The sequence below is a fragment of the Moschus berezovskii genome, chromosome 4 (assembly GCF_049115385.1).
Source record: "Moschus berezovskii isolate FMDL1 chromosome 4, NW_MosBer_1.0, whole genome shotgun sequence".
Lineage (NCBI taxonomy): Eukaryota > Metazoa > Chordata > Mammalia > Artiodactyla > Moschidae > Moschus > Moschus berezovskii.
Window position 1 is genome coordinate 81,360,994 of NC_142463.1, and position 72,089 is coordinate 81,433,082.

General features: G+C 39.6%; 2 pseudogenes; one reads left to right on the top strand and one right to left on the bottom strand.

Moving 5' to 3' along the window:
- Positions 1–23,758: 23,758 nt before the first annotated feature.
- On the bottom strand, positions 23,759–27,616 carry LOC129540834 (elongation factor 1-alpha 1 pseudogene; annotated as a pseudogene).
- A 20,166-nt stretch (positions 27,617–47,782) lies between these two features.
- LOC129541660 (integrin beta-1-binding protein 1 pseudogene) lies at positions 47,783–48,376 on the top strand (annotated as a pseudogene).
- Positions 48,377–72,089: the final 23,713 nt, after the last annotated feature.

The following is a 72,089-nucleotide window of genomic DNA, read 5'->3' on the forward strand; positions in this document are numbered from 1 at the left end:
CTAATCAATGATTACAGTAATGTTGCAGGATATAAAATCAACACACAGAAATCCCTTGCATTCCTATACACTAATAATGAGAAAATAGAAAGAGAAAATATATATTTTATGTACTATAAATATCAAGTGATTTAGTAAGTCTAGAGCAGAGCTTAGACATTACTATTTTTATTAAACTTCATGTGTAAGTGCCCCAGAAAGAAGCTAATAGCCTCAGTGCTACTAGATTAAAAGTAAAGCGTTAAGCTTTTGACAAATTAAACACTTTCAATAACAACAAATTATAATCAATAACTCTTGATTTTATCAAATATCACCAGGAAAATGACCCCTGGAAGTCTGATAAATGTAAAAAATTATAAGAGAAATACTTCATAAAAATACTCATTACTGTTTCCCTTAGGTTAAAGCATGGTGGGGGTGAGACATTAACTGTTTTGAAAGGTTTCTCACAAAATATGCTCTTTTATTGAACACCTCGTTTTTTGTTTTTGTTGTTAAAAAATATAGCAGAAAAAAATCATTGTGATTTCCAGTGTCCAGTGGACTTTAATCCCAAACTGGGTAGTTTTATCTGTAAATGATATTGCAAAAGTTGTATTTTTTCCAGTATTTCAATATTAATTTAGAAAGACAAAAATATCAAACACTTATCAGAGGAAATTTTGGGCGACTGATTAAAATAGCAATGGAAGCACAGTGGTAAAGAATCCACTTGCCAATGCAGGAGGCACAGAAAATGCAGGTTTGAGCCCTGCGTGGGGAAGATCCCCTAGAGAAGGAAATGACAACCCGCTTTTGTATTCTTGCCTGGAGAATACCAAGGACAGAGGAGCCTGGTGGGCTACAGTCCATGGGCTTCCAAAGAGTTAGACATGACTGAGGATGCACACAGCACAACATATAAGTATCACGGGTGACTAAGAAATAAACAATGGCAAGCCACTCCAGTACTCTTGCCTAGAAAATCCCATGGATGGAGGAGTCTGGTAGGCTGCAGTCCATGGGGTCGCTAAGGGTTGGACACGACTGAGCGACTTCACTTTCACTTTTCACGTTCATGCATTGGAGAAGGAAATGGCATCCCACTCCAGTGCTATTGCCTGGAGAATCCCAGGGATGGGGGAGCCTGGTGGGCTTCCGTCGATGGGGTCACAGAGAGTCGGACACGACTGAAGTGACTTAGCAGTAGCAGTAGTAACAGCATTAAAGCAAACTTTTTAGAGTGGGAAGAATATTAACAGGGAAGTTAAAACAGTTGTAAAGAACCATTTCCGAAGAAGGGAGGATCATTTACTTATTTTTTCCTCTTAAACAATCAAAGATATAATGATGTTGATATAAGGCACAGAAAATCTTTTAGAACATAAAATCTCTGTTATCTCGGCAAATTACGCTGACATTTTACAACATATTTCAATTGTAGTCAAAGTCATTAATCAGTAAACCAAGCAAACAAGCTTATCAAAATTCAGAAAACTTTGCCAAGATTTTAACACATTTCATAAGTTCTTATCAGACCCTTATATTGTAAATTTATGCAAATTAATTCACTTTCCACATTTTGTGCTTCATAGTATTCTTTCATTTTCTGAAGGAAAAAAAAAATGTCACTTTTTCTTTAGTACAGCTTACAGTAGATATTTGTGGTCAAAATTAATGTCATACTAAAATCACTGCAGATGGTGATTGCAGCCATGAAATTAAAAGACGCTTACTCCTTGGAAGGAAAGTTATGACCAAACTTGATAATATATTAAAAAGCAGAGACATTACTTTGCCAACCAAGGTCCGTCTAGTCAAGGCTATGGTTTTTCCCGTGGTCATGTATGGATGTGAGAGTTGGACTGTGAAGAAAGCTGATCGCCGAAGAACTGATGCTTTTGAACTGTGGTGTTGGAGAAGACTCTTGAGAGTCCCTTGTACCGCAAGGAGATCCAACCAGTCCATTCTAAGGGAGATCTATCCTGGGTATTCATTGGAGGGACTGATGCTGAAGCTGAAACTCCAATACTTTTGCCACCTCATGCGACGAGTTGACTCACTGGAAAAGACTCTGATGCTGGGAAGTATTGGGGGTGGGAGGAGAAGGGGACGACAGAGAATGAGATGGCTGGATGGCATCACCGACTCTGTGGACGTGAGTTTGAGTGAACTCCGGGAGTTGGTGATGGACAGGGAGGCCTGGCGTGCTGTGATTCATGGGGTCGCGGAGAGTCGGACACGACTGAGCGACTGAACTGAACTGAACTGAACTGAATATTAAAATGTTATTTCTGGTGTCATGTGATGCACTTACAGTTGCTATCTTAAAACTAAATGATAAAAATTAAAAAAAAAAAATTCAGTTCCAGTTTTCAATACGTAAGTACAAAAAGTTATAATCTACACATGGTGAACTCTTAGTGTCATTGGTAAGTCCTAAAAGTGCAACGTAGTCTGGAGATTAAAAAGCACAAGAACCACTGCTTTTAGACAAAAGTACTCTTTAACTTGAAAAACAAAAGCACATACATTTGTATACATCATACGCAGAATATTCTGAGTATAGTCTCAACCACCTATATTAGTAATAACTTCTAACCAAAGTAATGTATTCTATTTCATAGACAAAAAGTGGGAAGAATATAATTGAGAACTTTCAAATGTGAGCATTTTAGCACATTAGTGGACTTTATTCATGTACACAGTACAACTTTCCACAATCACACACATTCCTTATATGACGTCACACAATGAAAAATTGAACATCTGTATTATAAAAGCTCAAAGCAATGGAATCTGTATAACATATTCAAAAAAAAAAAAAAACTATATTAAGTTAAAGTCACACTTAGTAATCAGTGTTTTGGTATTCTTAAACTTATTCAATATCCAATAATTATCAATTAATTTTCAACTTGTCATTCCAACTGAATTTCATTTCAGATTTTGACTCTAAGTCACATAAAGATCTAAGAAGGGTCTTGAAGCTAAAGTTAATGCTACCGAAATAAGTTTGAAGAACAATATATTGGTAAAATAGGAAGTTTATAATGTTCATAAATATGAAACATTATGGAGTAACATTACCTTATTTTTATACTCATGAATATTTATGAAAAAGCTAACTAAAATAAATGTATAACTATATTATATTTAAAACTCATAAAGAAAAGCATGCTGCTGCTGCTGTTGCTAAGTCACTTCAGTCGTGTCCGACTCCATGCAACCCCATAGACGGCAGCCCACCAGGCTCCACACCCCACCCAGCTGGGGATTCTCCAGGCAAGAACACTGGAGTGGGTTGCCATTTCCTTCTCCAATGCATGAATGAAAGTGAAAAGTGAAAGTGAAGTCGCTCAGTGGAGTCTGACTCTTCACGACCCCATGGACTGCAGCCTACAAGGCTCCTCCGCCCATGGTATTTTCCTGGCAAGAGTACTGGAGTGGGTTGCCACTGCTTTCAAAAGAAAAGCATAGCTATCTTTTAGACCAAGATTATCATTATTCTTGTAAAAGTTTTGATTAATTATACTTCAGTTCAGTTCAGTTCAGTCGCTCAGTCGTGTCCAACTCTTCCCGACCCCATGAATCACGGCACGCTGGGCGTCCCTGTCCATCACCAACTCCCGGAGTTCGGTGATGCCATCCAGCCATCTCTTTCTCTGTCGTCCCCTTCTTCTCCTGCCCCCAATCCCTCCCAGCATCAGAGACTTTTCCAGTGAGTCAACTCTTTGCATGAGGTGGCCAAAGTATTGGAGCTTCAGTTTTAGCATCAGTCCTTCCAATGAACACCCAGGATTGATCTCTTTTAGAATGGACTGGTTGGATCTACTTGCAGTCCAAGGGACTCTCAAAAGTCTTCTCCAAAACCACAGTTCAAAAGCATCAATTCTTCGGCGATCAGCTTTCTTCACAGTCCGACTCTCACATCCATACATGACCACTCGGAAAACCATAGCCTTGACTAGACGGACCTTGATTGGCAAAGTAATGTCTCTACTTTTTAATATGCTATCTAGGTAGGTCATAACTTTCTTTCCAAGGAGTAAGCGTCTTTTAATTTCATGGCTGCAATCAGCATCCATAGTGATTTTGGAGCCCCAAAATATAAAGTCTGACACTGTTTCCACTGTTTACCCAACTGTTTCCCATGAAGTGATGGGACCAGATGCCATGATCTTAGTTTTCTCAACGTTGAGCTTTAAGCCAACTTTTTCACTCTCCTCTTTCAGTTTCATCAAGAGGCCTTTTAGTTCTTCTTCACTTTCTGCCATAAGGGTGGTGTCATCTGCATATCTGAGGTTGTTGGTATTTCCCCCGTCAATCTTGATTCCAAATTGTGCTTCCCCCAGCCCAGTATTTCTCATGATGTACTCTGCATATATGTTAAAAAAGCAGGGTGACAATATACAGCCTGTATCCCAATTTGGAACCAGTCTGTTGTTCCATGTCCAGTTCTAACTGTTGCTTCCTGACCTGCATACAGATTTCTCAAAAGGCAGGTCAGGTGATCTGATATTCCCATCTCTTTCAGAATTTTCCACAGTTTACTGTGGTCCACACAGTCAAAGATTTTGGCGTAGTCAATAAAGTAGAAGTAGATGTTTTTCTCGAACTCTCTTGCCTGTTCAATGATCCAATGTATGTTGGGAATTTGATCTCTGTTTCCTCTGCCTTTTCTAAATCCAGCTTGAACATCTTGAAGTTCATGGTTCAAATACTGTTGAAGCCTGTCTTGGTGAAGTTTGAGCACTACTTTGCTAGCATGTGAGATGAGTGGAATTATGCAGTAGTTTGAGCATTCTTATGCATTGTCTTTCTTTGGGATTGGAATGAAAACTGATCTCTTCCAGTCCTGTGACCACTGCTGAGTTTTCCAAATTTGCTGACATATTGAGTGCAACACTTTCACAGCATCATCTTTTAGGAACTGAAATAGCTCAACTGGACTTCCATCACCTCCCCTAGCTTTGTTTGTAGTGATGCTTCCTAAAGCCCACTTGACTTCATATTCCAGGGTGTCTGGCTCTAGTTGAATGATCATACCATCATGATTATTTAGGTCATGAAGATTTTTTTTTTTTATAGGTCTGTGTATTCTTGCCAACTCTTCTTAGTATCTTTTGCTTCCGTTAGGTCCATACCATTTTTTTCCTTTATTGAGCCCGTCTTTGCTTGAAATGTTCCCTTGGTATCTCTAATTTTCTTGAATAGATCTCTACTCTTTCCCCTTCTATTGTTTTCTTCAATTTCTTTGCATTTTCATTGAGGAAGGCTTTATTATCTCTCTGTGCTGTTCTTTGGTGCTCTTCATTCAAATGGGTATATCTTTCCTTTTCTCATTTGCCTTTCACTTCTCTTCTTTTCTCAGTTATTTGTAAGACCCCTTCAGACAACCATTTTGCCTTTTTGCATTTCTTTTTCTTGGGGATGGTCTTGATCCCTGCCTACTGTACAATGATCTTGAGCCATTATCCATAGTTCTTCATGCACTCTTCTATCAGATCTAATCTCTTGAATCTATTTGTCACTTCCACTCTATACTTGTAAGGAGTTTGATTTAGGTCATACCTGAATGGTCTAGTGGTTTTCCCTGCTTTCTTCAATTTAAGTCTGAATTTGACAAATAAGGAATTCATGATCTGAGCCACAGTCAGCTCCTGGTCTTGTTTTTGCTAACTGTATAGAGCTTCTCCATCTTTGGCTGAAAAGAATATAGTCAATCTGATTTTGGTATTGACCATCTGGTGATGTCCATATGTAGAGTCTTGCATGTATTTTTTGGAAGAGGGTGTTTGCTATGACCAATGCATTCTCTTGGCAAAACTCTGTTATCCTTTGCCCTGCTTCATTCTGTACTCCAAGGCCAAATTTGCCTGTTACTCCAGGTATCTATTGACTTCCTATTTATGCATTCCAGTCCCGTATAATGAAAAAGACATCTTTTTTGCGTGTTAGTTCTAGAAGGTCTTATATGTCTTCATAGAACCATTCAACCTTAGCTTCTTCAGCATTACTGGTCGGGGCATAGACTTGGATTACTGTGATACTGAATGGTTTGCCTTGGAAATGAACAGAGATCATTCTGTTGTTTTTGAGATTGTATCCAAGTACTGCATTTTGTACTCTTTTATTGACTGTGATGGCTACTCCATTTCTTCTAAGGGATTCTTGCCCATAGTAATAGATGTAATGTTCATCAGAGTTAAATTCACCCATTCCATTCCATTTTAGTTCGCTGATTCCTAAAATGTCAATGTTCACTCTTGACATCTTTTGTTTGGCCACTTCCAATTTGCCTCAATTCAAGGATGTAAAATTCCAGCTTCCTATGTAATATTACTCCTTAGATCATCAGACTTTATTTCTATCACCAGTCACATCCACAACTGGGTATTGTTTTTGCTTTGGCTCTGTGTCTTCATTCTTTCTGGAGTTATTTTCCACTGATCTCCAGTAGCGTATTGGGGACCTACCAACCTGAGGAGTTCATCTTTCAGTGCTCTATTGTTTTGCTTTTTCATACTGTTCAGGGGTTCTTAAGGCAAGAATACTGAAGTGGTTTGCCATTCCCTTCTCCAGTGGACAGTGTTTTGTCAGAACTCTCCATGACCCATCCATTTGGGTGGCCCTACATGGCATGGCTCATAGTTTCATTGAGTTAGACAAGGCTGTGGTCCATGTGATCAGATTGGTTTGCTTTCTGTGATTGTTGTTTTCAGTTTTTCTGCCCTCTAATGGAGAAGGATAAAAGGCTATAAACCAATCAAATTGCTTTCTTTTAATTTAAAAGACATTATCAATCTAATAACACTTTGTAGAGATGGGAATGTATTTCATATTCATACACAAGAGGTAAAGGCCCTTGTGATTTATGGACATATAGACCTATAGATGCAGTTTTAATTCTACGATTCAAGAAACACAGAAGACAAAAATTTACCATTCATCAAAAAGCTCTTTTCCTTTATTTTATGAATGAAATTCTTAATTGGTTTGACCTCAGATTAATCAATCATGCAAAAAAGAGACTAACAAACCAAATTTCTTCTTTGAGTCTCACTCAATAGCTCACAAATTTTTATAGCTAATTTCAGATCTTCAAATTATGATGGGCTAACATACCAATGAAGTTATATTAAATTGAAAATATTGTTAAGTCAAAAATGCCTTTAATATACATATGTGACCAAATATAATAAGGTTAGCCTGGTGGGCTTCCATCCATGGGGTCACACAGAGTCGGACACGACTGCAGTGACTTAGCAGCAACAGCAGCAGCAGCAGCCCACCTTAAACGTGTTCAGAAGACTCACAGTACCCTACAGTTGAACTAAGCCCTAACACAAAGCCTATTTTGTAAAGTGTAGAATATCTCATGTAACTTATTGAAAGCTACACTGAAAGTAAAAACAGAATCGTTGTATGGGTACAGAATTGCAGTAACTGTGTCGGTTGTTTACCCTGTTTGCAAGCTGTGGCTTACTGCCACTGCCCATCACCATGAAAGTATTCTGCATATTACTAGTTCAGGAAAAAAATCAAAATTTGAAATTTTTTAATGAATGTATATTGTTTTCATAAAATTGTTAAGTTGAAAATGTGTTAAGTTCAACTATTGTTAAGTTAGGGACCTTCTGTACATCTGTTATTGACTATTAAATGGTCAGATCATAAAATGAAATTCCCAATTAATACTGTTACCAATGGAGTAAAAACATCAGATGTGTGAAGCAAACCAAAATCTAAAAGAAAACACAATATCAGTGGAGAGGCAAAAAAGAAAGAAATGAAAACAAAATCTAGAGAAATATCAAAGTTCTTTTACTATTTGGATTTTACCCCAGAGAATGAAGAAAATCTATACCTGAGCTCAAACTGCTCCTGAAAAATCCTTGTCTGACAACATATTTACCTGTTCTCAGGTGAATTAATTGGGTATCTTGATGGATGAATTCAGAAGTGATACACAGTAATTTTTTTTTTTTAATAAAGGCATGTCAAAGATTTTACTCAGTTTATAAAGTAATAAAAAAGACTGATAAGACATTATAGCTGGTTCAAAGGAAAATTAAAAGAAATGCACACACATATAGGAACCAAAGAAAGCTGGAATAAATTTATAAATACATGTAAAATGAATTTATCTCTACAGCAATAATCAATTAGATGTTTCTGATAAAATTAACTTCTATAGAAAATAATCATTTGTTTAGTTATTAGTTTCTACACTTACAGAGTTGTCAAAGATCTCAAAAGCACTGAAAGACTGAGATAAGTCATGGGGCACTTAGACAGGAAATCCATGATTTTTTGGACTATTTAAATTTTTTCACATATTTTTCTTACACTTTTGGTGCAAAGTACATTTTTGGTACTATTGAGTAGAGCACCTATTTCTAAAGCGTTCAGGGTCATTATGAGGTTTCTTCAGTTCAGTTCAGTTCAGTCACTCAGTCGAGTCCAACTCTTTGCCACCCCATGAATCACAGCACGCCAGGCCTCCCTGTCCATCACCAACTCCCGGAGTTCACTCAAACTCATGTCCATCGAGTCGGTGATGCCATCCAGCCATCTCATCCTCTGTCAACCCCTTCTTCTCCTGCCCCCAATCCCTCCCAGCATCAGAGTCTTTTCCAGTGAGTCAACTCATTGCATGAGGTGGCCAAAGTATTGGAGTTTCAGCTTTAGCATCAGTCCTTCCAATGAACACCCAGGATTGATCTCCTTTAGAATGGACTGGTTGGATCTCCTTGCAGTCCAAGGGACTCTCAAGAGTCTTCTCCAACACCACAGTTCAAAAGCATCAATTCTTCGGCGGTCAGCTTTCTTCACATTATGAACCAAATAGCTAAGACATAAATGTGATAATAAGGCTTCTGTAGGGGTTTAATGGTAAAGAATCCACCTGCAATGCAGGAGACACAGGAAACGTGGGCTCAATCCTTGGTTTGGGAAGATTCTCTGGAGGAGGAAATGGTAAAACACTCCAGGATTCTTGGGAAAATCCCATGGACAGAGGAGGCTGGCAGGCTACGGGAGTAGGGTCGCAAAGAGTCAGACACGACTGAATGACAGAGCAGCAGCAGCAGTAAATGTGATGAAAATTATAAACTTAAAATCAAACCTTAAATTGTCCTGCATTCTGCAGGTTCTCTACCACCTCTGAACATACTGAGAGTCTAAGCTTTTTCCCTGTAGCATAAGAAGTCCCCCACCCTTCTCTGTTCTTCACACCTATACTTTGTTCTCTGCTCTTGACCTTACAGAAAACTGAAGAAGAAAGAAACCAAGCCAACATACACACTTACAATACTTGGGATCTTTGGAGAGGAAATATTTCTTTGGTTTGATGAGTAGTGTTGTCAGTTAAAGTAGAGCCAAAGGTTATGAGTTACCACTTTGATAACTACTTTGAATAAAACATATAGATCTGTATAAGCAACATACATTTTTATGCAAATAAACCTGATAAGCTATTAAGAATTAAGTCTAAATTGTATTCACTTATAAAGATAAAATTTCTCTTTAAGAACAGATTAGCATGTATAATTGTTAACCAATTCTATAAGGTAGGAATAAACAAAATAAATCAAACAATATTAAGGATAGAGAAAAATAGGAAATGTAAAGTTCAGTGTGTTTAATCTTGACTTTCAAAATGAAACAGCTGTTCCCATGGAAATCTTAAAATGAAATATTAAAGATAATAATATTGCAATGACTTTGATGTAGTGGTTATGATACATTTTTCTTTTAATACAAATATGCTGCTATTCCAATTAAATTTAGGACACAAAGTCACATCATACTGTCACTGCTGAATTTAAGGAACCTGTAAGGTTATCATGTCAGGAAAGCTAAAAGGGCAGTGTGTGGATATTATGATTTAATGCCCTTTGCCACTGGGAATTCCTGGAGCTCAAAGTAATAATGTCTTACACATTAATGTGCAATGAAGTGAGTGCTGCGTTAATCTTCACAGAAAGTTCAATTCTTTTGAGAGGATAAGGAGAAAATATCAACTGTAATAACATCAGAAAATTATTAGGTAACATTAGAAGATCATATGGGTGTTTAATATTGTATATTTATCCTTTTTTTATTATTATTTACACTATTGTAAACCAAAACTATTGACTGATGTAACATTAAAATTTTACATAAGAGTTTTTTCAACTCAAAATGTAAACATATGCTTGTAAATTCTTTATAAATATATTGTCATGTTTTATTGGCAATTTTAAAAAATTATCTTTAGTTGACTTGTTTTGGTTTAATTTGGCTTAATGTCAAATGAGAGTAGGTGGATATCTGGAAATATCTGTATTTCTTGCAGAAGTATATCAAGTTAAAGCTTATCTTTCAAAATGTGTAACTGCATGCTCAGTTGCATCTGACTCTCTGAAGGGCCCATGGACTCAAGCCTGCCAGGTTCCTCTGTCCATGCAGTTCCCCAGGCAAGAATACTGAAGCAGGTTGCCATGCCCTCCTCCAGGGGATCTTCCTGACCCAGGTATCAAACCCATGTCTCCTGCATCTCCTGCATTGCAGGTGGATTCTTTACCTGTGAGCCACTGGGGAAGCCTTGCAAGATGCATAGTGAAACAGTAACAAAGGCATAATTACATACTCCATGGTATCCTTTTATTAAGCCCTTAAAACTTTATTGTGTTCCCAGGTTTTAGTCTTAGAGAGAAGGAAGGCATTTTGCTATGTGGTGGGAAGTTATGAGAGGTGTCTATTTAACCTTCTTATCATTGGAGCAACTTTGTTGTTCAGTCACTCAGTCGTGTTGGATTCTTTGCAGCCCTATGAACTTCAGCATGCCAGGCATCCTGTCCTTCACCTTCCCTTGGAGTTTGCTCAAACTCATGTCCATCAAGTTGGTGATGCCATTCAACCATGTCATCCTCTGTCATCCCCTTCTGCCCTCTGACTTTCCCAGCATCAGGGTCCTTTCCAATGAGTCCACTCTTCGCATCATGTGGCCAAAGTATTGGAGCTTCAGCATCAATCTCTCAAATGAATATTCAGGGATGATTTCCTTTAGGATTAACTGGTTTGGTATCCTAGCAGTCCGAGGGACTCTTAAGAGTTTTCTCCAGCTAGTGACTGTAATTTTCCCTTATGAGAGAGGATTTACAAATAATTCACTTATACCTGATTTGAGAATATTCTGAACTTTATCAAATCTACAGCAGTCACATGAAGTGATTCTGTTCTAATTCAAAACTAATAATAGGAATTTTTAAACTAAAAGCAAACTACTGAGACCACATAATTATCTACTATCTTAAGAAAATCTTATGGAATCTGCTTTTGTTTTTTTTTTTAAATGATTATTTTTGTTGAAAAAAATTTTAGATTAGTTAAAGTATTCTTGCCTGGAGAATCCCATGGATGGAGAAGCCTGGTAGGCTACAGTCCAAGGGGTCGCAAAGAGTCGGACACGACTGAGCGACTGAACAGAACAGAACAGAACAGAACAGAAAATTTTGCTCTATTGTCAGATATGCTTGAATTTACTTTTATCTTTTTTCTTCCTTTTGGCCGTAAATTTAGATATGGATAATATTAATCATCGTGCTCAAATAATTTAAATTATTTTTATACTTTTGTTATTATGCATAAGTAAGTAAGTAAGTCAAGTTGCTCAGTCGTGTCTGACTCTTTGCGACCCCGTGGACGGTAGCCTACCAGGCTTCTCCGTCCATGGGATTCTCCAGGCAAGAATACTGGAGTGGGTTACCATTTCCTTCTCCAGGGGATCTTCCCGACCCAGGGATTGAATCCGGGTCTCCCGCATTGGAGGCAGACGCTTTAACCTCTGAGCCACCAGAATGTAATACCTAGTAATGCCACTCAAGGTAAATCAGTTCCATGAAAAGACTTTATAAATTCTAGAAACATTACATGAGAATTATGTGAGATGTTCTGAATAACATGATATTATTTCAATGTATATTTTGCATTTGTAAATGTAATTTTTAAAATATTAAAAAGAATGTTATGATGAGCTGTTAACTAGCTCTATAGAGAGACCATGTGGTAAGGAATTAATCTCTGCTTCCAACAACCATGGAGGAATTGAGCTCTCCCGCTGAAAGCTGTGTTATGGGTTGAACATCAGTTCAGTCCAGTTCAGTCACTCAGATGTGTCTGACTCTTTGCGACCACATGAATCACAGCATGTCAGGACTCCCTGTCCATCACCAATTCCCAGAGTTCAGTCAAACTCATGTCCATCGAGTCGGTGATGCCATCCAGCCATCTCATCCTCTGTCAACCCCTTCTCCTCCCACCCCCAATCCTTCCCAGCATCAGAGTCTTTTCCAGTGAGTCAACTCGTCGCATGAGGTGGCCAAAGTAATGGAGTTTCAGCTTTAGCATCAGTCCTTCCAATGAACACCCAGGATTGATCTCCTTTAGAATGGACTGGTTGGATCTCCTTGCAGTCCAAGGGACTTGCAGCTCAAGAGTATTCTCCAGCGTCACAGTTCAAAAGCACCAATTCTTCGGCAATCAGCTTTCTTCACAGTCCAACTCTCACATCCACACATGACCACGGGAAAAACCATAGCCTTGACTAGACGGACCTTGGTTGGCAAAGTAATGTCTCTGCTTTTTAATATACTATCAATGTTGGTCATAACTTTCCTTCCAAGGAGTAAGCGTCTTTTAATTTCATGGCTGCAATCAGCATCTGCAGTGATTTTGGAGCCCAAAAAAATAAAGTCTGACACTGTTTCTCCATCTGTTTCCCATGAATTGATGGGACCAGATGCCATGATCTTTGTTTTCTGAATGTTGAGCTTCAAGCCAACCTTTTCACTCTCCTCTTTCACCCTCATCAAGAGGCTTTTGAGTTCCTCTTCACTTTCTGCCATAAGGGTAGTGTCATCTGCATATCTGTGGTTATTGATATTTCTCCCAGCAATCTTGATTCCAGCTTGTACTTCTTCCAACCCAGCGTTCCTCATGATGTACTCTGCATATAAGTTAAATAAGCAGGGTGGCAATATACAACTTTGATGTACTCCTTTTCCTATTTGAAACCAGTCTGTTGTTCCATGTACAGTTCTGACTGTTGTTTCCTGACCTGCATACAGGTTTCTCAAGAGGCAGGTCAGGTGGTCTGGGATTCCCATCTCTTTCAGAATGTTCCACAGTTTATTGTGATCCACACAGTCAAAGGCTTTGGCATAGTCAATGAAGCAGAAATAGATGTTTTTCTGGAACTCTCTTGCTTTCTCCATGATCCAGCGGATGTTGGCAATTTGATCTCTGGTGCCTCTGTCTTTTCTAAAACCTGCTTGAACATCTGGGAGTTCACGGTTCACATATTGCTGAAGCCTGGCTTGGAGAATTTTGAGCATGACTTTACTAGTGTGTGAGATGAGTGCAATTGTGTGGTAGTTTGAGCATATCCCCCAAATTCATTTGCTGATATTTTAACCTCCAGTTTCTCAGAATGTGACTTTATTTGAAAATAGATTAATTGAAGGCAAAATTAGTTAAAAATTAGGTCATTAAGATAAGACATTGTGCAATATTACTGGCATCCATATAAAAAGAAACATTTGAACACAGTTATAGTAGAGGGAAGACACTGTAAATAGACCCAAGGAGATGATGCCATTTACAAGCCAAAGACAGATATGAAACAAATCCCAAATCTGCCAACACATCAGATATGAACTCCTAGCCTCAAGAACTATGAGACAATGCACTCCTGCTGGCACTTTGTTATAGAAGCCCTGAAAAAGTAAATACATTAAGTGGGACAATAGTTTTAATGTGAAATGAGGAATAGACTACAGTAAATATGTTCATGCACACATTTGTTTCATATGAACACTTTGGTGATTTTTGAAAATAACTTTAAAGTCTAAATGAAAGTCAGAAAATATAGCTCTAAGATAGCTCACATTCTGTGATATATTTAATACAAAAATTTCTTTATATTTTCATCTCTGCTTATTTGTGTTTTTCACATACAGGAATCATTGTAAACAAATGATATTCAGAATATACAAAGGTTTCGGGAAAGAACACTCCAAGCTCTTGTGCATGAAATACTTATGTTCAGTAAACAGAATTAAATCTTCCTTACAGTAAAAATATTAGGTAATGGTAGACTTCAGCAGTAGTAATTTATACTCTAAAGTTTTATGAGTTGCTTATTGGATTTATTGTTTAGAAAACAAAATCCATACTTGCTATAGAAACCTCTATAGTCACTTTTATTTAATAAATTTAAAGAGTGAAGCATATGGCTGCACTGTGATATCAACCACAAAGGATCTTTTAAAATATATTTTATTCTAAAATGTGTATCAGGTATTACTTAATTAAATTCAGTAAACAGAGGGCAGACACACTGAAATCATAATCACAGGAAACTAGTCGATCTGATCACATGGACTACAGCCGAATGTGGTCCACTGGAGAAGGGATTGGCAAACGACTTCAGTATACTTGCCTTGAGAACCCCATGAACAGTATCAAAGGGGAAAATGATAGGCTACTGCATGAGGAATTCCCCAGGTCGGTAGGTGCCCAGTATGCTACTGGATATCAGTGCAGAAATAACTCTAGAAGGAATAAAGGGATGGAGCAAAAGCAAAACCAATACCCAGCTGTGTGCATGTGACCGGTAATAGAAGCAAGGTCCGGTGATGTAAAAAGCAGTATTGCATAGGAACCTGGAATATTAGGTCAATGAATCAAGGCAAATTGGAAGTGGTCAAACAGGAGATGGCAAGAGTGAACATAGACATTCTAGGAATCAGTGAACTAAAATGGACTGGAATGGGTGAATTTAACTCAGATGACCATTATATCAACTACTGTGAGCAGGAATCCCTTAGAAGAAATGGAGTAGCCATCATGGTCAACAAAAGGGTCCGAAATGCAGTACTTGGATGCAATCTTAAAAACGACAGAATGATTTCTGTTAGTTTCCAAGGCAAACCATTCAATATTACAGTAATCCAGGCCTATGCCCCAACCAGTAACGCTGAAGAAGCCGAAGTTGAACGGTTCTATGAAGACCTACAAGACCTTTTAGAACTAACAGTCAAAAAAGATGTCCTTTTCATTATAGGGGACTGGAATGCAAAAGTAGGAAGTCAAGAAACATCTGGAGTAACAGGCAAATTTGGCCTTGGATTAAGTAATGAAGCAGGGCAAAGGCTAATAGAGTTTTGTCAAGAGAACGCGCTGGTCATAGCAAACACCCTCTTCCAACAACACAAGAGAAGACTCTACACATGGACATCACCAGATGGTCAACACCGAAATCAGATTGATTATATTCTTTGCAGCCAAAGATGAAGAAGCTCTATACAGTTAGCAAAAACAAGACCAGGAGCTGACTGTGGCTCAGATCATGAACTTTTTATTGCCAAATTCAGACTGAAATTGAAGAAAGTAGGGAAAACCACTAGACCATTCAGATATGACCTAAATCAAATCCCTTATGATTATACAGTGGAAGTGAGAAATAGATTTAAGGGACTAGATCTGATAGATAGAATGCCTGATGAACTCTGGACGGAGGTTCGTGACATTGTACAGGAGACAGGGACCAAGACCATCCCCATGGAAAAGAAATGCAAAAAAGCAAAATGGCTGTCTGAGGAGACCTTACAAATAGCTGTGAAAAGAAGAGAAGCGAAAAGCAAAGGACAAAAGGAAAGATATAAGGATCTGAATGTAGAGTTCCAAAGAATAGCAAGGAGAGATAAGAAAGCCTTCCTCAGTGATCAATGAAAAGAAATAGAGGAAAACAACAGAATAGAAAAAACAAGAGATCTCTTCAAGAAAATTAGAGATTCCAAGGGAACATTTCATGCAAAGATGGGCTCGATTAAAGACAGAAATGTTATGGACCTAACAGAAGCAGAAGGTATTACGAAGAGGTGGCAAGAATACACAGAAGAACTGTACAAAACAGATCTTCACCACCAAGACAGTCACGATAATGTGATCACTGACCTAGAGCCAGACATCTTGGAATGTGAAGTCAAGTGGGCCTTAGAGAGCATCACGGCGAACAAAGCTAGTGGAGGTGATGGAATTCCAGTTGAGCTATTTCAAATCTTGAAAGATGATGCCCTGAAAGTGCTGCACTCAATATGCCAGCAAATTTGGAAAACTCAGCAGTGGCCACAGGACTGGAAGAGGTCAGTCTTCATTCCAATCCCAAAGAAAGGCAAGGCCAAAGAATACTCAAACTAACACACAATTGCCCTCATCTCACACACTAGTAAAGTCATGCTCAAAATTCTCCAAGCCAGGCTTCAGCAATATGTGAACCATGAATATTCGGATGTTCAAGCAGGTTTTAGAAAAGGCAGAGGCACCAGAGATCAAATTGCCGACATCCACTGGATCATGAAGAAAGCAAGAGAGTTCCAGAAAAATATCTATTTCTGCTTCATTGACTATGCCAAAGCCTTTGACTGTGTGGATCACAATAAACTGAGGAAAATTCTGAAAGAGATGGGAATAACAGACCACCTGACCTGTCTCTTGAGAAACCTGTATGCAGGTCAGGAAGCAACAGTCAGAACTGTACATGGAACAACAGATTGGTTCCAAATAGGAAAAGGAGTACGTCAAGGTTGCATATTGTCACCCTGTTTATTTAACTTATACGCAGAGTACATCATGAGGAACGCTGGGCTGGAAGAAGCACAAGCTGAGATCAAGATTGCTGGGAGAAATATCAATAACCTCAGATATGCAGATGACACTACCCTTATGGCAGAAAGTGAAGAGGAACGCAAAAGCCTCTTGATGAAAGTGAAAGAGGAGAGTGAAAATGTTGTCTTGAAGCTCAACATTCAGAAAACGAAGATCATGGCATCTGGTCCCATCACTTCATGGGAAATAGATGGAAAAACAGTGGAAACAGTGTCAGACTTGATTTTTTGGGCTCCAAAATCACTGCGGATGCTGATTGCAGCGATGAAATTAAAAGACGCTCACTCCTTGGAAGGAAAGTTATGACCAACCTTGATAGTACATTAAAAAGCAGAGACATTACTTTGCCAACAAAGGTCCATCTAGTCAAGGCTATGGTTTTTCCCGTGGTCATGTGTGGATGTGAGAGTTGGACTGTGAAGAAAGCTGATTGCCGAAGAATTGGTGCTTTTGAACTGTGGTGTTGGAGAAGACTCTTGAGAGTCCCTTGTACTGCAAGGAGATCCAACCAGTCCATTCTCAAGGAGATCAGTCCTGGGTGTTCATTGGAAGGACTGATGCTAAAGCTGAAACTGCAATACTTTGGCCACTTCATGCGATGAGTTGACTCACTGGAAAAGACTCTGATGCTGGGAAAGGTTGGGGGCGGGAGGAGAAGGGGACGACAGAGAATTGAGTTGGCTGGATGGCATTACCGACTCCGTGGACATGAGTTTGTGTGAACTCCGGGAGTTGGTGATGGACAGGGAGGCCTGGCGACTGTGATTCATGGGGTCGTGGAGAGTCGGACAGGACTGAGTGACTGAACTGAACTGAACTGAACTGAAACTTTTCTTGAGAATAATAACTCACCAGATATTGTCCCTTGTTTCAATTTTATGTATAGGTAAATAATACTTTAAGAATGCTAATTTTTTTTCAATATTTCATAAGTTGGGCTTCTTTCTATTCATGTAGTAACTAGGCTTTCGATATTTTAGAAAAGGTGTTTATGAGCAGAAAAAAGTTTATAGGGTCTACGGTGTTGACCAAGAAGAAAGAAGTCATGACAGAGACAATATCTTTTAATTTATATATTTTTAATTGGAGGAAAATTGCTTTTCAATGCTGTATTGGCTTCTGCCATGCATCAGCATGAATCAGTTAAAGGTAGACATATGGCCCTCCATCTTGAATATCTCTCCAAGCTCCCCACCCATTCCTCAGACAACCCCTCAGGATGTCACAGAACACTGTTTTGAACTCCCTGCATCATACAGGAAATTCCCACTGCCTATCTATTTTACATATGATAATGTTTGTCTTTCAATTCTACTTTCTCTATTCATCCTACCCTCTCCTTCCACGTTGTATACACAAGTCTGTTCTCTATGTATGTGTCTCTATTGCTGCCCTACAAATAGGTTAATCAGTATCATTTTTTTAGATTCCTTATATATGAGTTAAATACAATATTTGTTTTTCTCTTTCTGACTTACTTCACTCTGTATAACAGGCTCTAGATTCATCCACCCTACTAGAACTGATTCAAATTGTTTCTTTTTATGATTCAATAATATTCTATTGCACATATGTAGAATAACTTCTTTATCTATTCATCTATTGATGGAAACCTAATTTGCTTCCATGTCCCAGTCATTGTAAATAGTGCTGTAGTGAACATTGGGGCCACAGTTAGCTCCCAGTCTTGCTTTTGCTGACTGTACAGAACTTCTCCACCTTTGACTGCAAAGAATATAATCAATCTGATTTTGGAGTTGACCAATTGGTGATGTTCATGTGTAGAGTCTCTCCTGTGTTGTGGGAAGAAGGTGTTTGCTATGACCAGTGCATTCTCTTGGCAAAACTCTATTAGCTTTCACCCTGCTTCATTCCATACTCAAAGGCCAAATTTGCCTGTTACTCCAGGTGATTCTTGACTTCCTACTTTTGCATTCCAGCCCCCTATAATGAAAAGGACATCTTTTTTGACTGTTAGTTCTAAAAGGTCTTACAGGTCTTCATAGAAACGTTCAACTTCAGCTTCTTCAGCATTACTGGTCAGGGCATAGACTTGGATTACTGTGATATTGAATGGTTTGCCTTGGAAATGAACAGAGATCGTTCTGTCGTTTTTGAGATTGCATCCAAGTACTGATTTTGAGACTCTTTTGTTGACTATGACAGCTAATCCATTTCTTCTAAGGGATTCCTGCCCACAGTAGTAGATATAATGGTCATCTGAGTTAAATTCACCCATTCCAGTCCATCTTAGTTCGCTGATCCATAGAATGTTGATGTTCACTCTTGCCATCTCCTCTTTGACCACTTCCAATTTGCCTTGATTCTGGGCCTAACATTCCAGGTTCCTATGCAATATTGCTCTTTACAGCATCAGAGCTTGCTTCTATCAACAGTCACATCCACAATTGGGTGTGGTTTTGTTTTGGCCCCATCCATTCACTCATTCTTTCTGGAGTTATTTCTCCACTGATCTCCAGTAGCATAGTGGGTACCTAAAGCCCTGGAGAGTTTATCTTTCAGATCATGAACTCCTTATTGCCAAATTCAGACTTAACTTGAAGAAAGAGGGGAAAACCACTAGACCATTCAGGTATGACCTAAATCAAATCCCTTATGATTGTACAGTGGAAGTGAGAAATAGATTTAAGGGGCTAGATCTGATAGACATAGTGCCTGATGAACAATGGACAGAGGTTCATGACATTGTACAGGAGAGAGGGAATAAGACCATTCCCAAGAAAAAGAAATGCAAAAAAAGCAAAATGGCTATCTGAGGAGGCCTTACAATCAGCTGTGAAAAGAAGAGAAGTGAAAAGCAAAGGACAAAAGGAAAGATATACCCATCTGAATGCAGAGTTCCAAATAATAGCAAGGAGAGATAAGAAAGCCTTCCTCAATGATCAGTGCAAATAAATAGAGGAAAACAATAAAATGGGAAAGACTATAGATCTCTTCAAGATAATTAGAGATACCAAGGGAATATTTCATGCAAAGATGGGCTCAATAAAGGACAGAAATGGTATGGACCCAACAGAAGCAGAAGATATTAAGAAGAGGTGGCAAGAATACACAGAAGAACTGTACAAAAAAGATCTTCATGATCCAGATAATCACGATGGTGTGATCACTCGCATTCATCTAGAGCCAGACATCCTGGAATGTGAAGTCAAGTGGGCCTTAGAAAGCATCACTATGAACAAAGCTAGTGGAGGTGATGGAATTCCTGTTGAGCTATTTCAAATCCTGAAAGCTGATGCTGTGAAAGTGCTGCACTCAATATATCAGTAAATTGGGAAAACACAGCAATGGCCACAGGACTGGAAAAGGTCAGTTTTCATACAAATCCCAAAGAAAGGCAATGCCAAAGAATGCTCAAACTACTGCACAATTGCATTCATCTTGCACACTAGTAAAGTGATGCTCAAAATTCTCCAAGCCAGGCTTCAGAAATATGTGAAATGTGAATTTCCAGATGTTCAAGTTAGTTTTAGAAAAGGCATAAAACCAGCTATCAGATTGCCATCATCTGCTGGATCATCAAAAAAGTAAGAGAGTTCCAAAAAAACACCTGGAACTTCTGCTTTATTGATTAGGACAAAACCTTTGATTGTGTAGGTCACAATAAACTGTGGAAAATTCTGAAAGAGATGGGAATACCAGACCACCTGACCTGGCTTTTGAAAAATCTGTATGCAGGTCAGGAAGTAACATTTGGAAGTGGACCTGGAACAACAGTTCAGTTGCTCACTCCTGTCTGACTCTTTGCGACCCCATGAATCATAGCATGCCAGGCCTCCCTGTCCATCACCAACTCCAGGAGTACACTCAAACTCATGTCCATCGAGTCGGTGATGCCATCCAGCCATCTCATTCTCTGTCATCCCCGTCTTCTCCCACCCCCAATCCCTCCCAGACTCAGACTGTTTTCCAGTGAGTCAACTCATCGCATGAGGTGGCCAAAGTTTTGGAGTTTCAGCTTCAGCATCAGTCCTTTCAATGAACATCCAGGACTGATCTCCTCTACAATGGACTGGTTGGATCTCCTTGCAGTCCAAGGGACTCTCAAGAGTCTTCTCCAACACCACAGTTCAAAAGCATCAATTTTTTGGCGATCAGCTTTCTTCACAGTCCAACACTCACATCCACACATGACCACGGGAAAAACCATAGCCTTGACTAGATGGACCTTGGTTGACAAAGTAATGTCTTTGCTCTTTAATGTGCTGTCTAGGTTGGTCATAACTCTCCTTCCAAGGAGTAAGCGTCTTTTAATTTCATGGCTGCAATGAGCATCCGCAGTGATTTTGGAGCCCAAAAATATAAAGTCTGACACTGTTTCCACTGTTTCTCCATCTATTTCCCATGAAGTGATGGGACCAGATGCCATGATCTTAGTGTTCTGAATGTTGAGCTTCAAGCCAACTTTTTCACTCTCCTCTTTCACTTTCATCAAGAGGCTTTTGAGTTCCTCTTCACTTTCTGCCATTTGTGGTGTCATCTGCATATCTTAGGTTATTGATATTTCTCCTGGCAATCTTGATCCATGCTTTTGCTTCTTCCAGCCCAGCGTTCCTCATGATGTACTCTGCATATAAGTTAAATAAGCAAGGTGACAATATACAGCCTTTACGTACTCCTTTTCCTATTTGGAACCAGTCTGTTGTTCCATGTACAGTTCTGACTGTTGCTTCCTGACCTGCATACAGGTTTCTCAAGAGGCAGGTCAGGTGGTCTGGTATTCCCATCTCTTTCAGAATGTTCCACAGTTTATTGTGATCCATACAGTCAAAGACTTTGACATAGTCAGTGAAGCAGAAATAGATGTTTTTCTGGAACTCTCTTGCTTTTTCCATGATCCTGCGGATGCTGACAATTTTATCTCTGGTTCCTCTGCCTTTTCTAAAAGCAGCTTGAACATCTGGAAGTTCATGGTTCATGTTTTGCTGAAGCCTAGCTTGGAGAATTTTGAGCATGTCTTTACCACAGACTGGTTCAAAATTGAGAAAAGAGTACATCAAGGCTCTATATTGTGACCCTGTTTATTTAACTTATATGCAGAATACATCATGAGAAACACTGTGCTAGAAGAAGCACAAGCTGGAATCAAGATTGCTGGGCGAAATATCAATAACCTCAGATATGCAGATGACACCACCCTTATGGCAGAATGTGAAGAAGAACTGAAGAGCCTCTTGATGAAAATGCAAGTGGAGAGTGAAAACGTTGGCTTAAAACTTAACATTCAGAAAACTAAATTATGGCATGTGGACCCATCACTTCATGCCAAATAGATGGGGAAACAGTGGAAACAATGGCTGACTTAATTTTGGGGTCTCCAAAGTCACTGCAGATGATCATTCCAGGCATGAAATTAAAAGACGCTTACTCCTTGGAAGAAAAGTTATGATCAATGTACATATTAAAACCAACAGCCTAATAAAAGGCAGAGACATAACTTTGTCAGCAATGGTCCATGTAGTCAAGACTATGGTTTTCCAATAGTCATGTATCAGTGTGAGAGTTGGAGCATAAAGAAAGCTGAGCACAGAGGAATTGGTGCTTTTGAACTATGGTGTTGGAGAAGACTCTTGAGAGTCCCTTGGACTACAAGGAGATCCAACCAATCCATCCTAAAGGAGGTCAGTCCTTGGTGATCATTGGAAGGACTGACACTAAGGCTGAAACTCCAATACTTTGGTGACCTGATGTGAGGAGCTGACTCTTTTGAAAAGGTCTGATGCTGGCAAAGATTGAGGGCAAGAGGAGAAGGGGACGACAGAGAATGAGATGGTTGAATGGCATCACCGACTCAATGGACATGAATTTGGGTAAACTCCAGGAGTCGGCGATGGACAGGGAAGCCTGGTGTTCTGCAGTTCATGGGGTCTCAAAGAGTTGGACACGATTGAGCGACTGAACTAACTGAACATTGGGCACATGTTTCTTTGAGAATTGTGGTTTTCAAAAAGTATATGCCCAGTAGTGGGATTCCTGAGTCATATGATAGTTTTATTCTTAGTTTTTATATTTTATTTTTTAAAGAAATCTCCATACTGGTCTTCTCCATAGCAGCTGAATCAATTTACATTCCCACCAACAGTGCAAAAGGGTTCCCTTTCTCTACAGCTTCTTCAGCATTTATTGTTTGTAGATTTTTTGATGATGACCATTCTGACCTATGTAGGTGACACCCGATTGCAGTTTTGATTTGCATTTCTATAATAATAAGCAATGTTGAGCATTTTTTCTTTTATTAATTAGCCATCTGTACTTTTTTTTTGAAGAAACATTTGTTTGGATCTTCTGCCCCCCCCCTTTTTTTTAAATTGGATTGTGTTTCTGTTATTGAACTCCTTGTATATTTTTTAGATTAATCCTTTGTCAGTTGTTTCATTTGCAATTTTTTTCTCCCATTCTGAGGGTTGACTTTTCATCTTGTTTATGGTTTCATTTGCTGTGCAAGCTTTTACGTTTATTTAGGTCCCATTTGTTTATTCTTGTTTTTATTTCCATCACTTCAGGAGGTGGATCATACATGATATTGCTGTGATTTATGTCATAGAATGTTTTGCCCATTTTTTCCTTAAGAATTTTATAGTTTCTGGTTTTACATTTAGATCTTTGATCCATTATGGGTTTATTGTTGTGCATGGTGGAAAAAAGTGTTCTAATTTCATTTTGTTACACATAGCTGTTCGATTTCCCAGCACCATTTATTGAAGAGATTGTCTTTTCTCCATTGTATATTCTTGCCTTCTTTGTCAAAGATAAGTTGCCCGTAGGTGTGTGGGTTTATTTCTGAACTTTCTTTTTTTTTTTTTTTTCTCATTAAACTTTTTTAATGGGTCTCAAACTCTGTGACAGATTTTAGGTCAAGTTGTTTTCATTAAAAAGTAGTGATTTTTAAAACTAATAACTTAAACTGTCACACACAAAACATATGGTCTACAAAAACATTCTCCTTTCCTTCTGAAGGTTTTACGATGCATTGTTATCATTAACCAGTCTTTTACTATTAAACTTAAATGATTGAGACAAACAGTTCTAGACAGTTCTTCCACCACTGATTAAGACTGGGGTGGCAGGTATTGGGGATAATATTCATTTAGCCTTCTGAACTTTCTGGGCAGACTCTGTGACCTTGCCAGCTCCAGCTGCCTTCTTGTCCACTGCTTTGATGATACCCAGAGTGACTGTCTGTCTCATGTCACGCACAGCAAAATGGCCCAGGTGAGGATAATCAGAGAATTCTCGACACACATGGGCTTTCCAGGAACCATATCAACGATGGCAGCGTCACCAGATTTCAAGAATTTAGGGCCATCTTCCAGCTTTTACCCAGAATGATGATCAATCTTCTCCTTCAGCTCAGCAAACTTGCAAGCAATGTGAGCTGTGTGACAATCAAGCACAAGGGCATATCCAGCACTGATTTGGCCTGGGTAGTTCAAAATAATCACCTGAGCTGTGAAGCCAGCAGCTTCCATGGATGGATCATCTTTGCTGTCACCAGCCACATTGCCACGATGGACATCTTTGACAGACACGTTCTTGACATTGAAGACCACATTGTCCCCAGGAAGGGCTTCACTCAATGCTTCATGGTGTATTTCTACAGACTTCACTTCAGTTATTACATTGACTGGAGCAAAGGTGACCACCATGCCAGGTTTGAGAACACCAGTCTCCAAACGACCCACAGGGACAGTACCAATACCACCAATTTTATAGACATCCTGGAGAGGCAAACGCAAGGGTTTGTCATTTGGGCGAGTTGGTGGCAGGATGCAATCCAGAGCTTCAAGCAGGGTGGTTCCACTGGCATTACCGTCCTTATGGGTGACTTTCCGTCCCTTGAACCATGGGATGTTAGCACTTGGCTCCAGCATGTGCACCATTCCAGCCAGAAATTGGCACAAATGCTACTGTGTTGGGGTTGTTGCCAATTTTCTTAATGTAGGTGCTGACTTCCTTAACAATTTCCTCTTATCTTTTCTGGCTGTAGGGTGGCTCAGTGGAATCCATTTTGTTAACGCCAACAATTAGTTGTTTCACACCCAGGGTGTAAGCCAGAAGGGCATGCCCACGGGTCTGCCCATTCTTGGAGATACCGGCTTCAAATTCACCAACACCAGCAGCAACAATCATGACAGCACAGTCACCCCGGTATGTGCCTGTAATCATGTTTTTGATGAAGTTTCTGTGTCCTGGGGCATTAATGATGGTAACACAGTACTTGCTGGTCTCAAATTTCCACAGGGAGATATCAATGGTGATACCACACTCACCAGAAAAACATCTATTTCTGCTTCATTGACTATGCCAAAGCCTTTGACTGTGTGGATCACAATAAACTGTGGAACATTCTGAAAGAGATGGGAATCCCAGACCACCTGACCTGCCTCTTGAGAAACCTGTATGCAGGTCAGGAAACCACAGTCAGAACTGTACATGGAACAACAGACTGGTTCCAAATAGGAAAGGGAGTACGTCAAGGCTGTATATTGTCACCTTGCTTATTTAACTTATATGCAGAGTACATCATGAGGAACGCTGGGCTGGAAGAAGCACAAGCTGGAATCAAGATTGCTGGGAGAAATATAAATACCCTCAGATATGCAGATGACACTACCCTTATGGCAGAAAGTGAAGAGGAACTCAAAAGCCTCTTGATGAAAGTGAAAGAGGAGAGTGAAAAGGTTGGCTTGAAGCTCAACATTCAGAAAACTAAGATAATGGCATCTGGTCCCATCACTTCATGGGAAATAGATGGAAAAGCAGTGGAAACAGTGTCAGACTTTATTTTTTGGGGCTCCAAAATCACTGTGGATGCTGATTGAAGCCATGAAATTAAAAGACGCTTACTCCTTGGAAGGAAAGTTATGACCAACCTTGATAGTATATTAAAAAGCAGAGACATTACTTTGCCCACCAAGGTCCGTCTAGTTAAGGCTATGGTTTTTCCAGTGGTCATGTATGGATGTGTGAGAGTTGGACTGTGAAGAAAGCTCATTGCCGAAGAATTGGTGCTTTTGAACTGTGGTGTTGGAAAAGACTCTTGAGAATCCCTTGGACTGCCAGGAGATCCAACCAGTCCATTCTAAAGGAGATCAATCCTGGGTGTTCATTGGAAGGACTGATGCTAAAGCTGAAACTCCAATACTTCGGCCACCTCATGTGACGAGTTGACTCACTGGAAAAGACTCTGATGCTTGGAAAGGTTGGGGGCAGGAAGAGAAGGGGACGACTGAGAATGAGATGGCTGGATGGCATCACTGACTCTGTGGACATGGGTTTGAGTGAACTCCGGGAGTTGGTGATGGACAGGGAGGCCTGGCATGCTGTGATTCATGGGGTCGCGGAGAGTCATACACGACTGAGTGGCAGCAAACCCGTTGCTAAAAAAGCTGAACTTTCTATCTTCTTCCATTGGTCTATATGTTTGGTATTGTGCCAGTACCATACTGTCTTGATGACTGTAACTTTGTGGTATAATCTGAAGTCAGGAAGGTTGATTCCTCCAGCTCCATTCTTCTTTCTCAAGATTGCTTTGATGACTCAGGGGCTTTTGTGTTTCCATACAAATTGTGAAATGTTTTGTTCTAGTTTTGTGAAAAATACAATTGATATTTTGATAGGGATTACATTGAATCTATAGATTGCTTTGGTTAGTACAGTCATTTTTACAATATTGATTATTCCAATCCAAGAACATCTGTTTGTGTCATCTTACATTTTTTTCATTAGTGTTTTATAGTTTTCTGTATACAGCTCTAATATTTCCTTAGGTAGGTTTATTCCCAAATATTTTATTCTTGTTGTTGGAAAGTGAATGGGATTGATTCCTTAATTTTTCTTTCTGATTGTTTAGTGCATAGGAATATAAGTGATTTCTATGTGCTGAATTTGCATCCCGTGACTGTACTAAATTCACTTATTAGCGCTAGTAATTTTCTGATAGCCTCTTTATGGTTTTCAATGTCTAATATTATGTTGTTTGCAAACCCAATCTAGATTCCTTTTATTTCTTTTCCTTCTCTGATTTCCATGGCTGCTGCTGCTGCTGCTAAGTCATTTCAGTTGTGTCCGACTCTGTGTGACCCCATAGATGGAAGCCCACCAGGCTCCCCTGTCCCTGTGATTCTCCAGGCAAGAACACTGGAGTGGGTTGTCATTTCCTTCTCCAATGTGTGAAAGTGAAAAGTGAAAGTAAAGTCGCTCAGTCGTGTCCGACCCCTAGCGACCCCACGGACTGCAGCCCACCAGGCTCCTCTATCCATGGGATTTTCTAGGCAAGAGTACTGGAGTGGCTTGCCATTGCCTTCTCCGGATTTCCATGGCTAAGACTTCCAAAATTCTTGAACAATAATGATGAGAGTGGGTACATTTATCTTGTTCCTGATCTTAGAGCTTTCAGTTTTTCTCCATTGAGAATAATGTTTGCTATAGGTTTGTCATATATGGCCTTTATTATGTTGAGATATGATCTGTCTATGCTCAGTTTCTGAAGAGGTTTTATCATAAATGGATCAAAAGCTTATTATGCATCTCTTGAGATTATCATTTTTTAATCTTTTAATGTGTTAATATAGTATATCACACTGATTGTATAGAGAAGAATCCCTACATCCTTTGGATGAACCTGACTTGATCATGGTATATGATTATATTAATGTGTTGTTGATTCTGTTTGCTAGGGTTTTGTTGAGAATTCTTGCATCTATATTCATCAGTGATATTGACCAATAACTTGCTTTTTTGGTGATGTCTCTGTTTGGCTTTGGTATGAGGGTGATTGTGACCTTGTAGAACATATTAGAAAGTATTCCTTCCTCTGCAATTTTTCAGAAGAATTTGAGAAGGATGGGCATTAACTCTTCTCAAAATGTCTGAGAGAATTTACCTGTGAAGCCATCTGGCCTTGGGCTTTTGTTTTTTGGGACATTTTTTATCACAGTTTTAATTTCAGTGCTTGTAATTGTTTTGTTCATAATTTCCATTTCTTCCTGGTTCAGTCTTGGATGGAGGAACTTTTCTAAGAATCTGTCAGTTTCTTCCAGGTTGTCTATTTTATTGGCATATAGCTGTTCATAATAGTCTCTTATGATACTTGTATTTTTATATTGTCTGTTATAACCTCTTCTTTTTCATTTCTAATTTTATTCATTTGAGTTTTCTCTCTTTTTCTGTTGACAGTTCAGTTCAGTTCAGTCGCTCAGTCGTGTCCGACTCTCCGTGACCCCATGAATCACAGCACGCCAGGCCTCCCTGTCCATCACCAACTCCCAGAGTTCACTCAAACTCATGTCCACAGAGTCGGTGAAGCCATCCAGCCATCTCATCCTCGGTCGTCCCCTTCTCCTCTCGCCCCCAAACCTTCCCAGCATCAGAGTCTTTTCCAGTGAGTCAACTCGTCTCATGAGGTGGCCAAAGTATTGCAGTTTCAGCTTCAGCATCAGTCCCTCCAATGAACACCCAGGATCGATCTCCCTTAGAATGGACTGGTCCTTGGGGTACAAGGGACTCCCAAGAGTCTTCTCCAACACCACAGTTCAAAAGCATCAATTCTTCAGCGATCAGCTTTCTTCACAGTCCAACTCTCACATCCATACATGACCACGGGAAAAACCATAACCTTGACTAGACGGACCTTTGTTGGCGAGTCTGGCTAATGGTTTGTCTATTTTGTTTATCTTCTCAAAGAACAAAGGTTTAGCTTTATTGATCTTTGCTGATAGCTTCAGTTCAGTTCAGTTCAGTTCAGTTACTCAGTCGTGTCTGACTCTTTGCGACCCCATGAATCACAGCATGCCAGGCCTCCCTTTCCATCACCAACTCCCGGAGTTCACTCAAACTCATGTCCATCAAGTTGGTGATGCCATCCAGCTTAGTTGGTAAATAATCTGCCTGCAATGCAGGTGACTCCAGTTCAATCCCTGGGTCAGGAAGATCCTCTGAAGAAGGGATAGGCTACCCAGTCCACTACTATTGGGCTTCCCTTGTGGCTCAGCTGGTAAAGAGTCCACCTGCAATGCAGGAGACCTGGGCTTGATCCCTGGGTTGGGAAGATTCCCTGGCGAAGAGAAAGGCTAACCACTCCAGTATTCTGGCCTGGACAGTTCCATGGACTGTGTAAACCATGGGGTCACAGAGAGTCAGACACGACTGAGCAACTTTCACTTTCATTGATTCCTTTATTTCTTTTTCATTTATTTCTGCTCTGATCTTTATTATTTTTTTCCTTTTACTAACTTTGTTTTTGTTATTGTTCTTCTTCTTCTTTTTGCAGTTTCTTTATGTGTAAGCTTAGTTTGTCTATTCAATACTTTTCTTGTTTTTTGAGGTAGAATTGTATTGCTATAAACTTCCCCTTTAGAACTGCTTTTGCTGCATCCCATAGGTTTTCAGTCATCATTTCTCAATGTCATATGTTTCTAGGTATTTTTGATTTCCCTTGTTATATCTTCACATACTGGTTATTTATTTAGAAAGGTATTGTTTAATATTCATATATTTGTGCTTTTTTAACAGTTTTTTTTCTGGCATTGATACAAAAAGTCATTGTTAACCTTCAATATATTTGCTGAAGAAATCTTTCAAATATATAAATCTTTATGTATCTTCTAAGCCTTAGAATTTAAGTGCACTGATATTTATTATCCCTGTTAGCTCTTGAAATGACCAATAAAATATGACCATTAGTATTTTTAGTCTACATGATAGAGAGAATGAGTCTTACTAAAGTTGTTAATAACAAATCAGAGCTAGAAATAATTTTTTATTCTGTGAGCCATTTTCTGAGTATCTGCTTTGTGCTAGGCACCAGGAAGCAAAAGTGAATGAGATGTGATTTCCTATCACCTTTATCTTAGACCACACTCTCAAGTACTGAAAGATTACACCTTTTCAAGAATCTAGCCTGCGATTTACCTTATTCTGTTCCTTGCTTACTACTGGGGTCTAGAGGTCCTAGCCTGCTATAAACTTCAGATCAGAAGGATAGGTATGATATTCTGTCCATTTTCCTTAATATTATCTAATTTAATCAAGCTTATAGGCATCCTGTCTAGAGTTTCTGTGCTGGGGAATACTGATTCTAAAGTTCTCCTACTCACAGCCTATTGCAGGTCCTCTCATGCACTAATCCCTCTAAAAGACTGAATTCAAAATTAAACCACAGACTTCAAGTTCCTCATCTATTTTCCAAATGATAAACATTTGCCTCCCATTGCTTTTGAAAAAGAAATCTAGGTCTATAGATATATTAGCAAGTTTTTATTAAATAAACAGAACACTAAATGTGAGTAGGGAAAAATCATCATAAGGAGCCCCTCCCTTGCTTTTTGAAACATTTAAATATTTTGACATTGGTATACTTGTTCAGAGACTTAGAGGGTCCACAGGATTGAGTCAGTATTGATGAAAACTTGTCAGAATCATTTTCCAGTTCTGTGTTCCCATTCAGCTCTTGCCCCATTTGGTCATGTGCAGTCATCCTTGCATTGTTGTCATTTCTTCTTCTTCTTCTTTTTTATTTTTCCATCCAGACAGAGATAAGTTTCTTCTCTGAAAAAAAAAATGTATTTAGTCATTTAAAATTCTTTCAAAAAATCAGCTAGCAGTTTATTTTTGGCTTCAACTGATACATGCTGCTTAGTTCTTAGGAAAATAAAAATATATAACATGGAATTGGCAATGAAGACTCTGACCACATCCCTGATGAAAATGTAGAACAGTAAGATTTTTTTTTACAGAAAGCTCTTAATTTTGCACTCCAGTAGAGACTGCATGGTGGTGGTGGTTTAGTCACTAAGTCATATCTGACTCTTGCGACCCCATGCACTGTAGCCCACTAGGCTCATCTGTCCATGGGATTTTCCAGGCAAGAATACTGGAGTGGATTGCCATTTCCTCCTCCAGGGGATCTTTCCAACCCAAGAATGGAACTCAGGTCTCCTGCATTGCAGGCAGATGCTTTATCGACTGAGCTATAAGGGAAGCCCAGAGACTACATCAGTTCAGTTCAGTTCAGTTCAGTCGCTCAGTCGTGTCCGACTCTCCGCGACCCCATGAATCACAGCACGCCAGGCCTCCCTGTCCATCACCAACTCCCGGAGTACACTCAAACTCATGTCCACAGAGTCGGTGATGCCATCCAGCCATCTCATTCTCCGTCGTCCCCTTCTCCTCCCGCCCCCAACGAAGGCAGAAAGTGAAGAGGAACTCAAAAGCCTCTTGATGAAAGTGAAAGAGGAGAGTGAAAAGGTTGGCTTGAAGCTCAACATTCAGAAAACAAAGATCATGGCATCTGGTCCCATCACTTCATGGGAAATAGATGGAAAAACAGTGGAAACAGTGTCAGACTTTGTTTTTTTGGGCTCCAAAATCACTGCAGATGCTGATTGCAGCCATGAAATTAAAAGACGCTTGCTCCTTGGAAGGAAAGTTATGACCAACCTTGATAGTATATTAAAAAGCAGAGACATTACTTTGCCGACCAAGGTCCGTCTAGTCAAGGCAATGGTTTTTCCCGTGGTCATGTGTGGATGTGAGAGTTGGATTGTGAAGAAAGCTGATCGCCGAAGAATCGATGCTTTTGAACTGTGGTGTTGGAGAAGACTCTTGAGAGTCCCTTATACTGCAAGGAGATCCAACCAGTCCATTCTAAAGGAGATCAATCCTGGATGTTCATTGGAGGGACTGATGCTAAAGCTGAAACTCCAATACTTTGGCCACCTCATGCGACGAGTTGACTCACTGGAAAAGACTCTGATGCTGGGAAAGATAGGAACATACAAATGGCCTATGCAATAATGTATAGAATCTTTGCAGTTACACACTGTATTGAAACATGAAAGAGAAGGAGATTTAAATTACTATATTCCAAAAACTCTGCTTGGAGCCAAGTGGTATTATGATGACAGAAGCAAAATAGCTAACCTAATTTAGATATTACAGCAATCCTTGATCTTAAACAAGGCAATGACAGACCATGATAGGAATATCAGCACTGCATTTGGCTGACTTTCTAAATTATAGCCAATACCATTTTGGATCAAAGTAGATCAGGAGCAATAGTATGATTCTCATTCTTATGTATGGTATGAGACTGGGAAAATAGCCAGGGGACAATGCATCCTTGTGCAGACAAAACATCTCTGAAAGGTATATTACCTCTTTAGTGGGAGGATGTGACAGAAAGTGAAATCTTCTTTGTACTGTGAAAGAAGAGTGGGCAGCAAGAAATCAATTAATTGCTTAAAGGTGATAATGAAACTCATCTTGAAGCAGTCAGCTACAGATTGAATCAGTCTGGAATAAATGCCAGCCAACAGAAAATGTTATTCTTTGGTTTCCTTGGGCTTACACATTTTATTTTCAGCAAATAAAATGAAATTATCAAGGTGAAAGCATTCAAGGATAGCTAAGAATGTAAATGATAGGATTCACTATTCATTGTTGAGGTGAAGGAGACACTTACTAATGACCTTTCATTTCTTTTTTTTTTTTTTTTAATGAGGCCATATGTGATGATAGGGAAAATGAGTTGTTTCTATTCATTTTCTCCTTTTAACTTATTTTCTGCCCATTCTTGGTAAAATCTTGGATAGAGTATATTCCAGTTTAATCAGTGTCAATAATAACACTCTAAAATTAACCAAACTTTACTCAAACGTACATAAGCAGTTTATATTTGAGAGATTAATAAACCAATTATTAAATTAAATGTAATTTATTATTCAGTTTAAATGGGGCTTCCCTGGTGGCTCAGAGGTTAAAGCGTCTGCCTGCAATGCGGGAGACCTGGGTTCAATCCCTGGGTCGGGAAGATAAAATCATTATGTTATTTTATTAGGATCACTATATTTACCATAAAATTGTTCAGTCACTACGCTGTGTCTGAATCTTTGTGACCCCAAGGACTTCAGCACACCAGGATTCCCTGTCCTCCACTAACTCCCAGAGTGTACTCAAACTCATGTCCTTTCAGTCAGTGATGCCATCCAACCATCTCATCCTCTTTTGCCCCTTTCTCTTCTTGCCCTCAATCTTTCCCAGCATCACGGTCCTTTTAAATGAGTTGGCTCTTTGCATTAGGTGGCCAAAATATTGGAGCTCCAGCTTCAGCATCAGTCCATTCAGTGGATACTCAGGGTTGATTTTCTTTAAGGTTGACTGGTTTGGTCTTCTTGCAGTCCAAGGGACTCTCAAGAGTCTTCTCTAGCACCACAGTTTGAAAGCATCAATTGTCTGGCACTCAGCCTTCTTTATGTCTCAACTCTCACATCCATACATGACTACTGGGAAAATCGTAGCTTTGATTATATAGACATTCATTGACGAAGTGATATCTATGCTTTTTGATATGTTGTCTAGATTTGTCATAGTTTTCCTTCCAAGAAGCAAGCATCTTTTGATTTTATGGTTGCAGTCACCATCTGCAGTGATTTTTGAGCCCATGAAAATAAAATCTGTCACTGTTTCCACATTTTCCCCATCTATCTACCATGAAGTGATAGGACTCATGCCATAATTGTAGTTTTCTGAATGTTGAGTTTAAGCCAACTTTTTCTCTCTCCTCTTTCAACTTCATCAAGAGACTCTTTAGTTCTTCTTTGCTTTCTACCATTAGAATGGTATCATCTGCATACCTGAGGTTGTTGATATTTCTCCCAGCAGTCTTGATTCCAGCTTGTGATTAATCCAGCCCAGCATTTTGCATGATATACTCTGAGTAGAAGTTAAACAAGCAGACTTGACACACTCCTTTCCCAATTTTGAACCAGTCCATTTTTCCATATTCAGTTCTAACTTCTGTTTCTTGTCTTACATACAACTTTCTCAGGAGGCAGGTAACGTGGTCTGGTATTCCCATCTCTTTAAGAATTTTCCACAGTTTGTTATGATCCACAAAGTCAAAGTTTAAGGTCTTTGCTTTCTTATGAAGCAAAACCTGATGTTTTCTTCTGAAATTTTCTTGCTTTTTTTAATGATCCGAAAGATGTTGGCAGTTTTATCTCTGGTTCCTCTGCCTTTTCTAAATCTGTCTTATACACCCAGAAATTCTTGGTTGACATATTGTTGAAGTCTGGCTTGAAGAATTTTGAGCATTGCCTTGCTGCTGCTGCTACTAAGTCGCTTCAGTCGTGTCCGACTCTGTGCGACTCCATAGACGCAGCCCACCAAGCTCTCCCGTCCCTGGGATTCTCCAGGCAAGAACACTGGAGCGGGTTGCCATTTCCTCCTCCAATTCATGAAAGTGAAAAGTGAAAGTGAAGTCGCTCAGTCGTGTCTGACTCTTAGCGACCCCACGGACTGCAGACCACCAGGCTCCTCTGTCCATGGGATTTGCCTTGCTAGTATGTGAAATAAGCACAATTGTCCTGCATTTTCAACATCTTTTGGCATTGCCTTTCTTTGGGATTGGGATGAAAACTGACCTTTTCCAGTCCTATGGCCATAAAATTGGATTATTACTAAAGCGAAGTTACATCAGCTTTTTGTGTGTTTTTTTTTTCTTTAGAATTTAGTATCTATCCTTTCCTCTTAGAAATAAAAAATAAATGATTGTATATAAACATTGTTTGAGTGTATATATTGTAAAAGGTTATTTTCTACTTTCTAATATTCTATACTTACAGAATATTTTTTTTAAACTATATACGTGTCTTAATCTTGCATCAACCTTTTCTTAAATAAAAGGTTGACTCCAATTGTTTTCAAGTTGTGTTAAAAATTACTTTGCACCAGGTAAATTTGTATATATATATTAAAATTATCAAAACAGGTACAGTAAATGAAAACTACTTACTCAAAATAATATTTTCTTAGTTTCTTCCCTTATGAATCTGCCTCTTGAATATCAGTGGCTGACTTTTAGTGCTTCTTTTTTTTTTTTTTTCAGTGTTCATTTAAATGTGTCTTTTTTTTAAAATGAGGTTTAGGTAATTGTTCTTCAAAAGTCTCCATGAGGACTTCTGCATTCCAAAAAATCCCCAACATGTGTGCTATACTCTTTAACTGGTTTCCTATAGTTCTCCTTAAGCCTGGCTCCTGATTCCTCTCACCTCTCTAGGACCCAATTCCAGGTAAAGAATGCTGTCTCTGACGCCTGTGGGAAACTCATCCATCTACATTGCCATGCTAAAAAATGGGAGTGCATGCTTTCTCCATTATCTTTTATCCTCAAATAGCCATCACTAGAAGCTTTATATTATCTCTCAAGTTCATAATCCTCAGGGCAAGTACACACCAGTTACCAGTTACATGTTCATCCCCAAATCCCAGAATTCAATGTTGCTGCTGCTGCTGCTGCTAAGTCACTTCAGTCGTGTCCGACTCTGTGTGACCCCATAGACGGAAGCCCACCAGGCTCCCCCGTCCCTGGGATTCTCCAGGCAAGAATACTGGAGTCGGTTGCCATTTCCTTCTCCAATGTGTGAAAGTGAAAAGTGAAAGTGAAGTCGCTCAGTCGTGTCCGACCCTTAGCGACCCCACGAACTGCAGCCTACCTGGCTCCTCCATCCATGGGATTTTCTAGGCAATAGTACTGGAGTGGCTTGCCATTGCCTTCTCCGGAATTCAATGTTAAGCTCCTTCAAATACTTTTACCATGCCGTACTCTCACTGCCACACCAGGATAGGACTACTAAGTTTTGCACAAAATAGTTGTCTCTCCATTTTATAAATTTCTTCAAGTTTCCAACAACTAGGTTTGGGAAGAAACATTCTTCCTTTCCTTCATGAGTAAAAAATAGAGAAATTCTTCATATTCCTTGTAAAACCAAATCCCAGTAATACTTACTTTTTTCCAAGTATAAATTTTTTGTTTTGTTTTTGCTTACATAAAGGATTGAATTACTAAGTAAATGCCACATGATGTTTACCAGTTCTTTTTGGGAAAGTATCTGACTTAATTTGGAAGAGAGGAAAATTTAGTTCCCCCTTTCACCCTATTTATCCCTCTAGATAAAATTTTGAATCACAAAGTCTCAACTGAAATTACCTTATATATTAATGGAATATGATTCATTTTGACTTACCATTCAGCCAATTATTATAATTTAGCTAGAGCATTTTCATGATAATTTGGACAAATTATTAAGCTCTCACCATGTTTTTGGCATGATACTAGGTCAAATGGAAAAGTATAACATGGTGATGCTTCATTTGGAGAGTCAATATTTAAACATATAATTCAACAATTACAGAAAAAAACAAAGACAAATACTATTACTATAGGCATACTAAGAGTAATTTGGTGTTTGAAGAAGACTAGAAAGGATGTAGACTACTATAATCACAAAAATATTTGAAGTTAGCTTAGACCTTGAAAGATACAGAGAAACCTGGGCCAGTATAAAGGATAGATTAATGCTGAAGCTGTGGGGATATCAAAGCAGTGGAGTTGGCAGGCGTGGCACATAGACATAGAGGAGAGTAACATGACTAAATTCCAGTTAGAATATTGAAAAATAATAGGAGGTATAATTTTGAAGAGGAAACAGTGAGACCTATTAGGGGAGATACTAATTAACATAAAAATAACTTGATAGAGCCTTTAGAGTATTTAACTTGTAGGAAGTACAGAAAAATGGCAATTTAAGGAATGATCGGCTAATTTTCTAGGTATGTTCTCACAAAATTAAGGAAAGAAATTAACTAGGCAATTAAAACCACAATGACCATACTCTGCTGAGCATATATTAAGTAAAAGCTTAGTGACAGATAAAGTGAAACATATGAAAAATATATGATAATAATTGCCTTCAATGAGTTTATGTATTCTAAGTGATATTGCTGTTGTTTAATCATGTCCAACTCCTTGTGACCCCATGGACTATAGCATGCCAGGCTTCCCAGCCCTTCACTATCTCCTGGAGCTTGCCCAAGCTCATGTCCATTGAGTCAGTGATGCCATCCAACTATCCTGTACTCTGTCATCCTCTTCTCCTGCCTTCAATCTTTTGCAGCATCATGGCCTTTTCCAATGTGTTGGCTTTTTGTGTCGGGTGACCAAAGTATTGGAGCTTCAGCTACAGCATCATCCTTGCAATGAATATTCAGAGTTGATTTCCCTTAAGATTGACTGGTTTGTTCTCCTTGCTGTCCATGGGACTCTCAGGAGTCTTCTCCAGCACTACAGTTTAAAAGCATCAATTCTTTGGTGCTCAACCTTCTTTATGGTCCAACTCTCACATCCCTATGTGACTACTGGAAAAAACGTAGCTTTGATTACATGGACATTTGTTGGTAAACTAATGTCTCTGCTTTTTAATACCTGTCTAGGTTTGTCATACTTTTCTTTCCAAGGAGAAACTGTCTTTTAATTTCACAGCTGCTGTCATCATCCACAGTGATTTTGGAGCCCAAGAAAATAAAATCTGTCACTGTTTGTACATTTTCCCCATCTATATACCATGAAGTGAGGGGACCAGATGCCATGATCTTAGTTTTTTGAATGTTGAGTTTTATGCCAGATTTTGACTCTCTTCTTTCTCTTTCATCAAGAAGCTCTTTAGTTCCTCTTTGCTTTCTGCTTTAAAGATGGTGTCATCTGCATATATTAGGCTGTTGATATTTTTCTCAGCAATCTTGATTCCACTGTGTGACACATCCAGCCAAGGATTTCACATGATCTAATCTGCATATAAGTTAAATAAAAAAAGGTGACAATATACAGCCTTGATATACTCCTTTCCTGATTTGGAACCAGCCTGTTGTTCCATGTTCGGTTCTAACGGTTGTTTGTTGAACTGCATATAGATTTCTGAAGAGGCAGGTCAGGTGGTCTGGTATTCCCATCTCTTTAAGAATTTTCCAGTTTGTTGTAATCCACACAATTAAAGACTTTAGCGTAGTCAATGAAGCATAAGTGAATGATTTTCTGGAACTCTCTGACTTTTTCTGTGATCCAACAAATATAGGCAATTTGATCTCTGTGTCCTCTGCCTTTTCTAAATCAAGCTTGAACATCTGGAAGTTCTCAGTTCATGTACTATTGAAGACTGACTTGGAGGATTTTGAGCATGACCTTGCTAGCATGTGAAATGAGTGGAATTGTGTAGTAGTTTGAACTTTTCTTTAGCATTGCCATTCTTTGATATTGGAATGAAAACTGACCTTTTCCAGTTCTGAGGACACTGCTGAGCTTTCCAAATTTGCTGACATATTGAGTGCAGCACTTTAAGAGCATCATCTTTTAGGATTTGAAATAGCTCAGCAGGAATTCCCTGACCTCCACTAGCTTTGTTCATAGTGATGCTTCCTAAGGCCCATTTGACTTCACATTCCAGGATGTCTGGTCTCAGTGAGTGATCACACCACCGTGGTTATCCAGGTCATTAAGATCTTTTTTGAATAGTTCTTCTGTGTATTCTTGCCACCTCTTCTCAATATCTTCTGCTTCTGTGAGGTCCATACCATTTTTGTCCTTTAATGTGCCCATCTTGTCATGAAATGTTCCCTTGATATCTCTAATCTTGAAGAGATCTTTAGTCTTTCCCATTCTATTGTTTCCCACTATTTCTTTGCATTGTTCACTTATGAAGGCTTTCTTATCTCTCGTTGCTATTCTTTGGAACTCTGCATTCGGATGGGTACGTCTTTCTTTTCTCCTTTGTCTTTGGCTTCTCTTCTTTTCAAAGCTATTGGTAAGGCCTCCTTAGATAACCATTTTGCCTTTTTGCATTTCTTTTTCTTAGGGATGGTTTTTGTTATACTTTGGCCCCCTCATGCGAAGAGTTGACTCATTGGAAAAGACTCTGATGCTGGGAGGGATTGGGGGCAGGAGGAGAAGTGGACAACAGAGAATGAGATGGCTGGATGGCATCACCGACTCGATGGACATGAGTTTGAGTGAACTCTGGGAGTTGGTGATGGACAGGGAGGCCTGGCGTGCTGTGATTCATGGGGTCGCAAATAGTCAGACACGACTGGGAAACTGAACTGAACTGTTCTAAGTGAGTGGTTGATATAAAAATGTTTCCCTTTTAACATGAAAGAGTTTAGGTATTCCTAAAAGTAATAGTTATGTATTATTCTATTGTTAAGGAAGAAAAAAATATATAGTGTAGAGTAGAAAGTATTATCATAAATTATGTTTCATCAACTGATCAAACAATTGTTGAATACCCATTCTATTCCAGAAAGTGTTTTAGAAAGACAAAGCAGGGTAATAAAAATCAACATCTCTGTCCTACAGTACTTCCATTTTCATGTGGGTACCTGGTGGCAGGAGACATGTAAGGAAGTATATCAGGTGGTGCTAATACATGGTAAAGGGCAGCAGGAATACTAGGATAGAGGAAAAGAAGATCATTGTTTTTATTTAGGATATTCAGGAAGATGCTAAGTTCAAATTTAAGCAGCGTTCTTAAAAACTTGTAATGAATAAGGTGGTGGTGGTTTAGTTGCTAAGTTGTGTTTGACTTTATGCAACCCCATGGACTATAGCCCACCAGGCTCCTCTGCCCATGGAATTCCCCAGGAAAGAATACTGGAGTGGGTTGCTACTTTCTTCTTCAGGGGATCTTCCTGATCCATGGATTGAACCTGGGTCTCCTGAAATTAAGGCAGATTTCTTACTGACTGAACCACAAGGAAGACCAATGAATAAGATATATTTTTATATACACTCTAGACAGAAAAGGAGCAAATGTAGAAATCCTGACACAGAGCTTAATTAATATGTGTGAGGGGGGAAAAATCAAGAAAGTCACTGTGTGTGGAATGAAGAGAGTGAGAGAAGAGCAGAGAGTGAAGGCAGAAGAAAAAAAGTCAGGATTCTGGTCAACTTCTATGTGAATGAGGAGTCCAAGATAATTTATATCATGATAAGCCTTGTGAAGAAAGCTGATCACCGAAGAATTGATGCTTTTGAACTGTGGTGCTGGAAAAGACTCTTGAGAGTCCCTTGGACTGCAAGGAGATCCAACCAGTCCATTGTAAAGGAGATCAGTCCTGGGTGTTCATTGGAAGGACTGATGTTGAAGCTGAAACTGCAATACTTTGGCCACCTCATGCGACGAGTTGACTGCTGGGAGCCAGCGAGGGAAATCCTACCCGTGGCAAAGGTCAACTGGGGAAGAGGCCTGATGGGCAAAGGCTAATCAGGACTCGAGGGACCCCCTGGACTTACCTGAGCATCTACCCCAAAGAAAACCGGAGTCTGACTGCCTTACTATCTTACGCCTCTTACCAAGTCCTCTAATACTTATGGGGGCTTCCCCCCAACCACCTTTCTCTGAAAACATTAATTCAGAGCTGTAGTTTAAAAGTTCTCCTCGGCTTAATAGGAGTGTTCCAATCCAAGCCCCTCTGATGGCTTTCTAACCTGCATGACAAGTTTGTCCGGGCTCTTACAACTATGAGTGTGACTGTTTATAGCCTCCCAGCCATGCAAGGACAGAAAGCCTAATATTCTAAAATACAGGAATCTGTTGAAGAAGTTAAAATCATTAGAATAGTACTAAAAAAGATTTCACTGTTGAATCAATGCTTGCTGCAGTTTCCTCTATCTATTGTATCCTTGGAAATATATTAATCACGTATAGAGAATATAAGTAGTAGCCTTTGATTTAACCACATCAGATCTTAAGTTAATAAATTCCTTTCTTGCTGCTCACTAAACCGGTGCCTTATAGGAATGTAACTTTGTTATGTGTCTAGCACCTAACTTAAGGAAAGTCACCTTAAAAGAATATAAGCCTTTTACTTGCTAACTAACCTATTGTTAGGAGAGAGGGCCATAAAACTGTTAGGAGGCCCCCTGTCCAGAAGATGATGTAAACCACCTAAAACTTTTATCACGAGACACACAAAAATAAGCCCCGATCCTGATAAGAATCAAGACTGCTGACCCCACGTGACTCTATACCCCCCTTTCTCTGTTTCTTATGCGCACAACTTAGGGTATAAAAGCAGCACTGGAAAATAAAGTTTTGGGCCTTGCTCACTGAAGCTTGGTCTCCCCGTGTCGTTCTTTCTCCTTTTCCGTCCTTTTCTCTATTCTCCTTTTTCTGGTTGAGATCCTTGGAGCGCTGGGCCCTCTGAGTTTACTTATCTGCCTGGGCTTCTAAAACCCACTCGAGGGGGTGCCCTGGTGGGGTGCCTCCAGTGATTCCAGAGGGCGCCTGCGGCCTACATAAACAGAGCAAACCCCGTGCTGGGGTTTTATTGGTTTCCACCGTAAACCAAGGAATCATCAGCCCCTGTCTCTCTCTTTCTCTCTCTCTCTCTCTCTGACGCCGACGCCGTTCATCCCGAGGATACCCTGGGCCATATCGAGGCTGGTCCCCGAAGTTGACTCACTGGAAAAGACTCTGATGCTGGGAGGGATTGGGGGCAGGAGGAGACGGTGATGACAGAGAATGAGATGGCTGGATGGCATCACCGACTCGATGGACATGAGTTTGAGTGAACTCCAGGAGTTGGTGATGGGCAGGGAGGCCTGGTGTGCTGTGGTTCATGGGATCGCAAAGAGTCAGACACGACCAAGCGACTGAGCTGAACTGAACTGAACTGACTGAAGCCTTGTAGGTCATTGTGAAGTTTTTTTTTATTTTGTTTTGAATGGGCTAGCAGGACATTGGTAGATTTTAATCAAAGAAAGAACTACGGAGATCATTCTGAAGACTATCAATAAAGATCAAGTAAGAGTTATGACCAACCTAGAAAGATTAAAAAGCAGAGACATTACTTTGCCAATCAAGGTCCGTCTAGTCAAGGCTATGGTTTTTCCCGTGGTCATGTATGGATGTGAGAGTTGGACTGTGAAGAAAGCTGATCGCCGAAGAATTGATGCTTTTGAACTGTGGTGTTGGAGAAGACTCTTGAGAGTCCCTTGTACCACAAGAAGAGCCAACCAGTCCATTCTAAGGGAGATCGATCCTGGGTGTTCATTGGAAGGACTGATGCTAAAGCTGAAACTGCAATACTTTGGCCACCTCATGCGACGAGTTGACTGACTGGAAAAGACTGATGCTGGGAAAGGTTGGGGCGGGAGGAGAAGGGGACGACGGAGAATGAGATGGCTGGATGGCATCACCGACTCTGTGGACATGAGTTTGAGTGAACTCTGGGAGTTGGTGGTGGACAGGGAGGCCTGACATTCTGTGATTCATGGGGTCGCGGAGAGTCGGGCACGACTGAGCGACTGAACTGAACTTACTGAACTGAACTGTATGGATGTGAGAGTTGGACTTTAAATTCTTCTGAGCACAGAAGAATTGATGTTTTTGAACTGTGATGTTGGAGAAGACCCTTGAGAGTCCCTTGGACTGCAAGAAGAGTCAACCAGTCCGTCATAAAGGAAATCAGTCTTGGGTGTTCATTGGAAGGACTGATGTTGAAGCTGAAACTCCAATATTTTGGCCTCCTGATGCGAAGAGCTGACTCATTTGAAAAGACCCTGATTTTGGGAAAGATTGAGGGCAGGAGGAGAAGGAGACGATGGAGGATGCGATGGTTGGATGGCATCACCGACTCAATGGACATGAGTTTGGGTAAATTCTGGGAGTTGGTGATGGACAGGGAGGCCTGGCATACTGCGATTCATGGGGTCACAAAGAGTTGGACGTGACTGAGCAACTGAACTGAACTGATCTGAGATCATTAATAACCTTGGCAAGAACTATTTAGAATGATGGGAATAAAAAATATTTGGGATTTATTTGGGGATGGAAAAGATGAGAGGAACAGGAGAAAACAAAAATAGATAATGCAAAATATTTAACTTACTAGAAGTCAAAAATTAGGAGAGGAGCTCAAGGGAAGATGGCTTAGAGAGAGGTGCATAGGTTTTTTTGTGGGGGTTTAGGGGATATAGTGCTCTGTTTTTAAAATAATTTTATGACCATCAACCTCAAAGGAACCTTGATACATTTGTACAGATAAAAGTTAGTAGGCAGATGTGGGAACATACAGCAGTTTTCTGATTATCACTTCCATTTCCTTAGTGAAACAAACAAACAAACAAAAAAGTGAAGATTGAAAAAGTGCCCGAAAGAGAGAAAAGAAAAGATGAAGTGGTTGCTGAGGAAAGGAGATTAACTGGATTAGACACATGTTAGAATTGCTAGGCAGTATCAAGGTTTCCTTGTGAAGGACTGTCATAAAGTCAAAGTGAGACGAGTCAACATGTGTTTCTCTCCTGTCACAGTCGACTGCCTTGTTTGTATGTGAGGAGGAGAACAAAAGGCTGGACTTCTGCGGTGCTGACCTCCATCTCTGCGGGAGAGGGAGAAGAAAAGAATTAAGAATATATGCATTGGAATGGTTTTAATGAAAAGCCATGGAATCAGAGCTTGATAATCAGGGAGGTGAGGTTATAATGGGAACGGAAAATGGGGAAATATAAGACCAGGTGGACAGAAAGATGCCTTACAACTGAAATCCCCTGAGGGAGTGGGTTGGAAAATCAAATGTGATTTTTTGGGGAAAAGAGTGCTTCATATTGAAATAACATAAGGTTTATAGTTTGGTGGTAGCTTCCCTGGTGGCTCAGATGGTAAAGCGTCTGCCTGCAATGCGGGAGACCCGGATTCGATCCCCGGGTCAGGAAAATCACCTGGAGAAGGAAATGGCAACCCATTCCAGCACTCTTGCCTGGAAAATCCCATGGACAGAGGCGCCTGGTAGGCTATCGTCCATGGGGTCCCAAAGAGTCAGACATGACTGAACAACTTCACTTTCACTTTCTTATAGTTTGGCAAGTATGAGATTTAAGCAATAACTTCAGGAGTATATAGCTGGGGTAATATGGACATACTGAGAGAATCCTAGGTGTCAAAAAGATTATCTGCACTGTAAGTACAAATAATAATTAAACATAATAGGCTTAAGTCTCCCTGTTGAAAATAAGAAAAGACAAGTCTTCCTTCTCCCTATATTAGAGTAATTACTTTGTAAAACTTTTAAGTTATTTCTCTGTCTCTTTGGTCTGAATATAAATCTTTTTAGAAACTTGACCAGCCTCTTCCCAGTTATATGACTCAGGGATGCCTTTATCAAGGACCTAAACATCTATGAAAGGGTAGCAGCCTAACTTTAATGGATGTCTTGCTCCATGTTGTAAAAGTATATCCTGTCATGCTGCTGCTGCTAAGTCACTTCAGTCGTGTCCGACTCTGTGTGACCCCATAGACGGAAGCCCACCAGGCTCCCCTGTCCCTGGGATTCTCCAGGCAAGAACACTGGAGTGGGTTGCCATTTCCTTCTCCAATGTGTGAAAGTGAAAAGTGAAAGTGAAGTCGCTCAGTCGTGTCCGACCCTTAGCGACCCTCCGGACTGCAGCCTACCAGGCTCCTCCATCCATGGGATTTTCTAGGCAATAGTACTGGAGTGGCTTGCCATTGCCTTCTCCGATAAAGATACGATAACTTTGTTTTTCCTCTTGATAAAGTCAGTTAACACCAATAGTAATTAACAGATGAATTTGGGATAAATTGTATTTGAAAATAGTGCTGCTCAGTTTCCTTATTGGAGGACAAGTTATTGGTTATCTTGAAAACAAGTAAATAATGGGCTTTACCTGTTTGGCTATTTAAAGAATGAGATGTCTTTCTGTCCTTGCAATCTCTTAGCAGATTGCCAGTAATATACGTCACATTCTGGTTTAATATTTATGCAGTAGTAAAACTTTTTTATTTCTACTACTCTTGTACCCCATAGTTCCTGGTGGCTCAGATGGTAAAGAGTCTGCCTGTAATGCAGGAGACCCAGATTCGATCCCTAGGTCTGGAAGATCCCCTGGAGAAGGAAATAGCAATCCACCCCAGTGTTCTGGGAGAGCCTGGCAGGCTATAGTCCATGGGTTCACAAAGAGTCAGACACGACTAAGCAACAAACACTTTTGTTGCATTTTCTCAGCAGCTTGGTTATTAAAATCATGGAGAATCATGACAATGAACCATGATTCAGAATCTTTCAGGAGTAAAGAATGACCTAGATATCTCTAGATGAATACAACAGAAAGAAAAAGGCAGAGTACAAATGGGAGACCTTGGATTCAAAATTATATTGCACAGGTACACATCACAGCTAAAATGTGATAACAAGGTGGTATTTTCTATATGGTCATTGTATCACATATTTAGAATTAACTTCCTGTAAGTTTGACTGTGTGGCTTAGTATGGTTAAAAATGCATATTATGAAATAATGAGTCAGAAAGTTTTCCTTACATGAAGAATTAAACATCAATAAAACAACAATTCAAGAAATGTCACAAGCCAGTGCATGAGTTATTGTCAAATGAATTGTACAGACAATTTGTGCTATAATTTCAAAACAGCAAAGAGGTCACAAATTTAATGAGTTGGAAAGATTTTTGTAATTAATATGTATGGAGCATTCTCTTTATCAAATCAAAAGGATCATGGCTAAACTAGCTTTCAAACAGCACCCAGACATATACCCCATGGGGGCTCAGTAAGTACTAATTATCATAATATCAAAGAGTGAGAGGCACCTCATCTAACTCAGCCCTAAGGCATCAGGCTTAAGCCATCCTGGATAGATGAGAGGGTGTCTGAGTTTGAAACTCTTCCTTGAAAAGCCTATTTAAAATAATTTCTGCTTAAAGCCTTTCCTTGTTTTAAAACCTATCCAATTTTCTGGGCAATTACTACAACTTAGCATTACTACAACTTACCCATATGTGCTAAGTTGCTTCAGTCATGTCCAACCCTTTGCAACCCTATGGACCATAGCCCACTAGGCTCCCCTATTCATGATATTCTTTAGGCATGAATACTGAAGTGGGTGGCCATACCTCCTCCAGGGAATCTTCCCAACCCAGGGATTGAAACTGCATCTCTTCCATCTCCTGCACTGACAGGCAGATTCTTCATCACTAGCACCACCCCTGAAGCCCTACCATTGCTACATTTGTAGACAGTTCAATCATAAATGTTAGATATCCTAATTATTTGCAGTTCTCTTTAATGAATTCTTTTTCTCATGTAATAGATGTCAGAATCAGATATAGATAAAGAACTCAAAGTCCTGGCATTCATTCATTCATTCATTTGTTCATTTATTTATTCAATATGTATTTTTGAGTATTATATTTATTCAGCTTAGTTTGGTCACTCAGTCATGTCCGACTCTTTGGGATCCCATGGACTGTACCATTCCAGGACATGCAGCATGTCCATCACCAACCCCCAGAGATTGCTCAAATTCATGTCCATTGAATCGTGATGCCATCCCACCATCTGATCCTCTATTGCCCCCTTCTCCTCCTGCCTTCAATCTTTCCCAGCATCAGGGTCTTTTCCAATGAGTCAGTTCTTCGCATCAGATGGCCAAAGTATTGGAGTTTCAGCTTCAGCATCAGTCCTTCCAATGGATATTCAGGACTGATTTCCTTTAGGCTTGACAGGTCTGATCTCCTGGCAGTCCAAGGGACTCTCAAGAATCTTCCCCAACACCACAATTCAAAACCACTCCACATTATATTTATTACCATATTAAAAAGCTCAAACTTTGAAAATGAAAATAACAAATTTCTTATCTCACAGTTACAGTGGGTCAGGTGTTTGAGAATAGTTTAGCTGGATGGTTCTTTTTGTTTGTTTGTTCTTTTCCATTGTTAAACAAGACACATTTTAATTTAAAAAAATGACTGACACTTTATACATTGCATTTTCTTCAGAAAATCGAAATCAAAGGATCGCTCATATTTCCTAAAAGTTCATCACTGCAGATTGGAAACAGAGCTATTGGGAAAACAGCTGAACTTGCACATGAAGCCTGCTGCTGCTGCTGCTAAGTCGCTTCAGTTGTGTCCAACTTTGTGCAACCCCATAGACGGCAGCCCACCAGGCTCCACCATCCCTGGGATTCTCCAGGCAAGAACACTGGAGTGGGTTGCCATTGCCTTCTCCAATGCATGAAAGTGAAAAGTGAAACTGAAGTCACTCTGTCATGTCCAACTCTTAACGACCCCATGGACTGCAGCCCACCAGGCTCCTCCGTCCATGGGATTTTCCAGGCAAGAGTACTGGAGTGGGGTGTCATTGCCTTCTCCGGCACATGAAGCCTCAGTTTAGCTCAGTTCAGTTCAGTTCAGTTTGCCCTCTGGACTGCAGCTCACCTCTTCCTGTTTGGCCCTGTACCTAACAGGTCGACCATATCTGTCTGTGCTTGGGGGTTGGGGACCGCTGGGTTAGAGAAATCACTTGATTAGAAAAATCACACAACAATATTTGTGATATTGTTGTCTCCTAATGACATTCCCCTTCTTAAGTGTCAGTGTGACTTCATGATTCTTCAAAAAAAAAACAGAACATGAAAGAAGTGATAGGCTGCCATTTATAATGTGTGTGTGCTTAGTGGCTCAGTCATGTCTGATTTCTTGCAACACTATGGACTCTACCCTGCCAGGCTCCTCTGTCCATGGATTTCCCAGGCAAGAATACTGTAGTGGGTTGCCATTTCCTCCTCCAGGGGATCCAAGTTTCTTGCGTTGTCAGGCAGATTCTTTACCACTAAGCCATTGGGAATTCCATCATTTATAATACTAGGTTATAAAAGAGACTGTGGCTTTTGCTTTGGATGCTTTCTCACTTTCTCTCAAATCATAAGCTTCTGGAAGAAATCAGCTGTATATTCTGAGGCAGCCCAACAGAGATACAAGAATAAACTTAGAGCGGGGACATTTTGAGACTTGCCAACCAACAGACTAGTGAGTGAGCTCTGAAGCAGAACCTATCTCAGTTGTCTTGAATTGACCCCAGTCAATTCATCTCTTGAGACGCCATAAGTAAGAACCATCCAGCTAGAACCGGAGTGGCTGCAGAGGCTCTGGCTGCCCGAGCAGTGGGTGTCTGACCCGTGAGCACAGACGGCAGCGAGTCACTCGGTCGCGTCTGACTCTGTTGCAGCCCCATGGACTGTTAGCGCTCCAGGCTCCTCTATCCATGGAATTTCCCAGGTACCTTGCTTTTCTGTCAATAATTGCCCATGTCAGAGTGACAGGACGCTACCTGTGCAGACACTGTCTGTCGAACCTTTGAAGACGGTAGAATAGGGTTCAATTCTGCAGGGAGCACCTGTGGATCAAGCTATGGTGGAAGATGTTTCATGAAGGCAAGAAGCACCACAGCAGTAGCACTTCCCAGAGCAGTGAAATCATACCAAGAGCAAGTTGGTAGACTCCAACCTTGGGGGGCTGTCACAGTCCAGCACCGTGGCAAGCCTCGGCACCTATTCCACCAGGAACACAGCACAAAGCACAATTCAGACACCTGTGCAGAACATCGAATAAAGGATGTTGGTGTCATTGAGAAACTGAAACCAAAGGGGAAAAGTTCAAAGGGCCACTGGACTTGATAAATTATATAGTTATTGCCCAGAAAGATGGAAAATTGTCCTTTGTTCCTCTGGAGGAAGAATTTATTATGGGAGTTTCCAAGTATGGTATAAAGTTATCCACATCAGATCAGCATGGTGTTCTGCATCGGCTCACTCTGTATTTAATCATCTGGATGGTGTGTTTCCAAGATGGTCTCAAGGCAGGAAAGAGCTTTCTGGCTCTGAAGACCACAGATGTGAGCATCCAAGGATACAGCCTGTGGGTTTACCAGTGCAACAGCCTGGAACAAGCACAAGTAATCTGCAAAGTTTTACCAACTGCTTTTGACTCTGTATTGACATCTGGGAAACCTTGAATTCTGTGATTAAGGGGGACTGGTTCCAAAAAGGAAAAGGAGTATGTCAAGGTTGTATACGGTCATCCTGCTTATTTAACTAATATGCAGAGTACATCATGAGGAATGCTGGGCTGGAAGAAGAACAAGCTGGAATCTAGATTGCAGGGAGAAATATCAATAACCTGAGATATGCAGATGACACTACCCTTATGGCAGAAAGTGAAGAAGAACCCAAAGCCTCTTGATGAAAGTGAAAGAGGAGGGTGAAAAGGTTGACTTGAAGCTCAACATTCAGAAAACGAAGATCATGGCATCTGGTCCCATCACTTCATGGGAAATAGATGGGGTAACAGTGGAAACAGTGTCAGACTTTATTTTGGGGGGCTCCAAAATCATTGCGGATGCTGATTGCAGCCAGGAAATTAAAAGACGCTTGCTCCTTGGAAGGAAAGTTATGACCAACCTTGATAGCATATTTAAAAACAGAGACATTACTTTGCCAACCAAGGTCCATCTAGTCAAGGCTATGGTTTTTCCCGTGGTCATGTATGGATGTGAGAGTCGGACTGTGAAGAAAGCTGATCGCCGAAGAATTGATGCTTTTGAACTGTGGTGCTGGAGAAGACTCTTGAGAGTCCCTTGGACTGCAAGGAGATCCAACCAGTCCATTCTAAAGGAGATCAGTCCTGGATGTTCATTGGAAGGACTGATGCTAACTCTGAAACTCCAATACTTTGGCCACCTCATGCAAAGAGTTGACTCGTTGGAAAAGACTCTGATGCTGGGAGGGATTGGGGGCAGGAGGAGAAGGGGACGACAGAGAATGAGATGGCTGGATGGCATCACTGACTCGATGGACGTGAGTTTGAGTGAACTCCGGGAGTTGGTGATGGACAGGGAGGCCTGGCGTGCTGTGAATCACAGGGTCGCAAAGAGTCAGACATGACTGAGAGATGAACTGAACTGAACTAGGAGCTCTATACACGTGTGTTTGTTTTTAAGTAAGTTGCTTAGTATAGCACATTGTCAATAAATGTGAAAGTGCAAAGAGAAAATTTTAAACTATCCCAGATGAATAAAAACTTATCTTGGTAAATTATCTAACAAAGATGGGCAAGTACAGACTACATGAGGAATGAGCAGTCATTAGAAGGCAGATTGGGAAGAATTGTTAGTGAAATATCACATCAAAAACATCAGTTCAGTTCAGTTGCTCAGTTGTGTCTGACTCTTTGCGGCCCCATGAATCACAGCACGCCAGGCCTCCCTGTCCATCACCAACTCCCGGAGTTCACTCAAACTCATGTCCATCGAGTCGGTGATGCCATCCAGCCATCTCATTCTCTGTCATCCCCTTCTCCTCCCGCCCCCAATCCTTCCCAGCATCAGAGTCTTTTCCATGAGTCAACTCGTTGCATGAGGTGGCCAGAGTACTGGAGTTTCAGCTTTAGCATCAGTCCTTCCAGTGAACACCCAGGATTGATCTCCTTTAAAATGTACTGGTTGGATCTCCTTGCAATCCAAGGGACTCTCAAGAGTCTTCTCCAGCACCACAGTTCTAAAGCATCAAAAAGCATACTGAAAGATAAAATTTGGAAAACTGAAAAGTGTCTTTTGCATTGATCTTCATCAGTTGCACATTTCCCAGGAGAAGACCCAAGTGAAATATTGATAGGTACTTAGAGCTTTAGTAATTTTCAAGGCTTTAAGGAAAAGTAATAAATAATATATAAAGGTTTCCTTTTACCTTGTCAAATACAGTCACAAATCAGACAAGATTTCATGTTGAAGATTGAGACTTTGTATTCAGCTAGGCCTCCTCAATTTTTTAGAACTCACTCAGGACTGTGAATTTGGTACTAGGTGACTAGATAGTGGGAATTCCAGTAGAGTAGAAACAAACAAAAAAAAAAACTGTAAAAAAAATTCAGATTCCAATCAACATATAATTGGTTAATTAGAGTGCATTAGAATTTAAAGTTTACTTATGTAGACATTAAAAAAAATATTTAATCATTTTATTATTTGCATCCAGTTTTAGAAAAATTAGGTAATCAGAAAGTAAATTTTACTTATTTCCTTTTAATTTTTATAGCTATTTAAAATATTCTTTCTGTGTTAATACTCATAAACAATTATATAGAATTGAGTATGTTGAAAATTTATTGAAAAAATGAGAAATTAATTATTCCAGTAATTATTATGATTACCCTTATTGATAGATTATTGCTCTATTAAAAAAAAGAAAAACTTAGAAACTGTTTGTAAAAAAAAAATGTAATCTAGCCTTAACAATATTGTAGAAAGGGAACTGAATGTTTTTAGTTAACTTTCTACTCAACTGTGTGCCAGGCAATTATATTTACTTTTTCAAAGAGAAATGAATTGCAATCCATCATAACTGACTCTATATCCAATTATTTATTTAAAAAGAAAAAAGACATTTGTTTTGAATAGCTACACCAGTGGATTTAGATAAATTTGTAGGACAAAAATCTCTGAAACTCTGTGTTGTTGTCAAACCAAAGGATTTTTCAGGTGTTTAGACTGTAAATAAACAGAGCAACAGGGCAGTAGATAGAGCTATACTTTGTCATAGACAATGTATGCACAAATCAGCTCAAAACTAGATCTGATCTTAGCATTGTGATTAAAACATGCATTTAGTTTATTTAAACCTTCTGAGCTCTAAGTGTTGATATTGGGAATAAATAATAGTACATAACCCAAAGAATGGTTGCAAATATAAAATGTAATACTATATAGATTATTCTATTATTTTATTTGATTTTTCATTGAAGTATAGTTAATTTGCAGTACTGTATTAGTTTCTGGTATACAGCAAAGTGACTCAGTTATACACAAACATGCATTCTTCTTTGTATCCTTTTATTATGGTTTACCCAGGATATTGAATATCCTGTGCTATCTAGTAGGACCTTGTTGCTTATCCTGCAGTGCTTACTGGAAATCACTGGCCTACCATGTGGTTGATGATAAAACATGAGCTTTTACGTTTGTTGTCATTATCAGCAGTATGACAATTGAAACTTGAAACAATTAGTGAACAGTTAGATTTGCCTATTTTTAATTCTGAATTCTCAGATTCAGCCAACTACAGATTATGTACAATGCCTGTGATCCATAGTTAGTTAAATCTGCAGATACATAATCCACAGATATGAATGATTAGCTATGGGACTTAAACATCCCAAATTTGGGTATCCACAGCAAGTCCTAGAGCCACTTTACCAACACTGAGAGACAACAAGTAGTGAGAAACGTTGCTTAGAAAATTTTATGGAGATTGATCCTGTATCAAACAATAAAGACCTTGTTATCAATTTATTAAATAAAAGACAGAAAATGAATGGTATTAAATCCACAATCTGTTTAAAAATGAATATTGTTAAATTGGAATTTATTAGTATTAAATCTTTTGCTCCATAAAAGAACTTATTGAAAGGATAAAAAAAAAAAAAAAAAAACTAGGGACTGGGCAAAATATTTTCCAATCCTATATCTGCTGAAAGACTCCTATTTAAAAATATTTAAAGAACATTCAAAACTCAACAGAAAAACAAAAGTGAACAATCCAATTATAAAATTATCAAAGGACATGAAGAAATGTTTTACCAAAGAAGTATATATGGGAAATAAGCATATAAAAATATATTGAATAACATTACCCATCAGGGAAAGGCTAAGTTAAAAACATGAAGAGCTATTACTATACATCTATCAGAATGGCTAAAGATAAAATAGCTGTAATATCAAATACTTGCAAGGTTTCAGGAAAATTGGATTTCTTACATGTTTGTGAGAGTGTAAAAATGATACAGTCACTCTGGAAGATATTTTCACTCTGGAAAACAGGTTTCTTAGACACATACATGCATACACATATAAAGCATGCTTTTTCCTTACAACCCACCAGATGCACTCAGGTATTTATCCAGAAAGCAAAAACTTATACCCACACAAAAACTTGTAGATAGTTGTTTATACCAGCCTTATTTGTAATAGCCAGAAACTGGAAACAACCAAAATGTCCCTCAGTGGGTGAATGGTTTAACAAATGGTGGTATTTTTATTGCCATGGAATACTACTCAGGAATAAAAACAAGTGAATTATTGGTATATGCAACAACTTGTATATATCTCAAGGCCAGTGAGATATATAAAAAGCCAGTCTCAAAAGGCTGCAAACTACTATATAATTCCATTGACATGAATTTTCAAAATTATAACAATACAGAGATAGAAAACATATGTGTGATTTCCAGGGACTGAGGATAGTAAGGGTGGGATTTGACAGATAAAGAGGTACCATGAGGTGACTCTTATGCTGATGCAGTGGCTATGTATCTTGATTGCAGTGGTGATTATATGAATCTGCACATATGATAAAATGGCATAGAACTATATAAGCCAATTGTACCAATGTCAGTTTCTTAGTTTTGATATGTACTCTATTTATGTAAGGTATAACCACTGGGAAAAACCATGGGAAAAACCATAGCCTTGACTAGACAGACCTTGGTTGGCAAAGTAATGTCTCTGCTTTTTAATATGCTATCTAGGCTGGTCATAACTTTCCTTCCAAGGAGTAAGCATCTTCTAATTTCCTGGCTGCAATCAGCATCTGCAGTGATCTTGGAGCCCCCAAAAATAAAGTCTGACACTATAACCATTGGAGGAGCCAAGATAAAGTTTACACTGAACCTCACTATACTATCTTTGCAACTTCCTGTGAACCTATAATTATTTCAAGATTATTTGTTATGTGGGTTAAAAAGAGAGGTATCTCAATTCATCAGTTCCTCAAAAATGTCATAAAAGAACTTTGTCAAAATCATCCTGAAGAAGTCTTTCTAAAGAACAGGCTAATGACGAAAGTAGTTCTTAAACCTACTAGTTTATCACACATGAAAAATTAGAAACTATAAAAATGTAGCATGAATTTTACTAGTGGTTGGTATTATTGTAGCATGTTAAACTATTTATTATTTGATTATTCCACAATTCAATTTTAGAGGATAGTGAAACTGCACTGAGTCCTATAATATTAATCTTTCAGGAAGACTGATAGGCATCTTTCTCAAAATAATTTTACTACTACAATTTTATGTATAACTAGAAAATTCAAGATGCTATATAATATTTTTCCTACATCAGTGAGCAACTATGTCACACTTGTGAACTTTAATCTAGGTTTGAACTGCTCCAAAGTCTCTGTTATTTCCAATATAGTAAAACCATAAACTATTTTCTCTTTTACCCTCGATAGGTATGTTGTTCGTGTGTGTGTGTATCCAACTATGTGATGCTATGGACTGTAGCCCACCAGGCTCCTCTGTCCATGGGGATTCTCCAGGCAAGAATACTGGAGTGGGTTGCCATTTCCTCTTCTAGAGGATCTTCCGAACCCAGGGACTGAACCCAGGTCTCTCACATTGCAGGCCTAAGCTTTACTGTTTGAACCGACAGCCATTTCTAAAAAAAAAAAAAAAAAAAAAAACAACCTTGACCATCAATTTCTAACTCAGATTTTCCAACAAATTGTCCCTTTCAGTTCAGTTCAGTAGCTCAGTCATGTCCGACTCTCCGCGACCCCATGAATCACTGGACGCCAGGCCTCCCTGTCCATCACCAACTCCCGGAGTTCACTCAAACTCATGTCCACAGAGTCGGTGATGCCATTCAGCCATCTCATTCTCCGTCGTCCACTTCTCCTCCCGCCCCCAACCTTTCCCAGCATCAGAGTCTTTTCCAGTGAGTCAACTCATCGCATGAGGTGGCCAAAGTATTGCAGTTTCAGCTTTAGCATAAGTCCTTCAAATGAACACCTAGGATCGATCTCCCTTAGAATGGACTGGTTGGATCTCCTTGCAGTCCAAGGGACTCTCAAGAGTCTTCTCCAACACCACAGTTCAAAAGCATCAATTCTTCAGCGATCAGCTTTCTTCACAGTCCAACTCTCACATCCATACATGACCACGGGAAAAACCATTGCCTTGACTAGACGGACGTTGGTTGGCAAAGTAATGTCTCTGCTTTTTAATATACTATCAAGGTTGGTAATAACTTTCCTTCCAAGGAGTAAGCGTCTTTTAATTTCATGCCTGCAATCAGCATCTGCAGTGATTTTGGAGCCCAAAAAAATAAAGTCTGACACTGTTTCCACTGTTTATCCATCTATTTCCCATGAAGAGATGGGAACAGATGCCATGATCTTTGTTTTCTGAATGTGGAGCTTCAAGCCAACCTTTTCACTCTCCTCTTTCACTTTCATCAAGAGGCTTTTGAGTTCCACTTCACTTTCTGCCATAAGGGTAGTGTCATATGCATATCTGAGATTATTGATATTTCTCCCAGCAAATTGTCCCTTTAACCCATCTCATTTCTTTTGTGTAAAAAGTAATTTGTCTGTCACTCCACAGCTATTCTAGAAACTTAAGGCCATGTAAGGAAGGGCTACAGGACTGGTTTCTCTATTCGAGGCTGCTGGTCTTCATAATGGAATGTTTAGATCTGATTTACAGAGGAATCAAGGCTTCCCTTGTGGCTCAGTTGGTAAAGAATCTGCCTGCAATATGGGAGACCTGGGTTTGATCCTTAGATTGGAAAGATCCCTTGGAGAAGGGAAAGGCTACCCACTCTAGTATTACAGTCCATGGGTTCGCAAGGAGTGGGACATAACTGAGCGACTTTTACATACACAGCGGAATCAAACCTTGCTCTAACACCCTACAGAGAAGCTGATATTCCACTGCAGCCCTGAAGCAGCTGTTTTTTCTCACTCAGGTGAACTTCTAAACAAATAACGAACTTTGCCCCAAGGGGCCAAGTTCTCCTTGGAAGGATCCTAACAATTTCTTAATATTTCTTTTGCTGTCCTCAGTAAAGTTTTCAGAGGGTGAATTGTGTGGTTATTTAAAAACCCCAGGTTGACATCTCCACTTGCACTTGAAAAAAAATTACTAGTATCCACTGAGAAATTTAGACTGATAAATTCCATGTATTGGATGTTTGCAATTAGTTTTTTGGTGACTGCCAAGTAGAAGTCAAATCTGGGGTAGCTGACCACTGACTTAATCTAATTTCCTTGCTTTTCAGTGTTTTTTTTCTCTTCCTAGGCCCATCCAAAGTCCTCTTTCTGTCATTTCCCCCACTCTTCTCTACCGAATCTCTATTAGTGGGCGACAACCCTCACACATCCTCATCAGTATTCCCCACCAATCTCTTATCTTTCACTAGAACCTAAGGTTCCTCTAATATTAGTCTGTTCCTGCATCCATCATGAGTGTTCACTCTACCATTCGCTACTTAGCTCAAGTGAGGATTGACTTTTCCATAGCTTTCCACTTCTGCTTTCATCCTATGTAAATGTCTTCCATCTTTAAAAGTTCCTGGTACCTGTCCATCCTACCCAGTATCACTCTTCTCCCTCTTTATCTGCCAAGCTTCTAATTTATCCCCTTTAAATGTTAAGATTAGAATCTTCTCTGGCATCTTCTCACATGACTTCACCATATATGTGAATGGCCCATGTATAAACCTTATACAATCATTTTTTTTTTCTGTTTTCACACTGTAGCTCTTTATCTCTACACTTCTTAAATGACTAATTTCCATCACTCTCCCCTCATCATCATCATCATGACCACATGTTCTGCCTTTCAAATATACTCTCACTATTTCCAGCCAATTTTTTTCTCCTACCTTATAAGCATATCCAGTTTTCTGTGAATAAATAAATAAATTTAATTCTTATGATCTCTTCTTTACTTTGTTCATCACTTAATACCATTACCAGCTTAGTCCTTTGTCTTTTTCTTGCAACAATCCAATACGTACACTATGGGTAATCAATCCATAAATTTACATGCTCAGTTCCTACACATGGGTCATTCATTCAGTATTTAGGTGAAAATCATCCAAATTAGCAGTTTGTTTTCTTCGAAAATGTGGCCTCTGAGCTCAACAACATGTTGTTACTAATTGGAGATGTTTGTACATATCACTGGTTAGTTTCTCCTTGCATTCCTAAAACAGCTCCCTCAGAACTTTGCTGGCATTTTCTTGCTCCCTGATTTATAGTTTTCCTCATTAGTCGGTGACCAAAATGTTCTTATCTAATTCCTTCTAATTTCAGTTGAGACTTGATTCTTCCCTACTACATTAAAGATAAATACAAATGGCAACCCACTCCAGTACTCTTGCAGGGAGAATCCCATGGACAGAGGAGCCTGGTGGGCTATAGTCCGTGGGCTTGCAAAGAGTCAGACATGACCGAGTGCCTAACACTTTCACTCTCACTTTTCACATATATTCTAGTTTGTATTTGTTCTCATCACCTCTGACACTGATCCATCACTTTGATTTCTCCTCGTTTTACACTTTCAACTTCTCTTTCTTTCAAGGAGTGTCTTTTTATTTCATGGCTGCAGTCACCATCTCAGTTATTTTGGAGCCCCCCAAAAATAAAGTCTGTCATTGTTCTCACATCCAAGGTCAGGAAGGGTGACTGCACTTCGCTGGAGTAGCCGTGTGGAGATACCCCACATCCAAGGTCAGAGAAACCCCAGTAAGACAGTAGGCACTAGAGCAGCTATGAGGAGACACCTCACATCCAAGGGCAAAGGAGAAGCCCCAGCAAGATGGTAGGAGGGGCGAATTCACATTTAGAATCAAACCGCATTCCCACCAGAAACACTCAGAGAGCTCAAACATACCTTGTGCACGCCAGGATCCAGGGACCCCACAGAGACTGAGACACAACTGTGTTTGAGCGTCTCCTGTGGAGGTATGGGTCAGCAGTGGTCAACCACAGGGACAGGGGCTCTGGGTGTGGCTATTGCATAAGTCTTCTTGGAGGAGGTCACCATTAACCCCACCAAAGAGGTGCCCAAACTTACATAGGACTGGGAAATTGACTCTTGGAGGCACAACAGAACCTTGTGTACAAGGACCCAGGAGAAAGGAACAGTGACCCCATAGGAGACTTGCCGGTGGGTGTCTGGGAGTCTCTGGTGAAGGCAGGGATCAGTGGTGACCTGTTGCAGCGTGGGGGGCACGGACAATAGTAGTACATGCATGGGATCTTTTGAGGGAAGTCACCATTATCTTCATTACCTCCACCATAGTTTGGCCACAGGTCAATAGCAGGGAGGGAACAAGCTCCACCCATGAACTCCTTACTGCCAAATTCATACTTAAATTGAAGAAAGTAGGGAAAACCACTAGACCATTCAGATATGACCTAAATCAAATCCCTAATGATTACACAGTGGAAGTGAGAAATAGATTTAAGGGACTGGATCTGATAGACAGAGTGCCTCATGAACTATGGACGGAGGTTCGTGACATTGTACAGGAGAGAGGGAGCAAGACCATCCCCAAGAAAAAGAAATGCAAGAAAGCAGAATGGCTGTCTGAGGAGGTCTTCCAAATAACTGTGAAAAAAGAGAAGCAAAAAGCAAAGGAGAAAAGGAAAGATATACCCATTTGAATGCAGAGATCCAAAGAATAGCAAAGAGAGGTAAGAAAGCCTTCCTCAGTGATCAGTGCAAAGAAATAGAGGAAAACAATAAAATGGGAAAGACTAGATATCTCTTCAAGAAAATTGGAGATAGCAAGGGAATATTTCATGCAACTATGGGCTTAATAAAGGACAGAAATGGTATGGACCTAACAGAAGCAGAAGATATTAAGAAGAGGTGGCAAAAATACACAGAAAAACTGTACAAAAAGCATCTTGATGACCCAGATAATCACAATGGTGTGATTACTCACACTCACCTAGAGCCAGACATCCTGGAATGTGAAGTCAATTGGGCCTTAGGAAGCATCACTATGAACAAAGCTATGGAGGTGATGGAATTCCAGTTGAGCTATTTCAGTACCTAAAAGATGATGCTATGAAAGTGCTGCACTCAACATATCAGCAAATTGGGAAAACTTAGCAGTGGCCACAGGACTGAAAAAGGTCAGTTTTCATTCCAATCCCTAAGAAAGGCAATGCCCAGGAGCACAGGAAGATGGCGGAGGAATAGGACGGGGCGGCCACTTTCTCCCCCACAAAATCAACAAAAGAACATTTGAATGCTGAGTAAATCCCACAAAAAAACTTCTGAATACCGGCAGAGGACATCAGGCACTCAGAAAAGCAGCACATAGTCGACAAAAGAAGGTAGGAAATAGATAAAAAGATAAAAAGAGAGACAAAAGAGGGAGGGACAGAGCTCCATCCCCGGAAGGGAGGCTTAAAAAAAAAAAAAGAGAGAGAGTAGTTTCCAAACACCTGGAAATACTGGCGAGTGGAACCTCAGAGGGCCGCATAACTGGGAGACAAAGGACATAAATAACTAAAACTCACAGACTAAGTGCCCAGAGGAAACTCTCAGCGGAGAAGTGGCGCAGACGCCCGCGCCCCTCACTAGCAGGCGGGGGCTGGGCAGGGAGGTGCCTGTGGCTGCTCTTAGAGGGAGAACCGGGCTTGAACGCCCCAGGGCAAACTGAGGGCTCGAATTTAAGATACCAGAGCAGAGCTTGCAGCTGAAGGGTGAGAGGGCTGGGAAAAGCCTGCGAAAAGCCCCAAGCCTGCCCCGCCCACAGAACCAGGCGCTGAGTGGACCAAGCTGGCAGTGGGCGGCCCATCCCCCAGCCCCCACCGACACCGGTGGGGAGGGCATCCAGCGCCTGGGCGGGGACAGCCGCGGCCCCAGAGAGGCTTCCCGTGCCAAGCTGCAGGCAGGCTTCCTTGCTGGCCAGGACTTCTTGGGTTCAGGCCGGTCGATATCCGCCTGAGAAAGTGCGCCAGTTGTACACCCAGAAAACCGAGTGGCAGAAACCGGAAAGGTGACAAATTGCAGCGACCGCGCTCACCAAACGCCTGGTCAACTGAGCTGCTAGGAACGGGGAAGGCACAAAACGCAGGCCCAGCCAAGTCTGCGCCTTTGTCAAGTACCCGAGGACCTGAACCTGAGCCACTCAGACCTGGGAAGTGCATGCAACCCAGCGCCAGCCGCGGACAGCTCGCAGCAGAGCAAACTAAAGCCTAAGCAGCATAAACAGGGAAAGCACACACGCCTCGAGTGGGAGCATTCCCAGTGTAGCCGAGACACTGCGAGCACTCCCCACAGACGCCAGGGATATTTGTTAGCTGTTTCTCCCTCCCCATAGCAGGACTGAATAGGAGAGCCGGGGGGAAAAAAAGTGTCCACCACTGCATCCTGGTGTCAGGACAGGAATTAGACACTGAGGAGACCAGAAAACAGAAGAGCTTTTTCAACAGAAGGAACTGCCTTGGAAGTAACAGAGGGAGAAGCCTTGAGCCTCCTGCAAGAATAAGACTGAAAACCAGAGGCAGAGGCTTAAGGCCAAATCCTGAGAACACCAGAGATCTCCTGTTCCAGAGAACATTAATTGATAGGTACTCATCAAATGCCTCCATACATACACTGAAACCAGGCACCACCCAAGGGTCAACAAGTTTCAGTGAAAGACATGCAATGCAAGCTATCCAGCAACACAGGAGAATAGCACTGAGCTTCAATATACAGGCTGCCAAAGCCACCCCAAACCCACTGACATCTCAAACTCATTACTGGACACTTCATTGCACTCCATAGAGAAGAAATCCAGCTCCACCCACCAGAACATCGACTCAAGCTTCCCTAACAAGGGAACCTTGACAAGTCACCCATCCAACCCCACACACAACGAGGTAACTACATAATAAAGAGAATTCCACAAACTGTCAGGAGACAGAAAGGCCACCCCGAACACAGCAATATAAGCAAGATGAAGAGGCAGAGAAATACCCAACAAGTAAAGGAACAGGATAAATGCTCACCAACACAAACAAAAGAGAAAGATATAGGGAACCTACCTGATAAAGAATTTCGAATTTTAATTGTGGAAATGATTCAAAATCTGGAAAGCAAAATGGAGTTACAGATAAATAAACCAGACAAAAGGATTGAGAAGATGGAAGAAATGTTCAATAAGGAATTAGAGAAAATAAAAAAGAGTCAATATATAACGAATAATACAATAGATGAGATCAGAAACACTCTCGAGGGCACAAACAGTAGAATAATGGAGGCAGAAGACAGGATAAGCGAGCTAGAAGATAGAATTGGAGAAATAAATGAAACAGAGATGGAAAAAGAAAAAAAGAATTTAAAAAAATGAGGACAATATTAGAGACATATGGGACAATATTAAATGCCCCAGCATTCGAATCATAGGAGTCCCAGAAGAAGAAGACAAAAAGAAAGACCATGAAAGAATACTTGAGGAGATAATAGTTGAAAATTTCCCTAAATGGGGAAGGAAATAATCACCCAAGTCCAAGAATCCCAGAGAGTCCCTAACAGGATAAACCCAAGGCGAAATACCCCAAGGCACATACTAATCAAATTAACAAAGATCAAACACAAAGAAAAAATATTAAAAGCAGCAAGGGAAAAACAACAAATAACACACAAGGGGATCCCCATAAGGATAACAGCTGATCTTTCAGCAAAAACTCTACAGGCCAGGAGGGAGTGGCAAGACATACTTAAAGTGATGAAAGAAAACAACCTACAGCCCAGATTACTGTACCCAGCAAGGATCTCATTCAAATATGAAGGAGAAATCAAAAGCTTTACAGACAAGCAAAAGCTGAGAGAATTCAGCATCACCAAACCAGCTCTCCAACAAATACTAAAGGATCTTCTCTAGACTGGAAACACAGAAAGGGTGTATAAACTCAAACACAAAACAATAAAGAAAATGGCAACGGGATCATACTTATCAATAATCACCTTAAACGTAAATGGGTTGAATGTCCCAACCAAAAGACAAAGCCTGGCTGAATGGATACAAAAACAAGACCCTCATATATGTTGTCTACAAGAGACCCACCTCAAAACGAGGGACACATACAGACTGAAAGTGAAGGGCTGGAAAAAGATATTCCACGCAAATAGAGACCAAAAGAAAGCAGGAGTAGCAATACTCATATCAGATAAAATAGATTTTAGAACAAAGGCTGTGAAAAGAGACAAAGAAGGAAACTACATAATGATCAAAGGATCAATCCAAGAAGAAGTTATAACAATTATAAATATTTATGCACCCAACATAGGAGCACCGCAATATGTAAGACAATTACCAACAAGTATGAAAGGGGAAATTAACAATAAGACAATAATAGTGGGAGACTTTAATACCCCATTTACATCTATGGATAGATCAACTAAACAGAAAATTAACAAGGAAACACAAACTTTAAATGATACAATAGACCAGTTAGACCTAAAAGATCTCTATAGGACATTTCACCCCAAAACAATGAATTTCACCTTTTTCTCAAGTGCACACGGAACCTTTTCCAGGATAGATCACATCCTGGGCCATAAATCTAGCCTTGGTAAATTCAAAAAAATTGAAATCATTCCAAGCATCTTTTCTGACCACAATGCAGTAAGATTAGATCTCAATTACAGGAGAAAAACTATTAAAAATGCCAACTAGCCCCCCACCACTCCAGTCATGACAGCCAAGAGGGTCCCCCAGCATTGCAAATGTTCCCGGGGGGCCAGTTGAGAACTGCTGATCTGTTAAGCAGGTGTGCCCTGATTTCCAGATGCGGAAACTGAGGGCTCAGGAGATCAGTTCATTTCCCATGTTCACGATCGTGGTCATGGAGAAATCTCAGGTCACTGTCCCAGAACCCTGTGGCTCCAAGGCCCAGGCTTCCTGCTCCAGCCAGCACCCAGCACCCAGTGCCCAGCACCTAGCACCTAGCACCCAGCACCCAGTGCCCATCACCCATCACCCAGCACTCAGAGACCAGCACCCAGTGCCCAGAACTCAGAACCCAGAACCCAACACCGAGACCAGCACCCAGTGCCCAGCACCCAGCACCCAGCACCCAGAGACCAGCACCTAGAACCCAGCACCCAGCACCCAAAGACTAGCACCTAGCACCCAGAGACCAGGACCCAGCACCCAGAGACTAGCACCTAGCACCCAGCAGGCAGCAGGCAGTACCCAGCTATAGGAAGCCTGGCTCCTTCTCCTACAAGACTGTGCAAAAGCCATTCAACTGAAGAAAAGAGAAACCACCCCCTTCCATTTGACCTCCAACTCATACTAGGACTGAGTTCCTGACTCTCTAAGTCTGCTGCAGTACTAACATTAATTCATAATTAAGGCACTTTTGCTAAGGGTTTGCTACTGAGTTTACTACACAGGTTAGTTTACTAACGCAGGTTAGTCAACACAGGCACTGCTTCCTGCCCAGGTTACGCCCTGTGTCACTTGTCTTCACCACCATCCATCCAGTGCAGCTCATGTTACAGACGCTTAGAGGGCTGCCCAGTGCCTGAATGATGGAGGGAGGACTCTCGGCTGGCACGGGGCTGGCGGCTCCTCCCTCTCTGCTGTGGAATCCCGAGTTTCCCTTTGACCTGAGCATCTCACCGGCCCAAGAGCACCCAGGAGGCAGAAGAGCCCCCCTGAAAGCCTGGCACCTGCCCACTTTCTAGCTTCACCCTTGAGCCCCGAGGAAGAGGGGGACGATGAACAGAAACTTTCCTAGTAACCGGGTGGGGTTTGATTTTTTTAAGACCAACGTGTAGCTATACACACCAGTCTGGAGTCTCGTGGGCTCTCCTTCATGTCCCAGCTAGAGCATTGCGGGGTGGTGCTCTTCCTGTCAGCACGCAAATCCTTCTCGGTGCCTTTTGAGAAAGTGTCCGTTTTACAGCTATGGCTGAGTGCCTGTCCCCCCTGGATGGAAACACAGGGGTTCTGAGATGGAAAATTACTTAAAGTCTCACTAAAAAAAAAAAAAAAGCCAACTAATGGAGGCTGAACAACACGCTGCTGAATAATGAACAAATCATAGAAGAAATCAAAAGAGAAATCAAAATGTGCATAGAAATGAATGAAAATGAAAACACAACAACCCAAAACCTCTGGGACACTGTAAAAGCAGTGCTAAGGGGGAAGATCATAGCAATACAGGCACACCTCAAGAAACAAGAAAAAAGTCAACTAAATAACCTAACTCTACATTTAAAGAAACTAGAAAAGGAAGAAATGAAGAACCCCAGGGTTAGCAGAAGGAAAGAAATTGTAAAAATTAGGGCAGAGATAAATGCAAAAGAAACAAAGGAGACCATAGCAAAAATCAACAAAGCCAAAAGCTGGTTCTTTGATAAGGTAAATAAAATTGACAAACCACTAGCCAGACTCATCAAGAAACCAAGGGAGAAGAACCAAATCAATAAAATTAGAAATGAAAATGGAGAGATCACAACTGACAACACAAAAATACAAAGGATTATTAGAGAATACTATCAGCAATTATATGGCAATAAAATGAATAACGTGGAAGAAATGGATAAATTCCTAGAAAAGTACACCTTGCCAAAACTGAACCAGGAAGAAATAGAAAATCTGAACAGACCCATCAGAGGCACGGAAATAGAGGAAGTAATCGGAAAGCTTCCAGCAAACAAAAGCCCAGGTCTAGACGGCTTCACAGCCGAATTCTACCAAAAATGTAGTGAAGAGCTAACACCTATTCTACTCAAACTCTTCCAGAAAATTGCTGAGGAAGGAAAACTTCCAAACTCATTCTATGAGGCCACTATCACCCTAATCCCAAAACCTGGTAAAGATCCCACAGAAAAAGAAAACTACAGGCTAATATCACTTATGAACATAGATGCAAAAATCCTTAACAAAATTCTAGCAATCAGAATCCCACAACACATTAAGAAGATCATACATCATGACCAAGTGGGCTTTATCCCAGGAATGCAAGGATTCTTCAATATCTGCAAATCAATCAACATAATACACCACATTAACAAACTGAAAAATAAAAATCATATGATTATCTCAATAGATGCAGAGAAAGCTTTTGACAAAATTCAACATCCATTTATGATAAAAACTCTCCAGAAAGTGGGAATAGAAGGGACATATCTCAACATAATAAAAGCTATATATGACAAACCCACAGCAAACATTATCCTCAATGGTGAAAAACTGAAAACATTTCCCCTAAAGTCAGGAACAAGACAAGGGTGCCCACTCTCACCACTACTATTCAACATAGTTCTGGAAGTTTTGGCTATAGCAATCAGAGCAGAAAAAGACATAAAAGGAATACAAATTGGAAAAGAAGAAGTAAAACTTTCACTGTTTGCTGATGACATGATCCTCTACACAGAAAACCCTAAAGACTCCACCAGAAAACTACTAGAGCTAATCAATGAATACAGTAAAGTTGCAGGATATAAAATCAACACACAGAAATCCCTTGCATTCCTATACACTAATAATGAGAAAATAGAAAGAGAAATTAAGGAAACTATTCCATTCACTGTTGCAACGAAAAGAGTTAAATACTTAGGAATATATCTACCTAAGGAAACAAAAGACTTGTACATAGAAAACTATAAAACACTAGTGAAATGAATCAAAGAGGACACTTATAGATGGAGAAATATACCGTGTTCGTGGATTGGAAGAATAAATATTGTGAAAATGAGTATACTACTCAAAGTAATTTATACATTCAATGCAATCCCTATCAAGCTACCAATGATATTTTTCACACAACTAGAACAAATAATCTCACAATTTGTATGGAAATACAAAAAACCTCGAATAGCCAAAGCAATCTTGAAGAAGAAAAATGGAACTGGAGGAATTAACCTGCCAGACTTCAGGCTCTACTACAAAGCCACAGTTATCAAGACAGTATGGTACTGGCATAAAGACAAAAATGTAGATCAATGGAACAATATAGAAAGCCCAGAGATAAATCCACACACCTATGGACACCTTACCTTTGACAAAGGAGGCAAGAATATAAATGGATAACAGACAGTCTCTTTAACAAGTGGTGCTGGGAAAACTGGTCAGCCACTTGTAAAAGATTGAAACTAGAACACTTCTTAACACTATATAGCAAAATAAACTCAAAATGGATTAGAGAGCTAAATGTAAGACCAGATACTATAAAACTCCTAGAGGAGAACGTAGGCAAAACACTCTCTGACATAAATCACAGCAGGATCCTCCAAGACCCACCTCCCAGAATATTGGAAATAAAAGCAAAAATAAACAAATGGGACCTAATTAAAATCAAAAGCTTCTGCACAGCAAAGGAAACTCTAAGCAAGGTGAAAAGACAGCCTTCAGAATGGGAGAAAATAATAGCAAATGAAGCAACTGATAAAGAATTAATCTCCAAAATATACAAGCAGCTCCTGCAGCTCAATTCCAGAAAACTAAGTGACCCAATCAAAAAATGGGCCAAAGAACTAAACAGACATTTCTCCAAAGAAGACAGAAAGATGGCTAACAAACACATGAAAAAATGCTTAACATCCCTCATAATCAGAGAAATGCAAATCAAAACCACAATGAGATACCATTACACACCAGTCAGAATGGCTGCTATCCAAAAGTCTACATGCAATAAATGCTGGAGAGGGTGTGGAGAAAAGGGAACCCTCCTACACTGTTGGTGGGAATGCAAACTAGTACAGCCACTATGGAGAACAGTGTGGAGATTCCTCCAAAATCTGGAACTAGAACTGCCATATGATCCAGCAATCGCACTCCTGGGCATACACACCGAGGAAACCAGAATTGAAAGAGACACATGTACTCCAGTGTTCGTTGCAGCACTGTTTACAATAGCCAGGACATGGAAGCAACCTAGATGTCCATCTGCAGATGAATGGATAAGAAAGCTTTGGTACATATACACAATGGAGTATTTTTCAGCCATCAAAAAGAATACATTTGAATCAGTTTTAATGAGGTGGATGAAATTGGAGCCAATTATACAGAGTAAAGTAAGCCAGAAAGAAAAATATCAATACAGTATACTAACGCATATATATGGAATTTAGAAAGATGGTAACCTGAACCCTGTATACGAGACTGCAAAAGAGACATAGGCATATAGAACAGTCTTTGGGACTCTGTGGGAGAGGGTGAAGGTGGGATGATTGGGGAGAACGGCATTGTAGCATGTATATTATCATAAGTGACCAGTCCAGGTTCGACGCATGATACAGGATGCTTGGGGCTGGTGCACGGGGATGACATGGAGGGAGGATATGGGGAAGAGGGAGGTGGGAGGGGGGTTCAAGAAAGAGAACACATGTACACCCGGGGCGGATTCATGTCAATGTATGGCAAAACCAACCAATATAGTAATGTAAGGTAATTTGCCTCCAATAAAATAAATTAAAATAAAATAAAAATAAAATTCATGTAAAAAAGTGGAAAAAAAAAAAAGAAAAGAAAGGCAATGCCAAAGAATGTTCAAACTACCTCACAATTGCACTCATCTCACAGGCTAGTAAAGTAATGTTCAAAATTCTCCAAGCCAGGCTTCAACAATACATGAACCGTGAACTTCCAGATGTTCAAGCATGTTTTAGAAAAGGTAGAGAAACCACAGATCAAATTTCCAACATCTTCTGGATCATCAAAAAAGCAAGATAGTTCCAGAAAAACATTTATTTCTGCTTTATTGACTATGCCAAAACCTTTGACTGTGTGGATCACAATAAACTGTGGAAAATTCTTCAAGAGAATACTCATGACACCTGACCTGCCTCTTGAGAAACCTGTATGCAGGAAACTCTAAGCAAGGTGAAAAGACAGCCTTCAGAATGGGAGAAAATAATAGCAAATGAAGCAACTGATAAAGGATTAATCTCCAAAATATACAAGCAGCTCCTGCAGCTCAATTCCAGAAAACTAAGTGACCCAATCAAAAAATGGGCCAAAGAACTAAACAGACATTTCTCCAAAGACGACATAAAGATGGCTAACAAACACATGAAAAAATGCTCAACATCCCTCATAATCAGAGAAATGCAAATCAAAACCACAATGAGATACCATTACACACCAGTCAGAATGGCTGCTATCCAAAAGTCTACATGCAATAAATGCTGGAGAGGGTGTGGAGAAAAGGGAACCCTCCTACACTGTTGGTGGGAATGCAAACTAGTACAGCCACTATGGAGAACAGTGTGGAGATTCCTCCAAAATCTGGAACTAGAACTGCCATATGATCCAGCAATCGCACTCCTGGGCATACACACCGAGGAAACCAGGTATGCAGGTCAGGAAGCAACAGTTAGTACTGGACATGAAACAACAGACTGGTTCCAAATCGGGAAAGGAGTGTGTCAAGGCTGTATTTTGTCACCCTGCTTATTTAACTTATATGCAGAGTACATCATAAGAAATGCTGAGATGGATGAAGCCCAAGCTGGAATCAAGATTGCTGGGAGAAATATCAACAACCTCAGATATGCAGACGACACCACCCTTATGGCAGAAATTGAAGAAGAACTAAAGAGCCTCTTGATGAAAGTGAAAGAGGAGAGTGAAAAAGTTGGCTTAAAACTCAACATTCAGAAAACTAAGATCTTGGAATCCTGTCCCATCACTTCATGGCAAATAGATGGGGAAACAGTGGAAACAAGGATTCTAAATGAGTCTTATTTTATCTTTTCTTAAACTGACCTCAGCTCTTCATATTTGTGACCACTTTAATTTTTCAGTGAAGACTAATAGTAGTATTTATGTTTGTTCATGTACAGAATGGAAGAGAGATTTGGACTACAAGGAAAATATTTTATCAAACTACAGATTATAATGGTGATGGCTTCTTTAAATGCTAATCAATTTCCCTATTCAAAGTTAGGCTGCTAGAAACATTCTTGATTCTGAACTGCCCACCCCTTTCTCCCAATCTCTGTGACTTCTAGACTTTCTTCATGAAATATTCACAATTACAAGCAAAATATGAATCTCAGAGCATAATATTAAGGGAAAAGTGTCAGTTACAAAACATAACATTCTACATAATTCCATTGACAGAAGGTACAAAATAGACAAAGCTAATGTATGCTCTTAGACATGAGGATGGTGGTTACTTTAAAACCCAGTGACAGGAAAGGAACGTAAGGAGCACAACTGGAGGAAATGTTCTGTTTCATAATTAAGGTGCTGGTTACATGGATGTGTTTAGTTGTGAAAATTCACTACAGCTTAAAAAACTACAACAGTTTTATGAGGAAATGGTTATTATTATTTCCATTTGTAGATGGGACATCTGAGGTTCTGAGAGGATGATGACTTTGTCAAGGTTGTACATTCCTTCAGTGACAGACCTGAGTTTAGATCTTGGCTACCTGCCTCCAGGATCCAAGTGCATAACCATTCTGAGGAGTGATATCTGCATGGAAATTGTGCTTACATAGGACTCAATAAAGGAGTGTAATATCAGGCCTTTCAAATAATTTATGATACTGTTGCAGCCTTTTCTGTGTCTTTTATATTCAGTCTTTAATGGAAGTATTTTACTTAGATCTGAATCTTGGAGTTTAATGTGAAATATCAATGAATCAGAAAGACTGTATTCTAACTAGCTCATGTTTTTATACCATAAAAAGAAGGCTTTTTTATGTGTAAATCAGAATCATAACACAAAACTAAAATATGTAAAAATATGTCACCCAAACACTTTTATTATTAAAAAAAAAACCTTTACTTGAATGATCTGTGTCTTCAGCATCAACTTTGATGAATTTTGTCACTATATGAATATAATGTACATTTTGTTCATAAAATAATCCAAATATAACTATAGAAGGAAGATTTATCATTACTCTGAGGACATAGTTTTCTATAAACACCCAAGTAGATTGTGCGTTAATAACTTGAACTAGAAATAAGTTATTGAATCATTTTGATTGCTATATAAGTATATATGACATAATACATTACATATATATCTTACAAATAGGGAAAATACCAACTTAATCACTGGTATAAAATAATTGTCATAGATTAATACATAATTTCTTCTGACTGAGTTAACTTTTTCTCATTAAGATGGGAAATGAAATGTATTATCAAAGTGCACATGGAATAAGTCCTTTTGACTTCCTTGAAAGAAACCTTTGATAAAGTTTCACATGACAGGATGATGAATAAGCTGAAAACTTCAAAAACTCTGAGCATTTTATCCAAAACACTAAAACTAGCTAAAAGGGATAATGGAGATTACTTTAAAAGTAGCTTATGGCCACATTCTTTGGTAAGTGTTAAGTGGGGTTTTATAAGGTCACTTTCTTGAACTCCACTACTTTAAAGACATAGAAACACATATTTTTAAAGTATAAAACTAGAAGAAATTATTATTCATCTCTGTGGTATATTTTTTAATCGAGATCAGAAAGTAATATTGTCATGAAAATATTCAAATTATAAACTTACTTTTTATTAAATTTAGAATTATCACATGGGCTTTATGTGATATTACTTTAAGTATATATTTTAAGGTATCACATTATTATTTATCAAATATTTATAGAAGATAGTTCTATATAAGTGTCATTGGTTAGAATGAAAGGGCATTAAAATTCAGCATGAAAATGAGCTATCAAAGGGATATTGAATTAAACTAATTTCCAACCTATTTTTCTCCCTGAATCTCGTAAGAGGTTTCAAAGCATAAAACAAAAAAGGGAAATTCCATTTTCTATCAAACTGGGTTATGGTTACAGTTCCAAAACACAGTATGAGAAACAGCCCTTCCAGGATACAGTAAAATGTGGAACAAATAGAAGAAGGATGTGATGGGATACAAACCAACTCTCCAGAAGAAGTGCCCCTTACGTTAAGTGACTATTCCCTGAGAACATTACCATACAAAGTATAAAGCAGCCACAGGAAGGCCAATAATTGAGAAAGACAGATCCACCGAATGACAAAGGAATAGACACTGAGAGAGGGGGACATGTTGACTTGCCACCTTTATTTAAGGACTGTTTGAACTATTTAAAGAAATGTCATTTAATCTGAGAACTAAAACAAAAAGAAAAAATAACTGATGAAAAATGAAAAAGTAGTAGAGAATAAAAAGTCACCAATGGAGAAAATGTTTAAACTATGAATTCCATTAAGAACAGCCTTACATATTCTCCAAGTAAACTGAATATTAAACTGATATCTTTTAAGATCCTTTAGCAGTGCTCTGACCAAGCCAAGACTTCCTGAAGCTTCCCAAAATGAGGCTGCAACCTTGTGTGTTTGCTGCATTGTGATTTAAGGAAGACTGGTAGTTATGTATCAAAAAGACCCCTTTAGGGCAAAACTTGAACTGTGGAAATATGAAAATCATTAAGTTTTAATCAATGATCTAACTAAATTTGAAACAGATTCATCTGTAAATATAGTTGACTATTAATAATCTGGATAACCATACCAGTTTATGTATACCCAACTGATAGAGTTTGCCAGATAAAAAGAACAGCTTAAAGGCCCAATGAATATTAAGAAAAAAATACAAGATAAACAGATACTGGAAAAAGTATTTGGCAAAATTTAGCACTCTTTCAAGATGAAACTCAACAAATTAAGAATGGAAAAGATTTTCCTGACCTGATAAAAGGTACTTATGAATACCTCACAGCGAACATCATGCTTAACAATAAAGGCTAAAGCTTTCCCACTAAGATAAGAAATAAAACAAGAATATTTGTTCTCACCATTTCTAAATAACATTTTTCTTGATATGGTAGCCAGGGAAATCATGCAGATAACATGCTCTTGTAATTAGAACAAGAAATGAAATAAACACAAAGACACCTATGCTGAGGCACATCAAAATCAAATTTAAGGTGAAGAAAAAGAAAACAGAAAAAGGAAAATGACACATTACTTACAAAATAATAAGGATATGATCAAAGACTGATCTCTCATCATGTAACTTCATAGGAGGCTGGAGAAGCATGTTTCTATCATCTTGATAGAAACGAAAAGAACAAGTGCTTAACTCAGAATTATATATCCAGCAAAAATATAATTCAAGATGAAATATGGCATTTTTAGAGAAAGGAAAGTAGCCAGAGGATCTGTGCTTAAAAAATAAAATCCAAGGAAATTGTTTTAGGATAAGGTGAAGTTGTATCTAATGGAAAAAGAGATCCTTTGAAGAAAATAAAAAAGCACTGGAAATAGTACCTGGGTGAAGGCACAGGATTATATTTTTTGACATTGTCCCTCTTAATTCACTAACAAAACTGTTTAAAGCCAAAATCATAACATCGTCTTGTGGAGTCTGTGATATATTTAGATGTACTACATGTAAGTGTAACATAAAGGGTGAGTGACTATATAAGACTGTAAATTTACTAGATGTCTATATTTCATGTGAAGTATTACTTTATTTCTTGTAAGTAGACTGTGAAAAGCTCAAGATGTCAGTTTTAATCTCTAGAACAAAAGTTATAACACCAACATAAAAATTAAAATGGAGCTCTAAATATACTAAAAGCAAAAAAGACAGAAAAAAGATGAGTAAAAAACATATACAGAAAAGTAGAGCTTCAAAATTCTGGAGTCAGTATTTAACAAAAATAAATGAAAAAATAGAGACCACCTCAATCATAGTTGGAAGTTTTAACAACTTTGTCAGAAATTCATAAAAGAATTGGATAAAAAAATTAGCAAAAATGTAGATCTTAAGAATACTATGAATTACCTTAATTTTATATTTATAGAACACTACTTCAAAATGCTTTTCAAATGTTCATAGTTTAATTACAAAGATGGGCTACAATCAACACCTTAAAAGAGTCAAAATCAATTTTTAAAAACTGAAATAATACAG